At 44.1% G+C, this 72,089-nt stretch overlaps 1 protein-coding gene across 3 annotated transcripts; it reads right to left on the bottom strand.

Annotated features, from left to right (window-relative positions):
- Positions 1–22,499: 22,499 nt before the first annotated feature.
- On the bottom strand, positions 22,500–61,219 carry LOC108414886 (intelectin-like). Of its 3 annotated transcripts, none has more exons than XM_037532584.1 (8): positions 61,175–61,219; positions 61,002–61,091; positions 29,477–29,605; positions 29,150–29,397; positions 28,507–28,665; positions 24,057–24,177; positions 23,869–23,972; positions 22,500–23,245 (listed from the first exon to the last, which is right to left on the bottom strand). In XM_037532584.1, exons 2-8 carry the CDS (start codon positions 61,075–61,077, stop codon positions 23,093–23,095), a joined length of 990 nt encoding a protein of 329 aa, XP_037388481.1. In that variant the 5' UTR covers positions 61,078–61,091; positions 61,175–61,219; the 3' UTR covers positions 22,500–23,092. The 3 variants fall into 3 exon arrangements, with proteins under 3 accessions (XP_037388481.1, XP_017543294.1, XP_017543335.1); XM_017687805.1 differs by lacking the exons at positions 61,002–61,091; positions 61,175–61,219 and adding exons at positions 29,824–29,913; positions 29,997–30,100; XM_017687846.2 differs by lacking the exons at positions 22,500–23,245; positions 23,869–23,972; positions 24,057–24,177; ... (2 more) ...; positions 29,477–29,605; positions 61,175–61,219 and adding exons at positions 56,034–56,400; positions 56,928–57,031; positions 57,105–57,225; ... (1 more) ...; positions 60,324–60,571; positions 60,652–60,780 and having other exon boundaries at positions 61,002–61,093.
- Positions 61,220–72,089: the final 10,870 nt, after the last annotated feature.

Raw genomic sequence — 72,089 nt, 5'->3', positions numbered from 1 at the left:
TTGCCAATTTGACTCAATATTATATTTGTGTTTTTTGATGAAATTTTAAACTTTTGATTGATTTCATGAAAAAAATTTAATTTATTGGACAACATATTTCATGTTGAGGCATTTTCCAACAACTTTTGATGCCCTGGAGTGAATATACAGATGTAATCCCTCCAACGTGTCCTGGGTCTTCCCCGGGGTCTCCTCCCCAGCGGACATGTCTGGAACACCTCTCCAGGGATGCGTCCAGAGGCCATCCTTACCAGATGCCCAAACCACCTCAACTGGCTTCTCTCAACCTGGAGGAGTGGCGGTTCTACTCTGAGCCCCTCCAAATTGTTGAGCTTCTCACCCTATCTCTAAGGGAGAGTCCAGACACCCTGCGGAGGAAACTCATTTCGGCCGCTCGTATTCGCGATCTCGTTCTTTCGGTCATTACCCAAAGCTCATGACCATAGGTGAGGGTGGAAATGTAGATCGACCAGTAAATTGAGAGCCTTGCCTTCTGGCTCAGCTCTTTCTTTACCACAACAGACCAGTAAAGAGCCCCATCACTGCTGACCCAGCACCAATCCGCCTGTCAATCTCCCGCTCCCTTGTACCATCACTCGTGAACAAGACCCCGAGATACTTAAACTCCTCCACTTGAGGCAAGAGCTCATCCCCGACCCAGAGAGGGCTCTCCACCCTTTCCCGCCTGAGAATCATGGCCTCGGATTTGGAGGTACTGAGCCTCATCCCGGCCGCTTCACACTGGGATGCAAACAGATCCAGCGAAAGCTGAAGTTCACGGCCTGCTGTCTGTAAACAGCAGCGATGTGACCTTGAGGTCACCAAACCGGACACCCTCCGTCCCCTGACTGCGCCTAGAAATTCTATCCATAAAATTATGAATAGAATCGGTGACAAAGGGCAGCCCTGACGGAGTCCAACTCTCACTGGGAACGAGTCTGACTTACTGCCGGCCATGCGAACCAAACTCCTGCTTTGTTTGTACAGGGCCTGAATGGAATCGTAGCAAAGAGCCATGTACCCCGTACTCCTGAAGCACCTCCCACAGAATACCCCAGGGAACACAGTCGAATGCCTTCTCCAAATCCACAAATCACATATGGACTGGTTGGGCAAACTCCCATGAACCCTCCAGAATCCTGGAGAGGGTAAAGAGTTGGTCCAGTGTTCCATGACCAGGGCGGAACCCGCACTGCTCCTCCTGGATCCAAGGTTCGACTATAAGCCAGACTCTCTTCTCCAGTACCCCTGCATAGACCTTACCAGGGAGGCTGAGGAGTGTGATTCCCCTGTAGTTGGAACACACCCTCTGGTCCCCCTTTTTAAAAAGAGGCACCACCACCCCAGTCTGCCAATGCAGTGGCACCGCCCCCGATGTCCACGCAATGTTGAAAAGGCATGTCAGCCATGACAGCCCCACAACATCCAGAGCCTTGAGGAACTCGGGACGGATCTCATCCACCCCTGGAGCCCTGCCGCCAAGGAGCTTTTTAACTACCTTAGCGACTTCGGCCTCAGTAATGGACAAGCCTATTCCCGTGTCCCCAGACTCTGCCTCCTCACTGGAGAACGTGTCAGTGGGATTGAGAATGTCCTCAAAGTATTCCTTCCACCGCCCAATGAAGTCTTCAGTCGAAGTCAACAGCACACCATCTCCACTATTTACAGTGCTAGTGGCACACTGCTTTCCCCTTCTGAGCCACCTGAAGGGTTTACCAGAATCTTTTCGGAGCCGACTTAGTCACTTTCCAAGGCCTCACCAAACTCTTCCCACACCCAGGTTTTTGCCTTGGCAACGACTGAAGCCACAGATTGCTTGGCATGTTGATACCTGCCAGCTGCCTCTGGTGTCCTACAGGCCAACCATGCCCGGTAGGACTCCTTCTTCAGCTTGACGGCATCTCTCACCTGGGGTGTCCACCACTGGGTTCGAGGATTACCGCCCCGACAGGCACCAACTACCTTGCGGCTACAGCTCCAGTCAGCCACTTCAACAATGGAGGAGCGGAATATGGCCCATTCTGAGTCAATGTCCCTCACCTCCCCCAATATCTGGTCAATGTTCTGACGGAGGTGTGAGTTGAAGATCAATCCGACAGGTTCTTCTGCCACACGTTCCCACTCTACGTCGGGCTAAGAGGAGACGCTACAGACCTGTTCTCCCCTCCGTCATTATGGGGAATGTGAGATCTCTCCCCAACAAGATGGACGAGCTGGCGGCGCTGACGCGACACCAGAGAGAATATCGCGAATGCAGCATTATGCTGTTCTCGGAGTTGTGGCTAACGGCGCTAACCCCAGACACGGTCGTCATGCTGGAAGGCTTTCAGCTCATACGCGCAGACAGGACAGGAGAGCGGGAAGAGGAAAGGAGGTGGGCTGGCAGTATTTGTGAATGATAGATGGTGTAACCCCAAGCACATCACTATCAAATAGCAAATCTGCTGTAAGGACATCGAGCTGTTAGCTGTGAGCATGAGGCCCCTGTACTTGCCCAGGTAATATTCGCATGTAATCACGGTAACTACATATTAATTACATTAATTACATTAATTACATAACATTAACCCTGACATAAAGGCTCTCCTGCAGGAGAAAAAGAGGGCCTTTAGATTAGTGGATAAGGAGGAGCTGAGGAGGAAGATTCGGGAGGGGAAAGCTAGCTACAGGAGGAAGATGGAGGAACAGCTACAGCAGAATAATGTCAGCGGAGTCTGGAAAGGCCTTAAAGCAATCTCTGGCCACAAGAAGTCCGACTCTCAAGTGGTAGGGGACCAAAAGTGGGTGAACAATCTCAATCTGTTTTTCAACAGGTTTGATCACTCACCCGTCCCTCCCACTACACAGACATCTCTGCTGAAACCCTCCTGTCTGGCACTTCCAGCATGCTGCTCTACCCCCTCTCTCACTCTCACCCCCAGCCCAACAACTTTCAGCTCACACCCACCCCCTGCTCCAGTCTGACCTTCACAATGGCCCAGGTGAGAAATGAGCTCAGGAAGATCAAGGCGAGGAAGGCTACAGGGCCGGATGGCATCAGTGCCAGGCTCCTCAAGTCCTGCGCAGATCAGCTGTGTGGGATAGTGGAGCACATTTTCAACACAAGCCTGAAGCTGGGGAGAGTACCACAACTGTGGAAAACATCTTGTGTGGTGCCATTGCCAAAAACACAGCACCCAAAGGACCTCAGCAGCTACAGGCCAGTGGCACTGACATCACACATGATGAAGACACTGGAGAGGCTAGTCCTTAGACAACTCCGCCCTATGGTGAGCTCATCTATGGACCCACTTCAGTTTGCCTACCAAACTGTTGTTAGCACCGTTCCTCTTCACCCTGTACACTGCAGACTTCATGTCCACTCACCAAACTGCCACCAAATGAAGTTCACATCACAAATGAGGACGACAGAGAGTACAGAGAACTGATTCAGGACTTTGTGGACTGGTGTCTACGGAATCACCTACAGATTAATGCAGGGAAGACCAAAGAACTGGTGGTGGATTTCCGCAGGCGCACACATCCCCCTCCAGCAGTGAACATCCAGGGAACGGATATTGAAAGAGTGGACTCTTATAAGTACCTGGGTGTGCACCTTAACTGTAAACTGGACTGGTCAGACAACACAGCTGCACTTTACAGGAAAGGACAGAGCAGACTCTACCTGCTCAGGAGACTGAGGTCATTTGGAGTGCAGGGGCCACTCCTGAGGACCTTTTTCGACACAGTGGTGGCATCAGCCATTCTCTATGGAGTGGTCTGCTGGGGCAGCAGTATCTCCACTGCAGACAGGAAGAAATTGGACAAACTGATCAGGAGGGCTGGCTCGGTCCTAGGGACTCCTCTAGACCCAGTGCAGGCGGTGGGAGAAAGGAGGATGCTGAACAAGCTAGCATCCATGCTGGAGAACGACTCCCACCCCATGCGTGAGACTCTGGCAGCACTGGGCAGTTCCTTCAGTGACCGGCTCCTTCACCCCAAGTGTGTGAAGGAGCGCTATCGCAGGTCCTTCCTTCCTGCTGCTGTGAGACTGTACAACCAGCACTGCTCCCAGTAGACCACACACACATACAATATACACTTACATTCAGAATGTGAACATTTTTCATTGTGCAATATGCTAAGTGCAATACAGATTTCTATGCAACTCTTATTTTATTGTATTATTATACTTATTTTGTTGTAAATAGTCTAGAGATTTAGCTTTAATTTTTCTTATTTATAATGTTGATAATATTTATACTGTTTCACATTTATATTACTGAGTGCCTTACTCCTGTTACTCTGCTGCTGCTGTAATACTGTGAATTTACCCGCTGTGGGACTAATAAAGGATTATCTTATCTTATATTATCTTAAGGACTCTAAGAAGGCTGGGTACTCTGAACTGCTGTTTGGTGCATAAGCACAGACAACAGTCAGGACCTGTTCCCCAACCCGAAGGCGTAGGGAAGCTACCCTCTCGTCCACCGGAGAAAACCCCAACATACAGGCACCGAGTCGAGGGGCTATGGGAAAGCCCACACCTGCCCGCCGCCTCTCACCATGGGTAACTCCAGAAAAGAATAAAGTCCAGCCCCTCTCAAGGAGATTGGACCCAGAGCCCAAGCTGTGTGTTGAGGTGAGCCCAACTATATCTAGCTGGTATCTCAACCTCGCACCAACTCAGGCTCCTGTGTGTGAGGTAACATTCCAAGTTGAAAAGCCAGTTTCAGCAACCGAGGATCAGAACACCAAGGCCCACGCCTTCGGACACTGCCCAATCCACAAAGCACCGAACCCCTACTACTGCCCTTCCCATTGGTGGTGGGTCGATGGGAGGGGGGACTCATGTAGCTCCTTCGGGCTGGGCCCGGCCGGGCACCATGAGTGAATGCCCAGCCACCAGACGCTCGCTGGCGAGCCCCTCCCCCAGGCCTGACTCCAGGGTGGGCCCCTGGTAACCCTGATCCAGGCAGGGTACACAAGTCCTGTTTTCTTGTTTTCATAGGGGTGGTTATGGATCACACTTTGTCTGGCCTGTCACCTAGGACCAGTTTGCCATGGGAGACCCTACCAGGAGCTTTTGCTCCAGACAACACAGCTCCTAGGATCAATCAAGCACACAAACCCCTCCACCACGATAAGGTGGTGATCCATGGAGAGGTACTGCACATTGTTCACTTTGTTCAATTATGAAACCAGCCATTAGGGGTGTACTTTATGTATGTCTGGTGCCGGTCCTGAACATAGTGACAATGACTGGTAAAGGCAGAGAGCTTGCAGACATGATGGAGAGAAGGAAGGTAAATATTCTGTGTGTCCAGGAGACCAGATGGAAAGGAAGCAAGGCCAGGAACATTGGAGGTGGATTCAAACTGTTCTATCATGGTGTAGAGAGGAAGAGAAATGGAGTAGGGATAATCCTAAAGGAACAGCTTGTGAAAAATGTTCTGGATGTAAAGAGAGTGTCAGAAAGGATCATGAGCCTGAAGTTGGAGGTTGATGGTGTGATTTTGAATGTGGTCAGTTCATATGCACCACAGGCTGGTTGTCAGAGGAGAAAGAGGAATTTTGGAGTAAGATGGATGAAGTGGTAGATGGTGTCCCTAGAGAGGAGATTAGTGATTGCTGCAGACTTCAATGGACATGTTGGTGAAGGGAACAGAGGGGATGAAGAGGTGCTGGGTATGTATGGTGTGAAAGACAGAAATGCGGAAGGTCAGATGGTTGTAGATTTTGCAAAGAGAATGGAAATGGCTGTGGTGAACACGTATTTTCAGAAGAGGGAAGAACACAGGGTGACATACAAGAGTGGAGGGAGGTGCACACAGGTGGATTATATCCTTAGCAGGAAATGCCACCTAAAGGAGATTGGAGATTGTAAAGTGGTGCCAGGGGAAAATATAGCAGAGCAGCATAGGGTGGTTGCCTGTAGAATGAGATTAGAAACAAAGAAGAGGAAGAGAGTGAAGACGGAGCCAAAGTTTAGATGGTGGAAGCTGAAGGAGGAGGATGGTTGCAGGCAGTTCAGGGAAAAATTGCAACAGGCCCTTGGGGGCAGTGAGCAGCTACCTGAGGACTGGGAAAATACAGCTAAGGTGATGAGAGAAACTGGCAAGAATGTGTTGGGTGTTTCGTCTGGTCAGAGGAAAGAAGACAAGGAAAGTTGGTGGTGGAATGAGGAAGTCCAGGAGAGTATTCAGAAGAAGAAGGCAGCTAAGAAAAAGTGGGATAACCAGAGAGATGAAGGAAGTAGGCAGGAGTACTGTGAGGCTAGTTGCATAGCGAAAAGAATGGTGGCAAAGGCAAAGGCTTAGGCCTATGATGAGCTGTATGAGAGGCTGGACAGTAAAGAAGGAGTAAACAACTTGTATCATTAGGATAAACAGAGAGATAGAGCTGGAAAGGATGTACAGCAGGTTAGGCTGAAAAGGATAGAGAGGGAAATGTACTAGTGAGTGAACAGAGTGTTGATTAGATGGAAGGAGTACTTTGAAGAACTAATGAATGAGGGAAATGAGAGAGAGGAGGACAATGGAGGGAGAAATAGTGGATCAGGAAGTGCAGAGAATTAGTAAGGTGGAAGTGAGGGCAGCTTTAAAAAGGATGAAGAATGGAAAGGCAGTTGGTCCAGATGACATACCTGTGGAGGTATGGAGATGTTTAGGAGAGAAGGCAGTGGACTTTTTAACCAGGTTGTTTAACAAAATCCTGGAGAGTGAGAGGATGCCTGATGAGTGGAGAAGCAGTGTACTGGTCCCCATTTTTAAGAACAAGGGTGATGTGCAGAGCTGCAGTAACTACAGAGGTATAAAGTTGATGAGCCACACCATGAAGGTATGGGAAAGAGTTGTTGAAGCAAGGCTAAGGCGAGAGGTCCAGATCAGTGAGCAACAGTTTGGTTTCATGCCCAGAAAGAGTACCACAGATGCAAGTTTTACATTGAGAGTGTTGGTAGAGAAGTACAGAGAAGGTCAGAAGGAGCTACATTGTGTCTTTGTGGATCTAGAGAAGGCATATGATAGGGTGCCAAGAGAGGAACTGTGGTACTGTATGAGGAAGTCAGGTGCAGCTGAAAAGTATGTTAGGGTGGTGCAGGACATGCATGAAGATAGTGAAACAGTGGTGAGGTGTGCAGTTGGAGTGACAAATGGTTTCAAGGTGAAGGTAGGGTTATATCAGGGATCAGCTTTGAGCCCCTTCTTGTTTGCAATGGTGATGGACAGGTTGACAGATAAGGTCAGGCAGGAGGCTACATGGACCATGATGTTTGCAGATGACATTGTAATCTGTGGTGAGAGTAGAGAGCAGGTGGAAGAGAATCTGGAGAGGTGGAGGTTTGCACTGGAGAGGAGAGGAATGAAGGTCAGTAGAGACAAGACGGAATACATGTGTGTGAATGAGAGGGAGGCAGGTGGAAAGGTGAAGATGCAAGGAGTAGAGGTCGTAAAGGTGGATGACTTCAAATATCTTGGGTCAACCACCCAGAGCAATGGACAGTGTAGAAAAGAGGTGAAGAAGAGTGTGCAGGCAGGATGGAGTGGGTGGAGACGGGTGTCAGGGCTGATGTGTGACAGAAGGATAGCAGCAAGAGTGAAAGGGAAGGTTTACAAGACAGTAGTGCGTTCTGCTATGATGTATGGTTTGGAGACTGTGGCCCTGTCTAAAAGACAGGAGGCTGAGCTGGAGGTAGCAGAGATGAAGATGCTGAGATTTTCATTGGGAGTGACAAGGATGGACAAGATTAGAAATGAGCAGATCAGAGGGACAGTGAAGGTGGAGCAGTTTGGAGATAAAGCCAGAGAGGCCAGGTTGAGATGGTTTGAAAATGTGTTGAGGAGGAATAGTGGATATATTGGTCAAAGAATGTTGGAGATGGAACTTCCAGGTAGAAGGAGAAGAGGTAGACCTCAGAGAAGGTTTATGTATGTAGTGAAGGTGGACATGGAGGTGGTTGGTGTAAAAGTAGAGGAGGCAGTGGATAGGGCAAGATGGAGGAAGATGATCCGTTGTGGTGACCCCTAAAGGGAGCTGCTGAAAGAAGAAGAAGTTGTTCACTTATTAAATTATTAAGATTAAGAGATTAATTACTTAGATTAACTTTTTGATCCCACAACTGGGGAAATTCCACCTCTGCATTTAACCCATCCGTAAAGTGAAACACCACATACACACCAGGGGGCAGTGAGCACACTATCCACGGCGCCTGGGGAGCAGTTGGGGGTTAGGTGTCTTGGTCAAGGACACCTCAGTCATGGACTGTCGGCCCTGGGGATCAAACCGGCAACCTTCCGGTCACAGGGCCAGATCCCTAACCTCCAGCCCATGACTGCCCCCTATTATAATAGATATAATATGCATGTTAGAAAAACATTATTATTGCATACTGTGGTTTGATATATAGTTTGGCACATTGTTCACTTTAGATAGAATTTGAAGCTTCTACACTACCTGACTGACAGCAACTGCTTCTGACTACTGCTTTATGGTCCCTGTTTACCCACTGCACGTCACTTTTGTATTGCAATATTCCAGCCATGCTGCACCATCCTGAACTGTTCTACTACCCCCACTCCAGAACTTGCACACACTCACGCCACAGGTTTGTCCACATGTACCTAAGGCAGTATGGCATCTTGCATATTTGTTGCTCTGTAAACATGCCTCCCTCTATTTTATGTTATGTTATTGTTCTAATTTTTAATTGTCATTGAGCGGCAGTTGTGTAAACAAAAATGCCTTGTTGATGTGAGAGTTCAGAGGAGAACGGGCAGACTGGCTCCAGATGATAGAAAGGCAACAGTAACTCAAATAACCAACCAAAATCTCTGAGGAACTTTTACAACACCTTGTTGAAAGTCTGTCATGAAGAATTACGGTAGGTCTGAAGGCAAAAGGGGGTCCAACCTTTCACTAGCAATACCTAATAAATGTACCTAATAAAGTGGCCAGTGAGAGTAGTGATGTGGTTCAGCACAGCTGAGGCAGCAGAAGATCAGTACCATGTCTGCAGTAAGGAGACTTGCTGTAGAGCCTTATAGCAATGGGAAAGAAAGTCCTCACACAGCACAGCTGTAACAGATGGCCACTGAATGAGCTTCTCTGTTTTTCAGGACATTTTCTTAAATGTCCACAACCCGAAGGTTGAAAACATTTACAAGAATATAAATCCATCCATCCATCCATCCATTTTCTAAGCCGCTTCTCCGTCAGGGTCGCGGGGGGATGCTGGAGCCTATCCCAGCAGTCTTCGGGCGGAAGGCAGGATACACCCTGGACAGGTCGCCAGTCCATCGCAGGGCAAGAATATAAATCCCTAACATGCAAAAAAAAAAAAAAAAAAGCCCCACATAACAACCCACAAACTACAGAAAATCATAAAAGTGGGCAAAGAACAAGCTGACTGCACAATCAGGACGCATGTTAAACTTATGCAGTCCATCTTCATGAGAGGAAGTTTAGTGATAGTTGCACACACGGTTGAGCAAACAGAGAACCAACCATCTTCTAACATGAGTCCAACAGAACAAACGCAAAGATCCAAACAGATCAGAAGTCCACGAACCATGACTACAGGGATAATCACAACCTTATACAAACACCATCTCCTAAACGCAGATTCCAACCAGTACCACCAGTCCCCAGTTACCTTTAGGTGGGACAGGAACAATTTGTCGCCTGGGAGACCAATTTGATATATTGTGACTGGCATGAGCTCAGTCTATCCTATCTGGGCTAACAGAAAGAACGTAGACAAATTTGATATATTTTAGCTATTGTTAGGGGTGTGAAAACAACTGCTATTCAAAATCTTATACACATTGACCTTTAGCCATAAATAGGTTTAATACCAAACAGTGTTGAACAACCCTCCTCAGTTCAGCCAGGTCAATCGCCGATAACTAAATTGCAGCTGCAAAGTTAATCTTCTGAAAACCCAGAAAAAACCTAACCTGGAAAAAAAACGTCTACAGAAGCTAGAGGTTGTCCAATGGTCATTTAAAGTGTAACTGTTAAAGGAATCAGGAACTTTGTCAGCATCACGCTTGTATCGCTCTTGATGGGTCAGAGAATGAACATCAAGGTTAGATGTCCAGGGGTTATTAGCGTAAACAGACACTCCAGGTTAAACAATAGCTGGATAACAGCAAGACCATTTAAAATTTTCAGGGAAATCCAAGGTGCATTAGTAACACACACCCACAGAGTCATAGCTGTGCGGATTAATGTGTTAAAGGGACGTGGACCAGAGGGCCAGTTGGAGCCACAAGAAACACATGGAGGCCATCCATCCATCCATCCTCAACCACTTATCCGGGTCTGGGTCACGGGGGCAGCAGCCTAAGCAAAGAAGGTTCCCAAGACAGTCAAGAGATATAATCCCTCCAACGTGTCCTGGGTCTTCCCCGGGGTCTTCTCCCCATCGGACATGTCTGGAACACCTCCCTAGGGAGGCGTCCAGAGGCCATCCTTGCCAGATGCCCAAACCACCTCAACTGGCTTCTCTCAACATGGAGGAGCAGCGGCTCTACTCCGAGCCTCTCCCAAATCGCCGATCTTCTCACCCTATCTCTAAGGGAGAGCCTGGCGACCCTGCGGAGAAAGCTCGTTTCGGCTGCTTGTATCCGTGATCTCGTTCTTTCGGTCACTACCCAAAGCTCATGACCATAGGTGAGAGTCGGAAGGTAGATTGACTGGTAAATTGACAGCTTTGCCTTCTGGCTCAGCTCTCTCTTCGCCATGACAGACACACCGAGGCCACTCGGCCCAAAAGGTTTTTGGTGAAATTGTGACTGGTGTGAGCTCAGTCTGCCCTATCTGGGCTAACAGATAGAACCTTGACAACACAACTGTCAAAACCATTGCAATAAAAGGCCATAAAGTGAACCAAAAAAAGAAAAAAAAAATCTAATTAGGACCTCATAGAAATTAGCAAGCAGTATAACAATCGTGCAAAAACAGTAGTAAAACTGTACATATATATATATATATATATATATATATATATATATATATATACACACACACACACACAAATTAACATACTGAAGGGGGAAAAAAAAATCTCCTGGGCTTCAAAACCCATTATTAGTCCAGACTACCTGACCTCCAAGGTAAAACTCTAGGAATCTAAAATTAGTCATATACCAATTCTAATGATCAACTCTAAGACGCAGTGTAACATCACCCTTACTATAGCGATGACACGCGGAGGCGTAATCTTCCTGCAAGAATGTGAGCACTGGCAATCCTCACTAGCTCCACTGTGGATCCAGTAAACGTTAAACATTCTAACTGTTGTTCTAGAGTTGATCTGATTCTCAGCCTAGGTCCCCTTCATGGCACAAGACGTCTTCTAAAAGACGTACTGTGAAACATAAAGGAAGTTGTACCACACAAATAAAAAAAAAGCCCCTGCTCAAGGCCAGGGCTGGCTTCTTTGGGGAAATTTGGAGAGGTTGCAAGCACTTCAACCGAATGCCGGATACCTCAATTGTAGAAACTGTAACTTATCCCTAGAGAACACTCTAGAAAAAATAGCGACATAAACGTAAGGGTAGGGACAATCTGTGATGTGTGTAGACATGCAGAGACTGCCAAAGGGGAGTTCAAAGGAAGACCCAGTACAACAAACAGGTCTAGTGACCCTGATGCAAACGTTCAACCAACCAACAAAATCCCACCAACGCACCAACTGTATATACACAAAGGCCATGTACAGAATGTGGGAATGGCATTAAACTTGAAGAGGTAGAAAAATGTTAAGGTTCAGTACCACCAGCAGAACGGAAGTGTGTAGAAACGGTGGCAGGAATAGTTACTGGGTAGACAGAGTTGGAAGACCTTGGGCTGGATAGGAAGGTTTACCAAAGTCCAAGTCTGTAAACTCCTCACAGGTCTCCAGCGATAAACCAGTGTTTATATACGTTTAAAAACTCCTTCTGCACATGAAGATGAATATAGCCCATGGAAAACCAACACCAAACCCAACTTTAGATACAAAATAGCTTTATTTGTGCATTTTTAGCTTAGCTTAGCATATTAGCATTAGCACAACTAGCAGTAGATTAGCATAATCAAGTAGCATTAGCATAGCCAATAATTGCAACTGCATTGTGTCGTGTCATTAAAACACTGCATGAGTCCAACTGTAGAAGTTTAACGTGTTTTTATTAACAGCATTACTGCACACTCCCGTTTTCTCTTCCGTCTCTCCCGTGGCTCCCCCCTCTCGTCATCCCCCTACTGACAGTTCCTACCTCTCCATATTCAATCACACCACATCTCCCCTTTTTAGAATCGATGGGTAGATTGCCATCGATTCCACAGAACCTTAGGGGATTATTCTGCCCCTGTGGCTGGAAGGTCTGCTCCTACCTGGAACATTCTCGCACACAACAGACACACAACAATTTAACATTACACTCATAATAAAACTGTGTTGCCCGTAACATTACAACTTAGAGACTGACATTTCCAATAGTGCAAAAATAAAAAAAACACAAAACTGCATAATACAATAACAAAACTCCTTTTTTTCACATCTGTCAAACTCTTTGCTAAAGAAAAGTTATAAGTTTAACTTGGTAGGTTTCACTACAGCTCTCCCAGACCTGGTTCTGAGAGCAGGAGTAGATGGTGGTTCAGGAACGTTCTGCTGTGGTGCTGCTACTGCAGGTTGTAATGTTGGAGGCCGTTCAGGAGTGCCTCCCAGCATGCCCTCAGCTGTTCCACCGCTGATCTGCTCCGGAGAAGGTTGCATGGCAATAAGATGACGACGGTTTCGCCTGATGACCCCGTGAGGACCCTCCACCAGATAGGAGCGGGGTGTGGTGTGGCTCCCAATAACAGCTCCAGTTGCCTTCTGGTCGGTGATCCACACGTCTTGTCCAGGAACAAGCTTGTGAAGGTTTTGTGCACGATGTTGCTGATTATAACTCTGTGCATCCTTTGCCTTCCTCTCCCTTTCTTTCAGCATTACTTTGTCTTTATCAGGAATAGAAGGAACTAGCAACGCTGGAAGAATAGGCACAGTGGTACGAAGCCTCCTTCCCATAAGAAGTTGAGCTGGACTGTACCCATTTTGTAGCGGGGTAGCCCTATATGCAAGTAGAGCAAGATAAGGATCGTCTGATTTCTTTAAGAGACCCTTTACAGTCTGTACCGCCCGTTCAGCTTCAGCATTTCCCTGGGGGTATTTCGGACTACTGGTCACATGACAGAATCCATAGGATGCTGCAAATTCAGCAAAAGCTGCTCCAGAAAACTGTGGCCCATTATCAGTGACTAGTGCCTCACAGATACCGTGACGTGCAAAAATTGACTTCAGGTGGTGGATCACATCATTAGACCTTGTGGGGGTCAGCAGAGCGATCTCCACATACCTTGACATGTAGTCTACCACTAACAGGTAGGTTTTACTCCCTAGCATGAACAAATCTGCTCCACATTTCTGCCATGGTTTGCCCGAAAATGGTGTAGAGATCAGTGGCTCCCTGTGGTTCTGTCTCTCCTGGCAGCATGCTCGGCAGTTGAGAACCAATTCGTTCAGCTGCTGGCTCAGCCCTGGCCACCACACAGACTGTCGTGCCCGCTCTCTGCACTTGACCACACCTTGATGTCCTTCATGCAGCTTGGCGAGAACGTCATTTCTCATTGTTGAGGGTATAACAAGTCTTTGTCCCATTAGCAGAAGACCATCTTGTACTGTGAGAAGAGCTCTTTCGGCCCAGTAGAACTTGAGTGCAGGTTCTTTGACGCCCCCTACTGGCCAACCTTCTGAACACAACTGCATCACACGTGCACACACACTGTCCTTCTGCAGCTGATCTTTCAACTCCTCCAGATAGGTAGTACTCGCAGGCAGGTTCTCCATTACCATGTCTATATAGATGTTAGTGTCTTCAAACAGCTCTTTGTCAGCAGGTGTTACTCCTCTTTTGACTGGCGCCCGTGACAACGTATCTGCTGTCCACAGACACTTCCCTGATACATGAGATATGGAATAGGAATAGCGCATCAAACGCATTCTGAAGCGTTGAATTCGAGGAGGTAGAGCATCTAGTGCTTGAGACCCCAGGAGACTCAGGAGAGGCTTGTGATCTGTCTCCAGCTGGATATGTTTCCCAATCAGGAAGTTGCGAAACCTCTCACAGGCCCAGGTCAGTCCCAATGCCTCCTTTTCCACTTGTGCATATCTCTGCTCTGTTGGTGTGAGCGACCGTGACATATAGGCTATTGGCCTCCACTCCTTGTCCCACTTTTGGAGTAGCACTCCTCCCAGCCCATACGCCGACGCATCTGCAGAGACTTTACACTCTCTATTAGGATCGTACATGGCTAGCACAGGTGGTGATGTAAGTGCATTCTTCAAATCTAGAAAGGCATTAGCCTGATTGACGCCCCACATCCAGCAGTTTTTCTTTGACAGGAGATCACGCAGGGGTTTATCCCTCTCAGCTAGCTGTGGTATAAACTTGCCTAGTTGGTTCACCATTCCTAGAAAGGATCTTAATTCGCTCACTGTCGTTGGCTCCTGCATCTTCCTTACAGCCTCTGTCTTGCCTGGGTCTGGGCTGATGCCATTGGCAGAGACCACATGACCTAAGAAGCTCACCTCAGACTTTGACAGGTCACATTTTCCAATGTTCAGGGTGATGCCTGCCTTCTGAATTTTCTTCAGTGCAGCATGCAGACGAGTGTCATGCTCCTCTTGTGTGCGACCCCACACGAGCACATCGTCTATATGGCAAACCACGCCCTCAAGTCCCTCTGTGACCTCCGTCACCATTCTATTCTGAAAATGTTCTGGGGCTGAGGCAATGCCAAAGGGCAGACGTTTGAAATAATATCGTCCAAATGGCGTGATGAAAGTTGTCAGTTTCGCTGAATCTTTAGACAGGGGAATTTGCCAAAACCCCATATTTGCATCCAGCTTACTAAAAATGCTGGCTCCAGCCAGCATACCCAGTGTTTCCTCCACTGATGGCAGGATGAATTTTTCTCGACACACTGACTCATTCAGTTTGGTGAGATCAACGCATATGCGCACGCCACCACTTTTCTTAGGCACTACTACGATGCCAGCACACCAGTCTGTTGGCTCTTCAATTCTGCATATTACCCCGAGATCTTCCATGCGGGACAGTTCTTGCTTGACTTTGTCCATAAGTGGCAATGGGATTCTCCTTGGTGTTTTTAGTGAGAATGGTGGAGCCCCTGGTTTTAGCTTTATAGTGTAAGGCTGGCGCATTTCTCCGAGTCCACTGCATAGTTTTGGGTATGTTTGCTTTAGTATCTCCACAGTGACACTATCTAGTCGTGCAACAAGGCCTAGTCTACAGCTCGCAGATCTTCCTAGTAAGGCAGTGTGCAGATGTCGAACTATATATGAATCCTCCATCACCTCTTTCTCACCTCTCCTCAGCAGCAGCCTGGTGATGCCCACAACATCTAGAGGACTCCTCCCTGGTCCCAGGAGTGGCTTTGAGGCTTTATGGAGCCTAGGTGGATTGCCTTTAAATACATTTAGGAACACTGTATGTGGCAAGACCGTGACGTCAGCACCTGTGTCGATCTTAAACATCACTCTGGTGTCATGGATGTTTATGTCAACCATCCAGGCATCGCTCTTTGATGTGATGCTACCGAGGAAAATAGCATCCTCTTCTTCTCCGACTTCATGCACCGACTTTGACGCCCTGCACATACGACTATAATGTCCCTTTCTGCCACATTCGTGACATTTCACCTCCCTTGCAGGACAATCATTTTTATAATGTGGTGGAGAACTGCCACATTTGTGACACTGAGACTGTGAATGATTTCTTTTGCTGTTCTGGGCACTGTGTGGCTTGTTTGCATACTGGGGTTTGTTTTTAACAGGCTTGCTGTTCTTGAGCATTCTGACTCTATCCACAGACTTAGCATTACTTGCCTGTTCTCTGGTGTCACCTCTCAGAGAAGCTTGCTGCTTTTTCACCTCTTCACTTTGACGAGCCATCCTAACTGCTTTATCCAGTGTAAGCTCTGCATCTAGCTGCATGCGTTCTGACAGTCCCTTATCCAGCAGTCCAACCACGAGTCTGTCTCGGATTAACTCATCGTGAAGTACCCCATAGTTGCAATGTTCCGCTAACGCATATAAAGCAGTAACAAACGAATCTACCGACTCTCCCTCACTCTGTTTGCGCATATTAAACTTTGCACGCTCATGGATTATGTTTTTCTTAACTACGAAGAAGCGTTGAAAGCCGTCACGTACCCCTTTGTATGTGCCTCGTTCAGCAACTGTTAGGGTTAGCCCGCGCAATATGTCGTCCGCCTCGTCACCCATGCAGTATATCAAAGTATTAACTTGATTCTCTTCAGAGCTCGCATTCAGGTTACTTGCCAGGCGAAATCTTTCAAATCTTCAGATCCATTTGTCCCACTCTTGTGGCTTAGAAAAGTCGAAGGACTCCGGTGGCTGGATGTTAAACGTAGCGCATGGTCCTGCTCCCACAGCAACTCTCTGCGCACCTGCTGCTACCTGCTGCTGTCGGCTCCCGCCGCTAACGTCTTCTCCTTGGCTCATTCTGTCCTTCTCTCTCCCTCAGCGAGTGTACAAAAATCCACAACAACGGCCTTCAACTCTCCACGCTAACTACAGGACTTCTGACACCATGTCGTGTCATTAAAACACTGCGTGAGTCCAACTGTAGAAGTTTAACGTGTTTTTATTAACAGCATTACCGCACACTCCCGTTTTCTCTTCCGTCTCTCCCGTGGCTCCCCCCTCTCGTCATCCCCCTACTGACAGTTCCTACCTCTCCATATTCAATCACACCACACATTGTGTTTTAAAAAGGCAACGGTAGACAAACAACAGGAAAAAGGCACCTACAATGGGCATGAAACCAACAAGTCTCCCACCAATGAGTCTCCCAGGCAGAGGGTGCATGTGCTTGGTCAAACAACTCTCTTGCTTCGTCTAATAATATGACCCAAGAGCCCCCTAGAGGGCAGGAGTGGGAATTGTCCCCTAAAGCACACAGCTTTGAAAAAAGACCAAACAAAAGGCACAACCGATTCAAAGTCTGCGGTGCGAGACGCGGATCCAGCGTGCTAATTCTCTTTCAGCAAATTTAACAGCAGAGGGTGTGATCAGCATAACCTAGCATGGTCAACCTCAGTGAGGTTTGTGCCACACCTTCCTGCCCTGTTTTTTCACCAACACCCCATCACCGATCTTCAGAGAATGTAGAGGAAACTCAGCACTCACTGGCACTCAACTACCTGTTCCACCTGAGAACCAACAGACATGCTGCAAAATGCAAAATTAATCATGTAATCGTTCACCTGCTGTAGAGAGCCTTTGACAGGCCTGTGAAGAGAAAGGGTAGGAACACAAAATGCAAAACTGTATAACACTTCCTTTGGGCTCAGCTCCATTTGGCGGTTTGGTGGCCCCCTAATGTACAGTATGACTGGGAATGTTTGCACCTAATTTAGACCAGTTGCAGCCATTACTTTGGTAAAATACTGGCACAGCATGTTCTGAGATCAATGTTCACAGTGCTAGAAAAATGGTGAATCAATTTGTTCACATAGCGTGTGCCATTATCTGATTAAATTTTCAGAATTATACTGTGTGCGCAAAATGTTAGGAGAAATTTCAGAGCAGTCTGGCTGCTCTCCAACAGAAGATGGCATCTTCTGGAGTGGAGGAGAGATCGAAAGCAGTGAGGTGTACTTTAACGATGAGGGGTCAGAGTTAGATGTATGAGCCTTATAAACAGAAATGGACTAGCTTTACAGCAGAAGTTGCAGATCCTCTCTCTCCAGATTAGTCTGGTGCTATGCATCATGTGAAATGCATAGCTTGTATCAGTAAATACTGCCAGAGACTGGCCTTCTGCCAAGATACAGATCTGTGTCAGAGCCAAGAGCTCTGCAGCCTGAGCAGACGGCTGTGAAGGCAGTCTGTGAGTTTCAAAATCATTCACAATAGTGTAAACTGTGGAACGGTGGTCCTGAAGAGGGACCATCTACACACAAAATGGTAGCAGCATTTGGGTCATTCAATGCTAAACCATGGCCATTTGCAATGTCCTGCAGTGGCTAAGAAATAGATGATCCATGGTCTGGTGGTAATTTACTATTCTGAGCCATGATAGCAATCCTGCCATTCAGAAGAAAAAAATATGCTGCAAATATGTACTTTAGGCTGCACTAAAGGCAACTTTGACTGAACATTTATGGCCAATACAAGCTAGAAATATTAGTAATACTGGTGTCCAATTCACACTGCAGTTTAGTCTCAGAACACAACAGTTTGTCTGAAAATTATTTAGAGTGCCGTTTCTTTTTAAATCATGAGTCACAGAGTTCTCGTGGCATGACACATCAATAATAACCTTTCCCCTTAAAGGCAAAACAAAATCTGCTCTCCTCGTGCACAGGGATGCTGAAACAGGCATTTCCAGAGTCAACTACTGGGGAAAAAATTAATTTGCAGGAATATCTCACAAATAAAGTAGATGGGTTTGGAACAATTGGATCTAATGGATGTACTACCGGACTAATGCCCTTTAAATCCTGCATGAAATGCAATGAAAGGTTTCCTTACTGCAAGTAGTGGGCTGTAGTGTGCTAGCTTCACGAGGAACAGTTGCACTTAAATCAATGTCACTCTGTCCTTGTTCCGCCTCAGCAGATAGTGGGTACTGAGCGCAATAAAACCTAAGATGATTGATTTACTTCCAATGGCTTTGCATTTTTCATACACCCAAAATCATATTTGGACTTTGCCCAAAGAGTTTCGGGAATGTCATCCAACAGAGAATGAGTGTTTATAGCTTGGTCTGGCTCAGCAGAGGAGTTCACAGCAGGGGGCACATGATGTCTAGTACGTGTATCAGAACAGAGAGAAAAGTAAGGAGTTTGGAAAGCTTGCTGAGATTGCTGAGAAGAGAGCATTCTCCTCTTTTCCACTCATCAGCCTACCAAAACAGCTTTTAACCAAGGCCTGAAATCTTTCCCACAGGAATGTAATAATAACAATAATAATAATAATAATAATAATAATAATAGCACAGATGACAAATTGATGGCACCCATCATGGCAGATGTCTGTGTTCTTCCTGCAACTATACTATACTATACTATACTATTACTATAACAGTATTTATTTATTATTTACTTTTAGTATTTATGTTAAATGTAGAGTATACCTATGGAACAGTCAGTTACAGTAGAGAGGCGCTCCTGGAGATCGGTAAAGTTTGTCATGAACTTACCTTTAGCCTTTTGGACTTCAACTTTCTTTGACGCTCGCACTTCACTAGCACCAGCCGGCAAGGCCCAGCAGCACAAGCCTTGGGTGAGCGGCGCAGCCAACGGACAGAGCGGCCAAAGCAGAAATGGGGCAAGAGAGGTGGGCTACATGCTATGCTAAAGGCTAGGGCTACATGGCCACTGCTGCCTAGCCACAGCTAAAACAAATGCAAGAAAGCGATTATTTCAGTTAGACGAAAAAGAAGTTGCATTTTGTAACCCAGGTCTCCAGTGGGTAACAAAAAGACACTGATAAAGTAGAATGAATAATTATAATTTTAATTTATTCTGAAGTAGAATGAAAATAAGTTAATGAATGGAAACAGTAGCAAACAGTGTTTAAATGAAAAAAAAACTGTTTAATTATAAACAAACAAGTGAAACTTAATGCGCAAAACAGCAGCCAATCAGTCTCTCAGAAGGTCCAATACGCAAAACAGCGTTCAGTAATATTCCCCTAAGAGATGAGGTGGGCGTTGCTAGGTGACGACCTCACCTGCTTCACTGCCAGAAAGTTTGCGCGCTTGTTGCGAGAGAGTAGAGATGGAGCACCACAGCAGAGAGTTTTCAGCCTGTAAGAGGTAAAATATTAGAGAGACGCTAGGATTTAGTGTCAGTGGAGTGGTCACTGCAGAGCTGACCACTGTTGTTAATTCCAGTAGCCTACAGAGTAGAGAAAGAGTTCTACTTACTGTGAGCCAAACTTCCAGGCTGGATGCTCCAGGTAATCTGCAGCTGGACGGAGAATTTGGTGCTAACTTTACCTCAAATGGCATGTAAGAACAGTGGATTGGATTCGGTGAGTGTAAAACACACTTGTATGTGTGTTTTGACCAAAATAGCCAAGTAAATAAAGGTATAACATCGCTAATTAGCCTAGCGGTTACTCCTATTCGCTAATGCTAAGCTAACGCCATTGAATGTAATGGGACTCTATGCTAAGCTAACGCTGATGAACGTAGTAGAGCCAACACTGCTAAATGCGCTACGGAGACGAATTGTATCCACGTGTGTGTAGTTTTGTTGGAAGATGCAGAGGTTTATTAAGATGTATTCTGAGTTTTTCATAGCAGTATTGCTGAATTTAATTTTCTAGCCGAGCCACCGTTCGCTGTATGTATTTGTGTGAAATGTAAAGATGTTATATGAGTACTTAAATGCTGTTCTGTAAACAGGTCAGTTTTTTTTTCTTGGGTTGGAATTGATTAAAATTCTTCAAGAACACTCTTCGCATCGCTCAGCTGCACACGGTCGGTACACTGTGGGGTGTCAAGATGGTGAGCCAAAGCCCGTAATGGACCAAAGTGAACCTTGAGTATATTCTGTGGATCCCAGGTTATTTCCTCACACACAGACACTTGACATCTACGAAAACTGAACTTTCATATTACTAAAGGGCACTTTTGACACTTCTAAAGAAAAAAACCTACTGTGAAAGAAAAGAGACTCTGAGTTGAAAAGTTATTTTATGCAAAGCTAAGAGACTGTGAAAATGATTTTTATATCTTATTTAGTTGCTGATTTATTCGTTTATTTATTTTTTTAATGTGAATTGATAAGTGGTTTTGATACACATTTCTGGTTACTACGTTATTGAAAATTGTTGGGTTGTTCTGAAAGTGAAATTAAGTTGGGTTAAAGGTCAATTTCAAGAAACTGATCCTAGACATAAGTTATCTATTTGTATGTATTTTACATTTGGATATAAGGTTCTAACTACAGACTAATCAATAACCAGTACAAATACCAACCTTAATACTTACCTTCATCTTATAAATTTAATCAGACCTAGTAGGGGAAAAAAAGAGAAGAGTAACAATTAATTGCTAAAATAACAATAAATAGGCTATAATAATAATAATAATAATAATACTTACCTGAGGATTGAATCAATAACTCTAAAAGCTTACACAGGGGTGGTTAGTTTGGGAAAGTAAAATTAACTGACAAGAATTTAAGCAAAGAAGAAATTGAGTACTTACCTTTGGTTTTGGGTGATCAGCAAACAATTTATTTTTTTATTTTTCTGAAAAAAAAATCCTTTGCATTTTGTACATTTGGTTTGTTGAGATTGTTGTTTACTTGAAGACATTTATTTTGTTTACATATAATACACTCCATAACTTCCACATTCTCTAGTCTCATTTCTTCTATGTGTATTGCTCCCCGAGCGAACCTAACTGGTCCATTGATTATCCTTATTGTTTGCACAGGTAACCTTGAGTGTCACACATTTGTGTTTAAAGTGAGCCCTGCGCTACAATTTGCTGAAAGTCAAGATTTTAATTTTAATCTCAAGTTCTATTTTTATCTACTCTTATCTTTTATTCACTGTTATTTTAAATTTTCTTTTAATTTAAAATGATTAAATGTAGTTATTTTCTTTGTCATGTCAATCCCTGTTTTTGTAAATGCTCGGCTACATTGAAAATGAGGGTTGCCCTCAATGTACTTCCGAGTCAAAATAAAGGTTGATTGATGTGGAGTTGTGCATTTGGCTTCTGTGCATTAACTAAAAGTAATCGTTATAAGTGTTTATAAGTCATGTTTATAAAATAATAACAATAATAATAACAATAATACCTTTTGTTTTAACATTACGATGCTGCATGATGGGTTGTATACTTGGTTTATTTTGCTCTTTGCTTCCTTGTTCATAGCTTCTCTGAGCCAAGCATGTTCCTCTAATTTGCGTGAAAGACAAGCCTGAGAAACTCGGGGCTAAATGTGTGCTGGAATGCAGCCTTATTATTAGGGAGGAACATACTCAGAGTGAAGTTTTATATTTTAGTTCAGAGCTCACAATAATGTCAACAAGGGAACTTACATTTTTATTATTTTACAATATTCATTATGTTCTAAATGCTTATTTAGGTTTTCATACTGCAGTGTCCTTTGCTGATGTCTTACAGAATCAATTTACCCAATAAGTAAAATTCAAAACTATTTCTATGGAGTTTAAAATGCAACCTTAAAACAAATGTCAGTTTAGTGATATTTGCAGTGAAAATATTTTGGTTGACAATTTTAATGAAATTTTATACAAACACTCAAATATTTTCATTAATTCTGATTTTTGATTAATATTATTCTGATTCTATTCTATTCTTTTTTTTACTCATACCTGCCAAACCTTTTAGTTGTCAAGATGTGAAGAATTTGTCTTGGTGACCAAAAAAAAGAGCATAAAAGGCACTCAATTTTTCTTTTAACTCTGCTAATATATTGGCTTACAGATGATGCAAACGAGAGCACAGCATTTGATTTACAGGAAATACAGAATGAATCACAAAGAGTCAAAAGGAAAAAGTCACCTTTTCAGGAAAATATAAATACACCAGATCAGTATAGATAACAGGATGGGATGTGTCTAAATAAACATATTGTTGTTATGAAGAAGTGAATGCAATGCAATTTGGCAACTAATGTTGCAGAGTCAAATAATGACAGTCACAGGTTTAAAATCCAGAGGTCCTGATTGAAACTGATGTTCAGTTGTGAATTGAACTTTATTTTATGGTGAAAGTCTCAGAGTTAAGTCTCAATAAGGCATATGTGGAAAATCAAAAGGTTTGAAATGTAATTTAATTTGCTAAAATGTGAACTCACCCATCTGTTTATTGCAGTTATTGAACACAAAACAAAAGTACACTGTAATCCCCCCTGTGTTTGAACCGTTTTAGAGGTGTAATGAGCTGCTAGTATTTCCTACTTCTACAGGTAGAACTGAGTATTCCATTCTGTAAATTTACTACATGAAGCAGAAGAGAAAGCTGGAGGTGTGTTCTGGGACTCAGCGATAGAAAAGAAGCACCGCAGCTTCAGTAATCTCTCGGGACGCACTCCAGCCTGCATTTGTCCCGTATCCATCCCAGTCAAAACCAGGGAAATCTCCACACTGTCTGGGTGCAGCTTCTGGGAAATGACCTCCTCCACCAATACAGTACTGCTAAACAAAATCACTGTGTTAATAAATTTATCCAACGTCTTCATACACCTCTATGTAATCTGATAATGGAAAACCTTCAGATTCAGATTCCTTTATTGATCCCAGGGGGAACTTGCAGTTGTTACAGTTGCAGCCATTTATGTAAAAATAAACACTTTACTAATAATTTAAGACAATAAATAATTTAAGACAATAAATTGTCTTCTCCAGTTATTAGAAGATTATAGTAGAATAGACAATATTTTTAGACATGTTTATTTATTGCATTGTGGTGTTGCAGATATGTTGAATTATCTCTGTTATAGTGCGCTCAGCATCCAGGGCAGCTTTTTTACATTAATCACATTAAACATATGCATACAATAAACCAATTATTGAGCTGCAATCTGTGTGAAGTGTCTTTGTGAAATTTTTTGAAACAGCTTTAAGTAGATATATCGTAGTACGCTGATTATATGACCACTTGAACAATCAGGAAAATCATATTACGATATGAAATTATATAATGACCACAGTATTGTGCTCAGTGTTCAGTGAGGAACCCTCTTTTTATTCTGTTTCATTTCCAAAAGTAAATTCTGAAACCATGAATTCTGAAACTTGACAGTTTAATAACTCACGTGTTCTGTGTTGCAGCCGGTTGGTCTGACTCCAGAACAGATTGCCATGGCTGCCTTCTCATGGTTAAACACTCTGAAAGCGATGAAGCCAGCCTCAAACTCTCCTGAAAAGATTCATATAAACTATTGATCAGGTCAAAATCCAAGGTTCCATCATCGTTCCAAGCAGTCAAAGGATGTTGACTTACCTCTTGGGTTTGGTCCATAAAAGTTCTTGGTAGAAGCTTCATTGCCAAAGTCGTACACCACTGGGGCGGTAGGTCCGTTATTAGTACGGCAAACTCCTGCTCCATATGTCACTGGAAATTTCTAAAAGCAAAATAATTGAGGAAACACAAGGCTGAGTGTCTGAAATTAACATGATTCTTTTAAGAAAACGATGTGGGCATCACTGGGCAAAATTTTGGGGCTTGTGTCCTCGTTAGTTTCTTAAAAGGTGTGCGTAGTCGTTAGTTTGGCCTGAAAATTAGTGCTTTTTAAAGAGAGACTAGATGCATGAAGCGTTCTGGGATTGTTCTTTACCTTTTTGTTATGGAGGTGGAGCACAGAACTGAATCCCAGCAAAAACAAAAGTGTAATGGAAGTAAGGGGCAACGGAAAATGCAGTTGCCACCTCCACTGATGAAGCACCCAGACCGAGGTTTGAACCGTCGCTGTTATGGTCAACAGTCTGTGGCACTACTCCTGCACCACCTGAGTGAGTGTGGAGCAAAGGGCAAACAAGGGACGGCACGGATGACGTACTCAAACAAAGGCTGATTTAAAAAGGTGAAACAAACAGAACGAAAACACAAAGACGCCGCCACCGTAATTATGGCGGTGGGCAGACTTTGCTTAATGTGTTGGCTTTTAGAGCAAACACCTTGTATGGCTTGGATTTCTTTTCTTGTGTGTGTTTGTTTGTTTTTTGCAAGCAATTACTCTCTTTTTTCTTTCCAGCCTTCTTCTTATCTCCTTTCATTTTTTGGGGCAATTTCTTCTCTCAGACCTCTTTTTTCCCTCTTTTAGTTTTGGGGCAGTTTTGTTTCTTTTCTTTTCAAAGACTAAGTACCGTACCAGTCAACCCTCTACAAAGGGGTGACAAACATTGGCATTTGCCAGCACCTTATATACGGGGGGGGGGGGGGGGTGGCTTCCAGGTGCGTGAAGTTTGTCTTAATTGATCAGTGGCACCTTGCTGCTGACGCCCTCTGCTGGTGGCAGGCGGTGCAGGCTGAACCCTTACACTTTTATTGTATGTAACAGAAGATGCTGGCTATTTTGTGGCTTACTGAGAATGTGGAAAATGATGCTATACATATACATCAACCAGCCACTTCTCTTAGTACAACATTCTGTCCATTTTATTGGTTCCACCTACCATATATTATGATTTTCAAACTGTGTCCACTCACTGTCCATTCTACTAGACATTCCTACCTTGATGGTCCACCTTGTAAACATAAAGTCAGATTGTTTGGGCTGGTCATACTCTAGTTGTTCATCAGTGGTCACAGGATGCTGCCCAGGGACACTCCACCAAAATTTACACTTGACAGACAAGTACCGTTTCCTGGCAACCGCCAAACCCAGACTCATCCATCAGAACGAGCCAAGCGTGATTGGTCACTCCAGAGAACACGTCTCCACTGCTCTAGAGTCCAGTGGCGGCGCTTTACACCACTGCATTCCACTGGTTCTTCTGGCAGAAGAACTTGACATTGATCTTCAACTCACACCTCCGTTAGAACTTTGAACAGATATCGGGGGAGGTGAGGGACATTGACTCAGAATGGGCCATATTCCACTCCTCCATTGTTGAAGCGGCTGATTGTAGCTGTGGCCGCAAGGTAGTTGGTGCCTGTCGAGGTGGTAATCCTCGAACCCGGTGGTGGACACCTCAGGTGAGAGATGCTGTCAAGCTGAAGAAGGAGTCCTACCAGGCATGGTTGGCCTGTGGGACACCAGAGGCAGCTGGCAGTTATCGACAGGCCAAGCGATCTGCGGCTTCAGTCGTTGCCAAGGCAAAAACCCGGGTGTGGGAGGAGTTTGGTGAGGCCTTGGAAAGTGACTAAGTTGGCTCTGAAAAGATTCTGGCAAACCATCAGGTGACTCAGAAGGGGAAAGTAGTGTGCCACTAGCACTGTATATAGTGGAGATAGTGTGCTGCTGACTTTGACTGAAGATGTCATTGGGCAGTGGAAGGAATACTTTCAGGACCTTCTCAATCCCACCAACATGTTCTCCAGTGAGGAGACAGAGTCTGGGGATACGGGAATAGGCTTGTCCATTACTGAGGCCGACATCGCTAAGGTAGTTATAAAGCTCCTTGGTGGCAAGGCTCCAGGGGTGGATGAGATCCGTCCCGAGTTCCTCAAAGCTCTCGATGTTGTGGGGCTGTCTTGGCTGACTCGCCTTTTCAACATTGCATGGACATCGGGGGCAGTGCCACTGGATTGGCAGACTGAGGTGGTGGTGCCTCTTTTTAAAAAGGGGGACCGGAGGGTGTGTTCCAACTACAGGGAAATCATACTCCTCAGCCTCCCTGGTAAGGACTATGCAGGGGTACTGGAGAAGAGAGTCCAGCTTATAGTCGAACCTCAGATTCAGGAGGAGCAGTGCGATTTCCGCCCTGGTCGTGGAACACTGATCCAACTCTTCACCCTCTCCAGGATTCTGGAGGGTTCATGGGAGTTTGCCCAACCAGTCCACTTGTGCTTTGTGGATCTGGAGAAGGCATTCGACTGTGTTCCCCGGGGTATTCTGTGGGAGGTGCTTCGGGAGTACGGGGTACATGGCTCTTTGCTACGAGCCATTCAGGCCCTGTACAAAGAAAACAAATTTGGTTCGCATGGCCGGCAGTAAGTCAGACTCATTCCCAGTGAGAGTTGGACTCCGTCAGAGCTGCCCTTCGTCACCGATTCTATTCATAATTTTCATGGATAGAATTTCTAGGCAGAGTCAGGGTATGGAGGGTGTCCGGTTTGGTGACCTCAAGGTCACATCGCTGCTGATTGCAGATGATGTGGTCCTATTGGGGACATCAGGCCGTGAACTTCAACTTTCGCTGGATCGGTTTGCAGCAGAGTGTGAAGCGGCCAGGATGAGAATCAGTACCTCCAAATCTGAGGCCATGGTTCTCGGGCGGAAAAGGGTGGAGAGCCCTCTCTGGGTTGGGGATAAGCTCTTGGTTCTTTGGGGTCTTTTTCACGAGTGATGGTAAAATGGAGAGCGGAGATTGACAGGCAGATTGGTGCTGGGTCAGCAGTGATGCGGGCTCTTTACCAGTCTGTTGTGGTAAAGAAAGAGCTGAGCCATAGGGCAAGGCTCTCGATTTACCGGTCGATCTACGTTCCCACCCTCACCTATGCTCATGAGCTTTGGGTAACGACCAAAAGAATGAGATCGCGAAGACAAGCGGCCGGAATGAGTTTCCTCTGCAGGGTGTCTGGACTCTCCCTTAGAGATAGGGTGAGAAGTTTGGTCATCCGGGAGGGACTCGGAGTAGAGCCGCTGCTTCTACACGTCGAGAGTAGCCAGCTGAGGTGGGTCGGGCATCTGGTTAGGATGCCTCCTGCATGCCTCCCTCGGGAGGTGTCACAGGCAAGTCCACCCAGGAGGAGACCTCAGGGAAGACCCAGGACACGCTGGCGTGACTATATTGCCCAGCTGGCCTGGGAACGACTCTGAATCCCCCCCAGGGAGTTGGTGGAAGTGGCTGGGGAAAGGGAGGTCTGGGCCTCATTGCTTAGGATGCTGCGAGTCCCAGAGAAGCGGAAGATAATGGATGGATGGATGGATGGATGGATGGATGGGCATAGCCACTGACAGTTGACTGTGGAATATTTAGTAGTGCGGAAATTTCATGACTGGACTTGTTGCACAGGTGGTGTCCGATCACGGTACCAGGCTGGAATTCACTGAGCTCCTGAGAGCGACCCATTTTTTCACTAATGTCTGTAGAAGCAGTCTGCAGGCCTAGGGGCTCGGCTTTATACACCTGTGGCATTGGAAGTGATTGGAACACCTGAATTCAGTGATTTGGATGGGGGAGTGAAAACTTTTGGGAATACAGTGCAGATCACTGTCTAACAAAGGGCGACCAAGTTATATAAAAGAACAGATTTCAATTGACAATTTGACCAAATATAAAGTTTGTATACTCTTTACAAATATGTTTCCATACAGAAACCAAGGGCTCTGCTGTTGTAACAATTGTTAAGCTTTTCAGTTCCATATAGGACCCTTTTCAAAAAGGTTCTATATAGAACCACCCACAGCCCAACAGTGCCTTAAAATCATGGAAAGGATACTTTCAGTGTCCATGGTTCTAATTAGAACCATTTTCTTTACTAAAGAACCCTTAAAGTTCCATCTGTTCTAAGAGTGTTTTTATAAATGTCAAATTTGTATATCTGATCTTTTCAAATCTGACCTGAGCCACTGTCGTATGTGGTTCTGGATTTGATGCGTATCCGATTCGTGGCCATTCAATCTTTAATGTGACACTAAATTTCTTGTACTTTTTTTTTACTGAAGTAATTTTTTGGCTCTACATTTTTAATTGCATAAGATTTTAACAATGCACCCTCACTTCCACTGTACTTTCTCTTCATATGGGAAGAATAAAGATAGGATTTGAGATTTTTGTGGTTTTACCTTGAATAAGTTGAAAAGATTCCCTCCATGGAGGCTAAGAATACGGTTTTCAGTGTGGTAGCGTAAGATAGAAGCAGCAGTCCACTGTTGTACCACAGCGTTGTTAGGAACATGCCACACAGACACATCCTGAGCCACAATGTCGTAGTATCCAGGGTTCTGTACGAAATAAGAGCAATGGACCATTAAACAGAATGAAAAACCTTCACAAAGCAGGGTGGGGTGGGGGGGTGGTGGTGGGGACAGGGGGTTCAGTTTTGAGGCAAGTTACATCACCAGTGGAGGAAGGTAATCTGAGAATCGCAGCACCAACCAGCACAACTACTTAAATCGACACACTGTGTTTGTCTTTTGGAGATTGTGGAACAGAAAATGCAGCCACGCCTGAATATCCTCCAGATTTCTTTGAGAAGCTGAAGGTGAGTGGAAATAATGGAAGCTGTAATAAAGGCAGAGTGGCACTCAGCACTGACACATCTGATATTAGATTTACTTGTTCTTTCTTCTGTGTGATTTTCTTTTATATATGTGTTTTCCACCTTTTCCTGACACTGAACACTGAATAACTTATAACTGATCACATTTTTTGACCTGCCCAGAATTCCAGACTTCAGTCTGTCCTTTGTACTGCACCTTACTGTACCTTGTAGTCGTCACTGGTAGCACCTTCTGCAGATCCAAATGTGGCCGTGTTAGCCCAGTTTCCATCTCCATTAGGTATGTTGGGGTCACTACCTTGCTGGCTAGACCAGCGGTCACCTACAGTGCATTTCCCAAACATGTTGTTCTCGTGCACACTGGCCACCAGCGTCCAGCCACCTCCAGCAGTGGTCATATCACAGTAGGCCTGGTAGACCACCCCATTCTCCGTTGTCAGAAAGTACAGTCCATCTGTTTATAAACAAACGTCACTGGCTGACCAAAAGCTATTTTTCTGGAAAATTTCAGACTCAAGTAATTTCGGCTTTACCTTCATTGATTTTATGTTTGTCTCTGAGTTCTTTGCAGCTTCGAGCCACGTAGCCACGGTCAGGTTTCTGCTTGGTGTCAGTAGGTGGTTCCGGAGCTTCTCCATCCTGAAGTATGTACATTATACCAGCTATAAAGACAGGGTGTCCTCAATGAATTAATTCTCATGCATTTTCAGGATCAAGAAAAAAACTTACTTTCCAGTTACGAAGTTTACTGTAAAGTTTTCATTTGAACTATTTTAAGCAGGTAAATACATTCATATTAATAATAATAGAATAATTTAAACAGAACAGAAACAGGTGCTCTTTATAAGATTCTGTTCCTCTTTAATTAGGATTTACCCACCTGATCTGGAGTCACAGGGGAACAGACTTGTTGACAGACATATCAACAGAAACCCAAAGCACAGCACAGATGGCATCTTTCTAGAAAAATCTGCATAAAGAATGAGTTTAAAATGATTGAAAATAATATGGCACATCACGCAAAACGTTTATCATGAGACAGAATTAGAGTACCTGCCCTGTTGCCACTGTTGTCTTTGTCTGGATGGACGTCTCAGTGTTGGAGGTGTAGATGAAGAATGTCCAGTTGGAGAAACAGTAGGCTACTTATACATCTCTGGCTCAAAGCAGAAATGAGGGAACACAAAATTCATGTATCATGTGTTTCAGGGGTGGGCTTGTCAGTAGTATTTACTCAGTTCAGTCTGGCGTGACATAATTATACTTACCTGGCGTGACATAATTATACTAACAGTACTTTTACTTCTATCCAAATCAGCCTCCCTTACAAACATTATGTGACTGGTAGGATCTTAATATTTGTTCATTATTTTAATATTTGTTTTACAAAGTGAGCCTCTTAAGAAAAATGTCCATATATAAACAGGTACAGAGTTACTGGAAGTAAACTGGAGGAGCAAACAGTTCTGCTTTTATAGTACAAAAAAGAAAATCTTTGTTTCTAAGGCAACAGTCTTGCATCAGTTTGTGATCCAAGTTTTTAGTTATTGATCCCAATAAAACAAAAAAATAATATAATATACATAAAGTCCTTAGAAAAGCACAGCCAATAGAATGAGCTGCTTTGGGAGCAGCTGCACATAAGCATCAGGTCACCAATGCCAAGCCTGAGCTAGAGTGGTGTAAATCTCCCCAGGGTTGGGCTGTGGAGCAGTGGTGCTCTGGAACCTTTGGTATTATTTGGAGTGGAGTTTATGACCCAGAACTAATCATCCAGCAGTACCTGACCTCACTAATGCTCTTGTGGTTGAATTCATTAGAATTTTCACAACATCTATTGTGAAACCTTTCGAGAAGAGGCTGTTACTAACTCCCTTCAAAGAGGGACCCAAACTCACTTTTGAAGTATAATACATCTAATCGATGATTTTGGTGACATGGAGGCATGGTGGGTAGCGCTGTCACCTAACAGCAAGATGGGCCTGGGTTCAATTCCCCAGACGGGTGACCAGTGTCCTGTCTGTATAGAGTTTGCATGTTCTCCCTGTGTCTGCGTGGGTTTCCTTCATGTACTCTGGGGAGCAATTGGGGATTTGGTGCCTTGCTCAAGGGCACTTCAGGCATGTCTTTTCGGCTCAGGAGATCAAACTGATGACCCTCCAATCACAAGGCTGGTTCCCTAACCCCCAGCCCATGACAGCCTAATTAACCTTGCTAATCAACAAGGTTACAGTCTGTTACTTGTTACTAAATAGACAGGGGTTTGGGGGAAAGATCGATTCTTACATGCATCGCCATGCAGACATGGACGGTTCTCTAAATTTTATTGATAATGGAATGTGGACGGAATGCAGAAGATGAAATTTGGAAGTGCAGAAGCGCAGTGCCCGGACAGTCTGTGGCAGCACATAACAAAATGACAAATGTGCTAGAAATCCAACCAGCACTTAAAAGCTAGGTCAGGGGTCGGAAGCCAAAAATGTTAAGAAGATTAATTTTGTCCTTTCAACAAAAAATCAAACCACCTTCAGGGCCACAACATTTAACGTCCAGTATGTCTCAATATGAGCTGATGTCCTAGTATAGGTTAAAAAACAAGTGAAAACGCAGATTTACATTCGAAAGAGAAGCTGATTTGTCATTTTTTCCAGCTCTTGTTTCGCACCCAAATACCAATTCATTTTTCGCCACCACTCAAGTCAAGTCATGTCAGCTTTTATTGTCAATACTAAAATATGTACAGGACATACAGTGTACTGAAATTGAGTTACTCTCAGAACCCATGATGTAACAATAACATTAAATAGACACAAACTCACTTTGCTGCCCTACAGCCACCAAACTACATGTAAGCACTAAGAGTATGACTTTATGACAAACTCTACTCCACAGACAAACTGACCCACACTCCTCTAAGTATTGTTTTTTCATCCCTCATGTAGACTTCCATTCATTTTCAACCTTTAATTATTTCCTTTACCTGACAGCCACCAAACTGCATATATGCACTCAGGGCAGACTCCAAGCTCTAATCCACAGCCATTTTGACCCGTGTGGTGTTGATTTTCAATCCCTTGTTCCTCACACTCCCATTCATTTTCAATGACACGCAGCTAACACTTGACAGCTCCCAATAAATGACTCAATAAACATTCCATACTCTATGGCAACTGCGTAGCAACTATCTGGGAGACCATAGGAACGATCTTGCAACACCCTGGAAAGCACTTTAAATAGCACTGCTCTAGCAACACCTTAGTAACCACCTTTGATACCATAGCAACTGCCTAGCAGCACCTTAGAAACCAGCTAGATTACCATAACACCTACCAATCAAACACTTTAGCAACTGCCTGGGTTACCATAGCAACCACCTGGGATACCATACCAAATGCCTTGCAATATCATGACAAGCACCTGGGTTACCACAGCAATCACTTACCAGCACCTTGTCAACCACCTCAAATAGCACCTGCCTAGCAACACCTTAGCAACCACCGTTCATACCATAGTAACTGCCTATAAACACCCTGGCAACCACCTCAGATAGCACCTGCCTAGCAACACCATAGCTGCCATATAAAATACCATAGCAAACTCCTGGGAATGCCTTAAAACTGTGGACAGCACCAAACCTACAAAAGGAAACAAAAAGGTAGTGTTGGGGAACAAATAATCAAGCAAACAATGTCTTGTAAAACAAAAATTACACCTTTATGTCATAAAGTTAAGATCTGACAAGTCAAGACAAAATTATTATGACAGAAGAATCTGATTTTAATTTAAGGATTTAACATCTAATCTCCAGTTAGGAAATCCCAACCCACTCAATTAGTGTTACCCAGCAACCATCCATACATACACACCTGAAACATAAACATGTAATCAAAATAATCAGGTTAGTTGGCTAGACAGCTAGCTAGTTAACGTCACGGACTTGTCAAACAAAACTAAAGCGTGATGAACATGATGATGAGTATTCTGAGAGCGCTCCCTGTTGTTTATGAGAGCTCCCCCTGCTGTTTATCAGAGCTCCCCCTGCTGTTAATCAGAGCTCCCCCTGCTGTTTATTACAGTCGTCCCCTGCTGTTTATCAGAGTCGCTCCCTGCTGTTCATCAGAGCTCCCCCTGCTGTTTATCAGAGCTCCCCCTGCTGTTTATTAGAGTCGTCCCCTGCTGTTTATCAGAGTCGCTCCCTGCTGTTTATCAGAGCTCCCCCTGCTGTTTATCAGAGCTCCCCCTGCTGTTTATTAGAGTGGTCCCCTGCTGTTCATCAGAGTCGCCCCCTGCTGTTTATCAGAGTCGTCCCCTGCTGTTTATCAGAGTCGTCCCCTGCTGTTTATCAGAGCTCCCCCTGCTGTTTATCAGAGCTCCCCCTGCTGTTTATCAGTCGCTCCCTGCTGTTTATCAGAGCTCCCCCTGCTGTTCATCAGAGCGCTCCCTGCCTTTTATCAGAGCGCTCCCTGCTGTTTATCAGAGTCGCCCCCTGCTGTTTATCAGAGTCGTCCCCTGCTGTTTATCAGAGCTCCCCCTGCTGTTTATCAGAGCTCCCCCTGCTGTTTATCAGTCGCTCCCTGCTGTTTATCAGAGCTCCCCCTGCTGTTAATCAGAGCTCCCCCTGCTGTTTATTAGAGTCGTCCCCTGCTGTTTATCAGAGTCGCTCCCTGCTGTTTATCAGAGCTCCCCCTGCTGTTTATTAGAGTGGTCCCCTGCTGTTCATCAGAGTCGCCCCCTGCTGTTTATCAGAGTCGTCCCCTGCTGTTTATCAGAGTCGTCCCCTGCTGTTTATCAGAGCTCCCCCTGCTGTTTATCAGAGCTCCCCCTGCTGTTTATCAGTCGCTCCCTGCTGTTCATCAGAGCTCCCCCTGCTGTTCATCAGAGCGCTCCCTGCCTTTTATCAGAGCGCTCCCTGCTGTTTATCAGAGTCGCCCCCTGCTGTTTATCAGAGTCGTCCCCTGCTGTTTATCAGAGCTCCCCCTGCTGTTTATCAGAGCTCCCCCTGCTGTTTATCAGTCGCTCCCTGCTGTTTATCAGAGCTCCCCCTGCTGTTCATCAGAGCGCTCCCTGCCTTTTATCAGAGCGCTCCCTGCTGTTTATCAGAGTCACCCCCTGCTGTTTATCAGAGTCGCCCCCTGCTGTTTATCAGAGCGCCCCCTGCTGTTTATCAGAGCGCCCCCTGCTGTTTATCAGAGCGCTCCCTGCTGTTTATCAGAGCGCCCCCTGCTGTTTATCAGAGCGCCTCCTGCTGTTTATCAGAGTCGCCCCCTGCTGTTTATCAGAGCGACCCCTGCTGTTTATCAGAGCTCCCCCTGCTGTTTATCAGAGCGCGCCCTGCTGTTTATCAGAGGTCCCCCTGCTGTTTATCAGAGTTGCCCCCTGCTGTTTATCAGAGTTGTCCCCTGCTGTTTATCAGAGCGCCTCCTGCTGTTTATCAGAGTCGCCCCCTGCTGTTTATCAGAGCTCCCCCTGCTGTTTATTGTAACCCCCTCGCACTCTGTATTGTAGTTTATTGTATTGTATCTTATTGTTATTGTATTGCATTGAATGGCACAGAGTTCTGCGTTCAACTCTGGTTCTTTTTCTCTTGGTGTCTGCAGTGACATTTGTTTCTAGCAGTATCTGAAGCTATTGTTAACTAGCAAAGATACTTTCTCTAGATTGACAAAGGACTTCTTGTAAGTCGCTCTGGATAAATGCTGTAAATGTAAATGTAAATGTTATCAGAGTCGTCCCCTGCTGTTTATCAGAGCGCCCCCTGCTGTTTATCAGAGTCGTCCCCCTGCTGTTTATCAGTGTCTCCCCCTGCTGTTTATCAGAGCGCCCCCTGCTGTTTATCAGAGTCGCCCCCTGTTTATTGGAGTCGTCCTCTGCTGTTCATCAGCGTCTCCCCCTGCTGTTTATAGGAGTCGCCCCCTGCTGTTTATCGGAGTCATTGAATACTTTTGGCAATTTAGGGCATCATAAGCACAAAACACTGAAGGTAAACAGTTTCCATCAGGGAGAACCGAGTGGCTCTGAAATCACTTTTTACACACAAGCAAAGTTTCAGTTTCAGATTTATTTACAACTTAGTTCCAAGTTTAAGTTGAATAAAAACTGGCTTTAAACTCAGGATCACAGATGAGCTCCTTTACTGTGTTGATCTGTAGGCCTCTGTTCATAAACATAAACCAGCCCAAACTCATTTACTATAAAATGAAATGGTGTTTGTAGAAATTCAGAAAAAAGCCGCGTCAGTCTCGACTGCATATGTGGACATATTTCTATATTGTGCTCTATTTACACAAAGTTAGGTTAGTTCATCATTTATGTTGAACAGACTCTCCCAAAGTTTTACGCTGCTGCGCTGACATTGAACCGCGTGCTGCACTGGTCAACTGCAACAGGTCAAAACCAGCTCTAAACAAAGTGACCGCTGGGCCCTGATTGGTGCTCTGGCTTTGCTCTTCTTTCGTTTTGACATGTGACGTTTTTATACACACAGAAACCAAAAGGAACGACAGATTTCTCAAAATGTAGGAGGAAAAAGGCGGATATTAGACTCTGAAATGTAGTGGAGTGAAAGGAAAATCTCCAAGTAGACCTCAGTGTGTTCAGTTTGACATGAAACATTTTGGGCTACCTTTAACACACACACACATACACACTTTCTAAGCCGCTTCTCCCTCAGGGTTGCAGGTACTTTTAACACAGAATGTATTAAATTAGAACACAATACGATACAGTGTTAAAATGAGTAACACATCACTTTTTAGCATGTGGGCATGTTCCACATGATGGTGTTACTGGCCTGGACTGCATTGCCAGGCTCAAACTCTTGAAATAACAGGTATTGAGGAAACTAGATCAAAACAAACATTTTGCGCAAATATTAACATCCTAGCACTACAAGGATGTTGACACACTTCTGAGGTTGGAACCAATATGAGGTTCCTGGCACAGGCTTTACTTCTGTAATTGTACATTATAATGGGATCATTATTAGTACAACAGCCTCCTATTTCACTTTCTATTGTTTTCCAACCCAAAGACTTTCCAGATCTACCAATGTTTGGAAAAACTGATAATGATAATTATGATGGCACTTAACTCTGTTTTTAAACCAACATGGCATCAATGATTAAGTTGTGTGACTGCTGCGAGGCATGTAGAAGGTTTCTTGTGTTGCTCCATAGAAGGTTTAATTATTTTTCATAACTTATACTGCTTTTTCAGCTTCCATTTGTTTTTTTTTCCTTCTAAAATCTTTCTGTACATCATGATTGTGGCAAGCTTGAGAAAGGTGGCTGGTAAACAGCGGACGACTACCTGCTCAGCGGACAATGAGGAGCTCATTGAGCTTCTTAAGCTAGCAGTTGCCAAAGCTTTGAAGGTGGCTATCCCTACACTCATGGAGGAGGTGGTGGCACACCTAACTAACAAGAGGCAAGCCCCAGACATGGAGAGCCAAGTATTTTGTGGAGAGATGGTTGCCATGCAAGCCAATGTTTCAAAAGTCTATGGACTACATGAAGAAAAGTGAGTATCGTCTTGAGGAAGGAGGAGAGCTGTCTCTCTTCATCTAACAGACTTGCCGCACAACGTGCTCGGATGGAAAGTGAGACAGGACAGGTCGCACAGAGACAACATATGCTCTAAACAAAGTTTCTAATTAAATTCTAGCCTCTTTCCCAGTCCATAAAAATCTGCCAGTTAGTTTATGCAGTCTATAAAAAATGTGTTAAAGCAATGGGATTCATTTAATTAATACAATTTACTAGGGCTGCACGATATTGGAAAAATCTGTCATTGCGATATTTTTGTTTTCTGCGATATATATATATTGCGATATTAAATGCAGCTTTTCACCAGAGTTGACCAAAGATTACGAGAAGTAAATGACCCAACAAATGAAAAAAATAAATGAGTGAGGAATTCTTATCCTAAATAAGTGGCTCATATATGAACAATATATGTATTATAGAAGTCATACAGGAGGAGATTACAGACTTCTACATCGTTGTGTTCATTTGAAACAGCATTAAATCAAACTTCAAGCTTCAATAGGGAATTAACATGAGAACCTTTTATTTAACAGTCAAGTTATTATATTACAAATTGTAAAATAAATGTTATGGTGCTATAAAATAATAACATAATTTAAATAAAGTTATAATATCCACATGGCACCTTTGAATCACAAACGGTTAAAATTTTTATTTTAAAAAAGGTTTTAAAATAACATTTTCAGGGCCAAAGTAAAACATCTGCTGGTGTGTAAACAAATAAAGATAAAGTTAACCTTTTGAACAATATCAACCTTTCTAATGTAGTCAAATAAATCTCTTAATTTAAATGAAATCTACATTTTTGCTCAACTGTTACATACAGTAAAATCTAATAACTAAACATCTGGAGCTGCACTGCTCAAATAAGCTTAGAGGTTTTTGGATAAAAATACTAGTCTATCCACCATTGCAGGCTTGAGACAAGAACGCTGGCAAGTGATGATGTTTCCACTTGCACTAAAAAGCCTCTCTGAGGGAGAGCTTGTAGCAGGAATGCATAGATACTTGCGTGCAAGTTTGGCAAGACGTGGAAAGCTCACTTTGTGTGTTTTCCAGCATACAAGTGGATCCTCTTCTTTGTCAATTGAAGGTGTAAGCAGGTAGTTGTTTAACTCTGCATCCACAGCATCCTTAAGGGTCAGAGAAGAATCACCCTTTGTAACAGTTCCACTCTGTTTAAAGAAACTTCCCAAGGACTTCTTGGCTTTTTTGCCTGGGACGTGTCAGCAACTTTAGGCTCCACTTCAGTGCTGGAGCTTGAAGTCACCTGACATTCCAGCATCTGTGATGTCAGTCGGGCCTTGACTTTGGGCTTGTTGTCTGCACTGATGAATTCGATCTTGAACCGAGGGTCCAAAGAAGATGCCATATTTAGCAGCTCCTGAGTAGCTTCATCTTCATATTTCTCGTTGAGGTAGTCCAAAATCTCACTCTTCAGCTTCTTTGTCAGGTCTGTGTCTTCCTCTTGCCTTTGCAGAATTGATGTGTTAAAGAGATGAAGAACTGGCTTCACATAGGAGACACTTACATAGTCTTCGCCTGAAAGGGCATCCGTGAAGTCCAGCAGTGGACCCAGAGTCTTACTTACAGATTCCAGGACATCTATGTCTTGCCAGGTTGGAATTAGATGCCGTACCTTCTTTTCAGCAGACAGGACCAGTGTTAAAGCCTAAGTGTTAAAGCTAGAACCCCATCTTGTTTGGCACTCTGATATGAGGGAATGTGATGGTAGATTCAGTTCCTTCTGAGCTTTTTCAAGAGCAACTCTGGCCTTCCAGCTGTGAGAAAAGTGACACAGCATGTTCTTGCAGACACCTGTAGCACGGTTGATGCGTTCATTTTTTACCGCATTTTCTAGGGGAAAAGACAGCACAACATACTAATTAATTCTTGGCTTTGAACCAAAATAATAATAATAATAATAATAATATGAACAATAAAATGCTCAACATATTTTACAGCTCATTAAATTAAAACAAGACAACATAGTATTTTCTACATAATTTAACATTTTAAAAGAGCTACATATTCATTTTCAAAGAACATGCCTCATGACCTTTATTTGTAATGTGCCCTACAGTTTTTAAATGAGTGTCCTTATATCAATTATTTGTGTTTTAAAATTAAACAAGCAACTGTTACTGTATGCATGTTTACTGAATGTAAGTATACATGTATGTATGTTACATGTTCATTTAACATCAGTCAAATGTTGTTGGTGTAGAACTTGTTAGATTGTCAATCAACACTTAATGTAAGGTGACCTAACCATGATTATGAATCAACTATGAATGGAGACACTTATCATATCATTACTTTGTAAACATCAGTTTGTTGTTTTCTAAATAATAAGGTTATTTCAAGGTATTTTCAAGGAAATAAGGTTTATTTCATTATGTATTTTTAACACATAATGTAAAATTCAAATTACCACAAACATAATGGGAAATAGTCAAAATACACCTTAATGTGAATGGTGCAAATATAGAGTACAGGAACAAAAACAATGTGCCTTCTGCAAAAAACAGCCCATTCTATCCACAGTTAAACCAACAACCTGTATCTTCCACCTTAAATGGCAAGAACTACAGACATCGCTTTTCTCCGTTTGCCACCACAAAGTTTTGCTTAATAATTGTTTATCATCTTGGTTAGCTAACATTGCTAACGCTAGCGGCTAACGTTAACGTTACTGACGAGTGCCGAACAAGACGTTTATGGCTCTCTGTGGATTTTATAGGGTCTTTCTGGATATAAATTTGTAGTTTCGTCGCAAGAAACGTCATATACACCCCGCAGTCTGTATCAGAGACAGCCATAAACGGCCAGTTTGGCGTTCTTTAGTAACGTTAGCCGCTAGCGTTAGCAAGGTTGGCTTCTTCGCTAATACTAAAGTTTAATCGTTATTACACAAAACGTTGTGGTGGCAAACGGAAAAAAGTGTTGATGTCGGTAGCTGAGGAGTTAAGTTAAGAACAACCAAATATTTTGGCCGCTGTTCAGCCCTGCATGTTATATAATGTTTTATACCTTAACATAGTCATAACTTACCAACAGCAAGATGCAGTCTGTGCCCAAAGCACTGCAGCCTGGTCCACTTGTTCAGGGCGGGTGCCTTGACCATATTGGCTGCATTGTCTGTTGTAATGCAGACTTGACGTCCTGCATCAAGGCTCCAAGCAGCCACTGCTTCTCTCAACCCCGTTGCGATGTTCTCACTTGTATGATCCTCCGGGAAAAATGTCGTTTGCAAGCAGCGGCTTTTCAATTGGAAATCCTCAGTAATGAAGTGGACGGTCAGACTTATATATGGGTCCGTTGTCCGGCTGGACCACATGTCTGTTGTAGCTGCATAATAGTCCACTTGTGACAGCTCAGTTTCAACTTGTGCCTTGCACTTCTCGTACATCTCTGGGATGCCAATTTGAGAAAAATATGTGCGTGACGGTATCTCATACCGCTTATCAAGTGTGTGGATCATTTTTTTAAATCCCTCTTTGGTAACTGTGTTCATTGGTACCATATCTTTCGCAAGGTGAAAAGTTATTGCCTCAGTGATTTCTCTCTGTCGTTTGGAACCTCTCTCGTATGGTGTGACACTAGCAAAGGCATCTAAAACAGTTTTTTGTTTTGCATAGCATCCAGATTTGGCTTTGCACTGGTCATGCAGAGCTTTGTGGTGGCGCTTTAAATGATCGAACAAATTAGTCGAGTTGCCTCGTGTTAGTCGTGTGGCAACAACTGTAAGACACTGTCGGCAGATTACCTGTTTTTGGTCAACGTCATCCTTTCTGTAGCCAAAATAGTTGCATATATCTGACGTTGATTTCCTTTTCGCTATTAATTCCTCTCTTTCTGTTTTTTCACTCTGCTCCTCACTCATTTTGAAAGCGAAGTGGGGGAGGGGCTAACAATATTGACTAAGAATGATGCTTCACTGTGAACGCAGTGTGCATGTGCACTCATTGCCTTAAATAACATCGCACGTTCTGCGATGTGACTATCGCGCACATGCACATCGCGATGACGATGCTGAAACGATATATTGTGCAGCCCTACAATTTACCCAGCTAATCAACAAAACAGATGTTTTCCATCTATCCAAGTATTTCTTTACTTTAAGTAGAGGAGCATAATTTAGATTATAAACTTGTGCAAGGTTGTTGGGTATTTGTATTTGCATTTGAGAGACAGCAAAAACTTTTCTAGTACCTCTAAATGTTGAAAACTCAGAAGATATTTCAATGTTGGTTTGTACTAATGCCATGGGGCTATGGTACAGAATTTTTATTAAATTTAAGAATTTGGGGCTGAAATTGATTTTCTGAAGGGTTAAGAAAATGTAGGTCCAGCTTTAAGGCCATCATTTTTGCAAATAAATTATTCTTAAAGGTAAAGGTTAAAGGTTAATAGGTCTGTCAGAGCCACATAAAATAGGATCCATCTCAAGTTTAGGTAAAAGAGTTATTAATGCCTGATTTCATGAATCTGGTAACCACTGTTCCTATATTGCATGGGTGTACATATTCATTAGAGGATCCATTAATTAAGGTAGGATGGTTTTGAAAAAGTCAACTGAACTGCGAAATGAGAGAGAGGGAGTTCAGTGAAGGTGCAAGAGCCGAGCTGAGCTGAGTGAGCAAAAAAGAAAAGAAAGGACTAAAAAGTCCCTGTGAGCCTTGTCTTACTTTGTGGGCTGAAAAGCCCAGTGTTTTTTTTTTTGTGACAATAAAAGAAAACTCTCCGCCTTCACCCCTGCCCCCAGTGTCTTTCCTCCACCCAACGTTAAACATCTATGTAGCCCGGGCATGTTTGGCACTCCTGTGTGTGTGTGCGTAACGGATTAGGGCGGAGACAGGCAATCACGGGGGCAGCTGGGGTCCTGTGGTTCAGGTATTTAGGTAGACAGCCCGGGGTCCTTAGGGCAGGGCAGTGTGGCTAGGCTAACAGCAGAGCGAGTGACAGCGTTTGGACGAGGAGCCGTTTGTGTCAGGCATGCACATTGTAAAGGTATGTGGTGTTTGTGTGTAGACACTCGACTATAAGTACAATACTACTAGTTAGTGTTTAAGGTGTCTTTATGCTTGCAAAGTGTGGGACCAGCATGGAGGAGACGCCGTGACTCCCTGTAGCGTGTTCATTGTTGGAAAGCAGAGCTGAGGTGGTGTGCGGTGCCGTGACCGTGTTTACTGTGCAGTCCAGTGCATATTGGGACCACATGAAGGTATGTACATCTGTCTGATATTTCTCGCCTATGGTGTTTTAAATTCAGTATGGTAGTGACATGATGGCTTATTCTCTTTGACAGCTGAGCTAGCCTCCGATCGACGCTGGTCATTTTATAACGCAGATCATACGGCACTTGGGTTGCCAGCTGCTTTTTCTTGGTTTCCTACGTGTGTTCTTTGTTTTAGTACTGTTTGTTTTTATATTTTTATTTCTTTTGTCTCTGTGGTTTTGTGATTTGTACTCCTGTTTTATATGCTCAAAGGTGGTCGAAGTATGTACTGGGCTAACCGTGTGGAGTTGGGATATTGCTAATTTGGGTATCCACTAGTGTGATTTTTGCAGTGCAATGTAGAGTGAGTGCTATGTGCAATATAGTGTGTCACTGGTTTTAAAAATTCTTCACGTGTGGTAAGGATATCTTATATGGGACTCCCAACTCCAGCACTTTGCCCAGCAAGGTAGTGGTTTTTACTTTCTTTTATGGATCAAGCTGATACGAATACTGACAACTTCTGGGACAATTAATAAACTGTTTGACTTGTATTATTCTAAGGCGGTGTGGTCTGAGATTATTAAGGTACACGGAGCTTCCCCTCGCTCCAGGTCTAAACCCAGGGGTGGCGTAGTCTGGCAATAGATAACTTTGGGGCGCCACATCTATACAGTATGCAATTCGTTATTATGATTAAAGCCTTTATTTTCTAATATTTCAGCAATGGTCTGGTGGCATTTGCTCTGCTTAGCTTCCAGTATCTAGGGGTTCTCCTCAGGGCTGCCTCCTTTCACCAGTACTTTTCACTCTCTCCCTTGAAGCACTGGCTCTGAAAATTAGACAACATCCTTTAGTGTCTCCTATCACTTTCTGTAACACAGAGTATCAGATATCAATATACAGTGATGATCTCCTTGTCTACAAGATCTTATTTCCCATTATGAACCGCCTCGCTTACTCAGATCACTGGATGCTGGTTTTCTACTGGTTTCTAAAATTCAGAAGACTGGGTGGAAGATCTTTTTCTTACAAAGCTCCCAAATTGTGGAATAATCTCCCAGTTAATGTTCGGGACTCTGACACTGTCTCAACCTTTAAGTCTAGACTGAAAACATATTTGTTTAGTTTAGCTTTTGATAACTAGCCTTCCCCTTTAGATAAAGGCAGTAGATCCAGGGGTTCATGGGCATAGAGGCTTATGGTAAACTGAGATGTTACTGCTGTTGACCCACCACTTCACATGATCACACAGGTTTGTTGACAGTGGAGTGGGGGGATCCCTGTGTCTCAGGGTTCTCTCATATCTATCCTACCTTCTGGTTCTCTCCTTTTAGTTTATGCTGTTATAATTAGATCTGCCGGTGTCACCAGCCACACTCTGGGGGAAATCATATTTATTACAGTCATAATCATTTTGTCTCTTTACTCTTCCTGAGATAATGACTGCCCTCCTGTGCTGCAACACCCTCAAGTACATCACTGTGCCATCCAAATGTACCAGCATTGAGATAGGATGGGACCGTTTCAGCTCACTCCCACTTTTCATAAAGACTCAGTCAGAAACTGCCTCGGTCAGAGACGGCGTCAGTCAGAGACTGCCTCTACCAGTGCCTTTTCCAAAGCTTTACCATCCAGTCTTCAAACAGAGATCCTCTTAGCTTTTATTTGGTATTTAGCTTATTAAATTGTAAGCACTGTCTGACCAGAGGAGGACGGGTCTCCCCTTGTGAGTCTTGGTTCCTCCCAAGGTTTCTTCCTCCAGACTGAGGGAGTTTTCCCTTGCCACAGTCACCTCTGGCTTGCTCACTGGGGGATTATATATTGTAACTGTGTGTTTTCAAACTTCTATAAAGCTGCTTTGTGACAACATTGTGGTAGAAAGTACTATACAAATAAACTTGAATTGAAAACTTGAATAATGCAGGTTCTCATGAACATATTTGCTTTCTACTTTTGATTTTATCTGGCTATAAAATCAGCTGGACTAAATCACTGATGCATTTAAATTCACTTGCATCTCAAACTCCACTGCCATCTCATGAACCGATATAGTTAAGGGTGTAAGTTCTCATTGTTGATATTTTTGCTTGCATGACCTCCACTGCAATGCAAAATTTTCAGAGAATTTATAGCCATACTAAGAACAATCTGGAGCGATGGTCCAAACTCCCAAATTCACTAGAAGTTCATATGTCTATCGTTAAAATAGACCTCCTCATGTTAATTTTTACATTTCCATGATCCCTCTTGCTCCCGCTTCACTCGTTAATCTCCAGATTCACAAGGAAAGGAATCTAGTATATTCCAACTTGCCATTGAAATAAAAAAGTCACCATATTTAGGTCCCGTAATTTTATGCCCACTTACAATCTACCGTACCACAACCACTCAATTATCAATCATTTTTCACTCCTAGCAGTATACCTCTCATTTTCACAGTGGAGGAATATGGGAATTAATGTTTTAAAAGATCCGCATAATGACAATGACCTTGGACCATCCTTGCCTGGACCATCCTTTTTTTATACTTGCAGTTAAGATCTGCCATGCAGGCATACAGTGTCCCATTGGGAACAGCGATCCCCACTCACCCTTTTCATAAATGGTTAGCCTCGGGGTAGAGAAGGGAAGGAGGGCAAGAAGGAGATGAGGTTGGTAGTGGTTAGATTTGCAAGAGGCGATTAGAGTAAGTGCTCCCTGAAGAGCTCTGTCTTCAGGAGTTTCTTAAAAATAGCGAGGGACGCCACTGCTCTGACAGTGGAAGGTAGCTTGTTCCACCATTGGGGAATCAAGTATGAGAACAGTCTCGATTGCTTTGTGTGACTGTTTGGCAAAGCTAAGCGACGTTCATTGGAGGATCGCAATGGCCGGGCGGTGCTGTAAGCCTTTAGGAGCGAGTGCAGGTAAGAAGGAGCCTGCTCTGTTAACACCTTGTAGGCAATCGTAAGAGTTTTAAATTTGACACGAGCAGCAACCTGTAACCAGTGGAGCTCAATGAGCAGTGGGGTGACATGCGCCCGTTTTGGTTGGTTAAAGACCAGACGCGCTGCAGCTTTCTGAACCATCTTCAGTGGTTTTACAACACAGGCCGGGAGGCCCGTCAGTATGGCATTGCAGTAGTCGAGGCGTGAGATGACCACTGCTTGTACCAAGAGTTGGGTGGCTCGTTGTGTTAGAAACGGCCGTATCTGTCTGATGTTGTACAGCGCAAAGCGGCAGGACCGAGCCACCGAGGCAACATGGTGCGTAAAGGAGAGTTGGTCATCTACCATAACCCCCAGGTTCCTAGCAACCTTTGTCGGGGAGAGTGAGAGTGAGTCGATGGTTATGGTGAAGTTGTGTTGAATGGATTGTTTAGCTGGTATAACCAGAAGTTCAGACTTGGACAGGTTTAGTTGAAGGTAGTGTTCCTTCATCCATGCGGATATGTCCGAGAGGCACTGCGATATCCGCACAGAGATCGACAGGTCATCAGGCGGGAATGACAGATAGAGCTGGGTGTCATCAGCATAGCAATGGTACGAGAAGCCATGTGAGTGGATAACCCGGCCTAGAGAGGTGGTGTAAATAGAAAAGAGAAGGGGTCCCAGTACCAATCCCTGGGGAACCCCAGTGGATAGCGAGTGGGCTGAGGAGAGCTCTCCATGCCACGATACCTTGAATGAGCGCCCAGTGAGATACGATCTGAACCATAGTAGCGCATTGTCTGAGATACCCATGTTTGATAGAGTAGATAGGAGAAATGGTCCACATGGACCAAGAATGAGAAAAGTGACTATCGTAAGGCTGAACAGGCTCTGTTGATGTTTGGTTTTTGTTTCACTTAAATGTGTAAATAAAGCACATTTGTTCACTCATGCTGGTTTTCATGTGTGTGCCACCGAGTTCTCATTAGGTTTACTGGTCAGTGTGCATTGGTCCCTCCCCTGGCTGAGCCACAAAAGATAAGTAATTAAAATTGCGTAAATATTATGCAGATGACAATGTAGTGGTGCATATCCCATCCAGTAAATGAACCAAGTGACTATACACTGTAAATGAGAATGGTTAACTGTTGTGAGATATGCATGGATGTACATAGAAGTGGCAGTGCAGTATGCAATATGTATAGATATATAAACAAAGTAAACAAAGTGGCAGTGCATAGTAATGAGTAGAGGAATGTAATGTCCAGCTGGCATCCAGTGATCTTGACCTGTCAGTGGTTCAGTGTACACTAATGTCCCAGCACAGTGACAAAGTGTGATCACTGTTGGTACAAACAAACAAATATCCTGTATTGTTCCTCACTACAGTGGAGCTGAAAGATTCTGTTGCTGTCTGACCAGTAGGTCAAGGTGAGGGTGTGATATGTTGCCCAGGATAGTAGTGACTTTATTAGTGACCACCTTTCAACCATCACCTCAAAACCATCCAGTGAGCAGCCCAAGACTGAGCCAGCCTTCTTGATCAGTTTGTTGAGCTTTTTTGAATCTACCCATCTGATGTTGCCTCCCCAGAAACAGACTGGTTCAAGATCACCAGCATCTTGCTACACACATTGAAAGACCTAAGCTTTCTTAGAAAGTAGAGTCTGCTCATCCCCTTCCTGTACACAGCCTCTGCGTTGGCCTTCCAGTTTGTTGTCGAGTAGGACACCCAGGTCCACCAGCATTATGACCCATGATGGTAACAGGATTAATAGTGGTCCTCTTCCTCCTATGTCCACCACCACCTCCTTGGTCTTGGTCACACAGAGGAGCAGATGGTTCCTTGCACACCATTCAACAAAGCTTTTCACAAGGTTCTGTATTCTCCTTCCTGCCCAGCCCTAATGCACCCAACCACCACAGACTTATCAGAAAATTTCTGAAGTTTCAAAAAGTCCAGTATTCACGAAAAAGTGTCTCCTTCACAGTGATATTGTACAATCTTGATCATCTGTTATTCACCAACAGAGCAACTCTTCCTCCTTTTGTATCACTCTATTCAGCTTCTCCGTCCCCCCTCATGATCTGAAAGCCAAAAATATCAGTGTGAACCCCAGCAATTCTGTTCCTATCTACATAAGAATAACATATATGAAAAAATTCCAATCTGGTTTTAGGCCCCACCATTGCACAGAGACGGCTCTAGTTAAGATAACAAATGATCTCTTTCTTGCCTCTGAAGGCCATGTATCTCTTATGGTTCTGCTCAATCTAAGTGCAGCTTTTGACACTATAGATCATTCTATTCTCTTAGACAGACTACAAAACATGGTTGGAAGTAGAGGAATAGTGTTATCCTGGTTCACATCCTACCTCACTGACCAGTTTCAGTTCATACAATTAAATAATGTATCATCTAATTATACAAAAGTAAAATATGGAGTTCCACTAGGTTTTGTTTTAGGTCCTCTGTTATTCACATTATACATGTTACCATTAGGCATAGTTATAAATAGACATGGAATTAGTTTCCACTGCTACGTTGATGATACACAGCTGTACATATCAGCCAAACCAGAAGATAAATCCATCATCTTCCGCTTCTCTGGGGTTCGGGTCAGGCAGGCCCAGACCTCCCTTTCCCCAGCCACTTCCACTAGCTCTCTGGGGGGGATTGCGAGGTACTCCCAGGACATGCTGGTGTGACTATATATTACTTCCCATTTCCCGGGTGGACTTCCCGAGGGAGGCGTCCAGGAGGCATCCTCATCAGATGCCCGAACCACCTCAGCTGGCTCCTCTCAATGTGGAGAAGCAGCGGCTCTACTCTGAGTCCCTCCCGGATGACCGAACTTCTCACCCTATCTCTAAGGGATAGAGATAACCGGTAAATCGAGAGCCTTGCCTTATGGCTCAGCTCTTTTGGCTCGCCTGTCAATCTCCGCACTCTTCTTTACCATCACTCGTGAAAAAGACCCCGAGATACTTAAACTCTTCCACTTGAGGCAAGAGCCTATCCCCGACCCAGAGAGGGCTCTCCACCCTTTTCTGCCCGAGAACCATGGGACCACATCATCCGCAAACCGCAGCGATGTGACCTTGAGGTCACCAAACCGGACACCCTCCATACCCTGACTCTGCCTAGAGTCCAACTCTGACTTACTGCCGGCTATGCGAACCAAACTCCAGCTTTGTTTGTACAGGGCCTGAATGGCTCGTAGCAAAGAGCCATGTACCCTGTACTCCCGAAGCACCTCCCACAGAATACCCCGGGTAACAGTCGAAAGCCCTTCTCCAAATCCACAAATCACATGTGGACTTGTTGGGCAAACTCCCATGAACCCTCCAGAATCCTGGAGAGGGTGAAGAGTTGGTCCAGTTTTCCATGACCAGGGCAGAAACCGCACTGCTCCTCCTGAATCTGAGGTTCGACTATAAGCCAGACTCTCTTCTCCAGTACCCCTGTACAGACCTTACCAGGGAGGCTGAGGAGTGCGATTCCCCTGTAGTTGGAATACACCCTTCAGTCCCCCTTTTTAAAAAGAGGCACCATCACCCAGTCTGCCAATCCAGTGGCACTGCCCCCGATGTCCACGCAATGTTGAAAAGGCATGTCAGCCAAGACAGCCCCACAACAACGAGAGCTTTGAGGAACTCGGAACGGATCTCATCCACCCCTGGAGCCTTGGCACCAAGGAGCTTTTTAACTACCTTAGCGACTTCAGCCTCAGTAATGGACAAGCCTATTCCCGTGTCCCCAGACTCTGCCTCTTCACTGGAGAATGTGTCAGTGGGATTGAGAAGGTCCTGAAAGTGTTCCTTCCACTGCCCAATGACGTCTTCAGTCGAAGTCAGCAGCACACCATCACCACTATATACAGTGCTAGTGGCACACTGCTTTCCCCTTCTGAGTCACCTGACGGTTTGCCAGAATCTTTTCAGAGCCAACTTAGTCACTTTCCAAGGCCTCACCAAACTCCTCCCACACCCGGGTTTTTGCCTTGGCAACGACTGAAGCTGCAGATTGTTTGGCCTGTTGATACCTGCCAGCTGTCTCTGGTGTCCCACAGGCCAACCATGCCCAGTAGGACTCCTTCTTCAGCTTGACGGCATCTCTCACCTGGGGTGTCCACCACCGGGTTCGAGGATTACCGCCCCGACAGGCACCAACTAACTTGCGGCCACAGCTACAGTCAGCCACTTCAACAATGGAGGAGCGGAACATGGCCCATTCTGAGTCAATGTCCCTCACCTCTCTCGATATCTGGTCAAAATTCTGACGGAGGTGTGAGTTGAAGATCAATCTGTCAGGTTCTTCTGCCAGACATTCCCAGCAAACCCTCACTATATGTTTGGGTTTGCCTAGTCTGACCGGCATCTTCCCCCACCACCTAAACCAACTCACCACAAGGTGATGATCAGTTGACAGCTCTTCAAACATGGTGTTCGTGATGGACAAACTGTGGTTTGCACAGAAGTCCAAAAACTGAACACCACTCAGGTTCAGATCAGAGAGGCCATTTCTCCCAGTCACACCCCTCCAAGTCTCACTGTCATTGCCCACGCGAGCGTTGAAGTCCCCCAGTAGGACAATAGAGTCTCCAGGAGGAGCACTTTCAAGCACCCCTCACAAGGACACTAGGAAGGCTGGGTACTCTGAACTGCTGTTCGGCGAATAAGCACAGACAACAGTCAGGACCCGTTCCCCAACCCGAAGGCGTAGGGAAGCTACCCTTTCGTCCACCGGAGAAAACCCCAACATACAGGTGCCGAGTCAAGGGGCTATGAGGAGGCCCGCCGCCTCTCACCATGGGCAACTCCAGAAAAGAATAAAGTCCAGCCCCTCTCAAGGAGATTGGACCCAGAGCCCAAGCTGTGTGTTGAGGTGAGCCCGACTATATCTAGCTGGTATCTCTCAACCTTGCGCACCAACTCAGGCTCTTTCCCCGCCAGTGAGGTAAAATTCCAAGTTCCAAAAGCCAGTTTCAGCAACCGAGGATCAGAATGCCAAGGCCCACGCCTTCGGACACTGTCCGATCCACAAAGCACCGAACCCCTACTGCTGCCACTCCCATCGGTGGTAGGTCGATGGGAGACCAAATCAGAAGATAAATCCAGATTAAATAAAATAGAAGATTGTGTAGAAGATATAAGAAACTGGATGCTGCAGAATTTCCTTCTTTTAAACCCAGATAAAACAGAAGTTCTTGGTCCAAAGGCTGTTCAGAATAAATGTTAAGATTTAATGTTAAATCTTGCAGACTTCTCTGTATTACCTGGTTCAGTAGCTAAAAATCTTGGTGTGATGATCGATTCAGATCTAATGTTTAATCAACACAAGGACAATATTACACAAGGACAGGTAATATTACAAGGACAGCGTTCCTTCACCTCCGAAACATTTCAAAGTTAAGAAATGCGTTTTCCCTACATGACGTTGAAAAATTGGTACATGCCTTTATAACTTCAAGGCTAGGCTACTGTAATGCATTGTTGTCAGAAAGCTCCAACAGGAACCTAAATAAACTTCAATTAGTTCAGAATGCTGCAGCTAGAGTTCTCACTAAAACCAGGAAATCTGACCATAGCTGCCCAGTTTTATCAGCGTTACACTGGCTTCCTATCAAATTCCGTATTGACTATAAAATTCTCATTTTGACGTATAAAGCCCTGCATGGTCTCTCACCGGAGTACCTGCAAGATCTTATTTCCCATTATGAACTGCCTTGCTTACTCAGATCACAGGATGCTGGTTTTCTGCTGGATCTGCTGCTTTTTTCTACTTCTGGCACCGCTGTGGGTGGCAGCCTTTCCAGTAGCTCCATGTTTTGTGGAGTGTTTTTTTTTTCTTACTTTTTGTCTTTTTCTGTTTGCGTACATTACTTTTTAGTGATTTTTTTTGTACTGAGGACATGGAGCCTGTTCTCATGCATATGGGTAAAAATAACTTAGTTTACACCCATGAAGAGCTGCTAGCGCTGCGAACAAAGGAGGACCTATCGAGGGTGCAAAGCCGGACATGTGACAGTAAAGGAAATAATCTGCAGTCGGGATATTGAAGTGATGGCAGTGAGTCTTCATCCCTATTATGTCTCTAGGGAGATGTCACACGCCATCGCTGTTTGTATTTATGTTCCCCCTTGTGCGGATGCTGAGACGGCGTGTGACGTCATACATGCTACCATCGCGAGACTACAAACCCAGCACCCTGAGGCTTTCATTGCCATCTCTGGTGATTTCATCCACATTACACTGGACTCAATGCTCACACCGTTTTACCAGTATGTAGACTGCCCCACCAGGAAGAACAGGACAATTGATCTCCTTTATGCCAATGTGAAGGATGCATACATCGCCACACCCCTGCCCCCTCTGGGAAAATCTGACCACAGCCTTGTCTACCTGCAGCCTCAGTACAAACCCCGTGTCCAGAGAGAGCCTGTAACCACACGCTCCATCAGGAAATGGTCTCCTGAAGCCGAAGCAGCTCTCAGGGATTGTTTTGAGTCCACGGAATGGAGTGTACTGCAGGAGCCATAAGGAGAGGATATTGGGGGGATTACACACTGCATGACGGACTACATGAACTTTTACATGGACATTGTTGTTCCTGTGAAAACTGTACGCTGCTTTGCTAACAACAAGCCCTGGATAACCAGCAATGTCAAAGGCCTGCTGAATAAGAAGAAGAGAGCCTTTAAAGACAACAACCGGGAGGAGCTTAGGAATTTACACAGGGAGCTCAAAGTCCACTTGCGAGAGGCCAAGGAGTCCTACAGGGTGAAGGTGGAGCAGAAGTTAAGGGAGAATAATATGAGGGAGGTATGGAATGGTATGAAGACCATTACAGGTTGCAAGCAGAGGATGTACAGTGCGTTAGACGGTGACACAGAGAGAGCCAATGAGTTCAACATCTTCTACAACCGGTTTGACTTCCCAGTTCAGATCTCCACAGCACCTGCATGTCCAGTAGTCACCTCCACACCCTCCCACTTCTCAGTTCCTAGGACTTCAGTCTCTGTCTGCCTGGACATCAACACCTCATCTGCTCCTACTGATATTCATGCCAACCTCCCAGCCGCTGACGGCACAGACATCACGACCCCCTCTACCCCCTCTTCACACATCAAGGCATCTGAGCTGATCTGCAGCACCGCTGATCTGCAGCACCCCCCCCCCCCCCCCCCCCTTCTGCATACCTTCACTGCAGATCAAGTTAGAGGTGAACTGAGGAAACTCCACACAAGGAAAGCAGCTGGTCCGGACAAATTATTTCCTAGACTACTTAGGTCCTGTGCTGCTGAGCTGGGGTCACCCCTACAGCACATCTTCAACCTGAGTCTGCACTTGGGGATGGTTCCCACACTGTGGAAAACATCATGCCTCATTCCAGTACCCAAGAGGGTGTGACCCAGTGAACTCAATGACTTCAGGCCTGTTGCTCTAACATCCCATGTCATGAAGATGCTGGAGCGCCTTCTTCTGCACCTTCTCAGACCCCAGGTTCGACTTGCAGCAGTTCGCCTACAGGGAGAAAGTGGGAGTGGAGGATGCCATGCTATACCTCCTCCATCGTGCCCACTCTTATCTGGACAAGGGTGGTTGTGCTGTAAGAGTCATGTTCTTTGATTTTTCCAGTGCCTTTAACACCATCCAGCCTCTCCAACTGAGAGACAAGCTGGTTAACATGCAAGTGGATCCACACCTAGTCTCCTGGATTACTGACTACCTCACAGGCAGACCTCAGTATGTCAGGCTGAAGGACTGTACGTCAGAGACTGTGGTCAGCAGCACAGGAGCACCACAAGGGACTGTACTTTGCCGCTTTCTGTTCACACTTTACACCTCAGACTTTCAGTACAACTCTGAGACTTGTGTAAGGGGAGGGCAGGAGGGGGAGTACAAGACCCTGGTGCAGGACTTTGTGGAGTGGTGCCATGGGAGCAACCTGCTTCTGAATACTTCCAAGACCAAGGAGATGGTAGTGGACTTTCGCAGGGTTAGGCCACCCACACAGCGTCTCTATTGAGGGGGTTGAAGGGGAGAGGGTAATGACCTACAGGTATCTTGGGCTGCAACTGGATGATAGGTTGGACTGGTCAGCCAACACAGACATCCTGTACAGGAAGGGTCAAAGCGGGCTGTACTTCCTGAGGAGGCTGAGGTCCTTTAACATCTGCAGGAAGCTTCTGCAGATGTTCTATCAGACCATGGTTGCCAGCTGTCTTTTCTATGCTGTGGTGTGCTGGGGAGGAAGCATAAAAAGGAGAGACGAGATGTGACTGGTCAAGCTGGTCAGGCGAGCGGGGTCAGTGGTCGGTGTGGAACTGGACTCTGTGGTCAAGGTGGCTGAGAGAAGGACACTACACAAACAGGTTGCTGTCACAGAGCTGCTCAACCGATAGATTCAGGAGATCCTTTGTCCCCAGAGCCATCAGGCTCTTCAACTCTTCCCAGGGGGACCAGCAGAGAAGGTGTGGGGGGGGGGGACTGATTCTGAATCTCATGCTTATCCTGTGTTTATCTATTCATCTGCACATATAGACAGCGTGCTGCAAGTATTGCACTTTCTGCGTAACTCATTGCACATCTTGCACATCTGGACAGTAGACACTTTATCTGCACATATTTATTGCACTGAATCTCTCATCTCAGGTTATAGATATTATCACAGACTGTTATTTTTTTCTATTTGTACATATACCTGTAGATAGGATCTGGTTTATTTATTCTTGTTATATGTCTACACCCATTTACGGCTACTGTATAGTAATTCAACTGATTCTGTTAGTTGTGAAAGAGAACCCTAATGAGACAGAGAAACAGTTAACAAGGATAGCTAACAAGCTTGTCAAAGGTGGGGCTTGAACTCTTGGTAGGAGGCACGTGTGCTACTGCTGCACTGTCAAAAATGGAGGTGGTATAAGCTCAATGGGTGCGTCCTTTAAACAATGAGCCCACAGAAACAAGGGTCTTAAGGCCCCTTAACCAAAAGACCTCTTTAATCTTACACTTAAAGACAATGAGAGCATATGAGAACACTTCCTTTAATACAGTTTTTTAAGTAGTAAGGAGTAGCATCTCGAGAAGAGACAGGAAAGATGTCAAGTTGCTAGAGATTGAGTTACCGGCTGAGTCGTTTGTAGGAACTTCAAAAACAGACTGAGCAAGGCTAAAACTGAGCCTTGCTCTTAAATAGGCCATCCTATACTGGATCTCCCCTGATTAGGAGCAGCCCTGCACTGCCCTCTGGTGGCCGGCGCAGGTTGATCTCCAGCCCTGGCCCTTACAATTTTAAAAACCAACTATATTTTGAAATATATGTGAAGGGCAAGGAGGAGCCAGGTGTTGACCCTTCTTTGCCCAAAAGGAGTATAAAAAGCGTAGATCTTTGTGGGTTTGTTAGTTGATGTCTGAGCCAACTCAAGGTTAATGCTTGAAACTGGAAAGTTAATCGTCAATAAAGAATTGTGCCTTTTACTGCCAATCCTGGTGTTCTGAGTTTTATTTCGGGGTTCTGTGTGGAGCTGTGGAGATATTTCTCAAGGATACATTTTTCATGTATACAATGTTGATGTACTAAATTGTAGCCAGCTATGCCCAAGACATGAAAAGGTAACTGATTTCTGATACTATGCTATTTGTTTCTAAGCCTCAAGGAGCTTTTCAATCACTGGTAACTCTTTAATTATCCATTTATTTTAGCAACACTCTAGTTATTACCAACATGCCATTGCTTTGTTTACCTCTCCCATGATTTCTGCTAATTACCTGGTCATGTTCCTCTTTCACACAAATAACTTAAGAAAGTTGCTCTTTAATTTCAGCTCCACATTCAGTAACATACATCCAGTAGGGAAGATGACTAATCTGGTCTGAAGTTTCTGAATAAGAGATCTCAGGCGGTTTGGACTGACAGCAACACCACCAGCACCACAAAGACCATCTCAAACCTACCAAAGCCTTTCTTAAAGGAATAGTTTGGTGAAAAAGTACTCAGTACTCAGTTGTCCACTTACCCATGATACAGTCTGATGTGGAAGACTAGAAGAGTTACAGAACGGTTTGGGTATCACGGGGAGATCAGGGCTTGTTCAGTTAGTTAGGGCAGGGAATAAACCCCTAATATGTTTTGTGCTGTTATTGTAAAAAACATGTTTTTTTCTGCTTGTGGATGTGACCAGATAGAAGCACTACATGGTTGATCAGAAAGATTTTGCTAGAGAACTAGTTGGTTAAAGTATACATGCTTTATTACAGATTTAGTGAATGAGAAGAGTTCAAGGTGAAGTCTGGGGAGGTTTTTAAATTCTACATATGTTTTATAGTTAGATATAGGTTTTTCATGAACTTGCTTTTTACATTGCTATAAATATCTTATGCCTGTAACTGAGATGTTAATGTTTTCTTGGGGGAAATGCTTTTTGTTTTAAAATTATGATGCTGCATGATGGGTTGTATACTTGGTTTATTTTACTCTGAAACTTCCTTGTTCCTCTCTGAGCCAAGCATGATCCTCTAATTTGAGTGAAAGACAAGCCTGAGAAACTCGGGGCTAAATGTGTGCTGGAATGCAGCCTTATTATTAGGGAGGAACATGCTCAGAGTGAAGGTTTATATTTTAGTTCAGAGCTCACAATAATGTCAACAAGGGAACTTACATTTTTATTATTTTGCAATATTCATTATGTTCTAAATGCTTATTTAGGTTTTCATACTGCAGTGTCCTTTGCTGATGTCTTACAGAATCAATTTACCCAATAAGTAAAATTCAAAACTATTTCTATGAAGTGTAAAATGCAACCTTAAAACAAATGTCAGTTTAGTGATATTTGCAGTGAAAATATTTTGGTCGACAATTTTAATGAAATTATATACAATCTCAGATTTTCATTAATTCTGATTTTTGATGAATATTATTCTGATTCGATTCTTTTTTTTTTTTTTACTCAAACCTGCCAAACCTTTTAGTTGTCAAGATGTGAAGAATTTGTCTTGGTGACAAAAAAAAAAAGAAAGCATAAAAGGCACTCAATTTTTCTTTTAACTCTGCTAATATATTGGCAAACAGATGATGCAAACGAGAGCACAGCATTTGATTTACAGGAAATACAGAATGAATCACAAAAAGTCAAAAGGAAAAAGTCACCTTTTCAGGAAAATATAAATACACCAGATCAGTATAGATAACAGGATGGGATGTGTCTAAATAAGCATATTGTTGTTATGAAGAAGTGAATGCAATGCAATTTGGCAACTAATGTTGCAGAGTCAAATAATGACAGTCACAGGTTTAAAATCCAGAGGTCCTGATTGAAACTGATGTTCAGTTGTGAATTGAACTTTATTTTATGGTGAAAGTCTCAGAGTTAATTCTCTATAAGGCATATGTGGAAAATTAAAAGGAATGTAATTTAATTTGCTAAAATGTGAACTCACCCATCTGTTTATTGCAGTTATTGAACACAAAACAAAGTACACTGTAAAATGGTTCAAACACAGGGGGGAATTAGAGGTGTAATGAGCTGCTAGCATTGCCTACTTTTACAGGTAGAACTGAGTATTCCATTCTGTAAATTTACTACATGATAGAAGCAGAAGAGAAAGCTGGAGGTGTGTTCTGGGACTCAGCGATAGAAAAGAAGCACTGCAGCTTCAATGAACTCTCGGGACACACTCCAGCCTACATTTGTCCCGTATCCATCCCAGTCAAAACCAGGGAAATCTCCACACTGTCTCGGTGCAGCTTCTGGGAAATGACCTCCTCCACCAATACAGTACTGCACAACAAAATCACTGTGTTAATAAATTTATCCAATGTCTTCATACACCTCTATGTAATCTGATAACGGAAAACCTTCTCCAGTTATTAGAAAATTATAGTAGAATATACAATATTTTTAGACATATTTAATTATTTGTTTGCTTATTTATTGCATTGTGGTGTTGCAGATGTGTTGAATTATCTCTGTTGTGGTGTGGTCAGCGTCCAGGGCAGCTTATGTTTAGCAAAATGAGAGAAGTCACATTAAACATATGCATAAAATAAACCAATTATTGGGCTGCAATCTGTGTGAAGTGTCTTTGTAAGATTTTTTGAAACAGCTTTAAGTAGATATATCGTAGTACACTGATTATATGACCACTTGAACAATCAGGAAAATCATATTACGATATGAAATTATATAATGTCCACAGTATTGTGCTCAGTGTTCAGTGAGGAACCCTCTTTTTATTCTGTTGTTTCATTTCCAAAAGTAAATTCTGAAATCCATGAATTCTGAAACTTGACAGTTTAATAACTCACGTGTTCTGTGTTGCAGCCGGTTGGTCTGACTCCAGAACAGATTGCCATGGCTGCCTTCTCATGGTTAAACACTCTGAAAGCGATGAAGCCAGCCTCAAACTCTCCTGAAAAGATTCATATAAACTATTAATCAGTTCAAAATCCAAGGTTCCAAGCAGTCAAAGGATGTTGACTTACCTCTTGGGCTTGGTCCATAAAAGTTCTTTGTAGAAGCTTCATTGCCATAGTCATACACCACTGGGGCGGTAGGTCCGTTATTAGTACGGCAAACTCCTGCTCCATATGTCACCGGAAATTTCTAAAAGCAAAATAAATGAGGAAACACAAGGCTGAGTGTCTGAAATTAACATGATTCTTTTAAGAAATGGCCAAAAGGGTCGTTGTGGGCAAAGTTTGGGGCTTGTGTCCTCATTAGTTTCTTAAAAGGTGTGCGTAGTCGTTAGTTTGGCCTGAAAATTAGTGCTTTTGAAAGAGAGACTAGATGCATGAAGCATTCTGGGATTGTTCTTTACCTTTTTGTTATGGGACGGTGGGGAGGTGGACCTAAGCGCAGAACTGAATCCCAGCAAAAACAAAAGCGTAATGGAAGTAAGGGGCAATGGAAAATGCAGTTGCCACCTCCACTGATAAAGCGCCCAGGCCGAGGATTGAACCGTCGCTTTCATGGTTGATAATCCGCGGCGCAACCACTGCACCACTTCAATGAGCACGAGGTGACAGTCAAGGCACCTTGAGGAAGGTGGAAAAAGACGCAGAAGCGAAGGGCAAACGAAAAGACAAAAGATGCCGCCACCGTAATTATGGCGGTGGGCAGACTTTGCTTAATGTGTTGGCTTTTAGAGCAAACACCTTGTGTGGCTTAGATTTCTTTTTTTTGTGTGTGTTTGTTTTTTGCAAGTAATTACTCTCTTTTGTCTTTCCAGCCTTCTTCTTATCTCCTTTCATTTTTTGGGGCAATTTCTTCTCTCAGACCTCTTTTTTCCCTCTTTTAGTTTTGGGGCAGTTTCGTTTCTTTTCTTTTCAAAGACTAAGTACCGTACCAGTCAACCCTCTACAAAGGGGTGACAAACATTGGCATTTGCCAGCACCTTATATACGGGGGCTTCCAGGTGCGTCGTTTGTCTTAATTGATCAATGGCACCTTGCTGCTGACGCCCTCTGCTGGTGGGAGGCGGTGCAGGCTGAACCCTTACACTTTTATTGTATGTAACAGAAGATGCTGGCTATTTTGTGGCTTACTGAGAATGTGGAAAATTATGTTATACATATACATCAACCAGCCACTTCTCTTAGTACAACATTCTGTCCATTTTATTGGTTCCACCTACCATATATTATGATTTTCAAACTGTGTCCACTCACTGTCCACTCTACTAGACACTCCTACCTTGACGGTCCACCTTGTAAACAAAGTCAGATTGTTTGTGCTGGTCGTCCTCTAGTCCTTCATCAATGGTCACAGGATGCTGCCCACGAGACACTCCACCAAACTTTACACTTGACAGACAAGTACCGTCTCCTGGCAACCGCCAAACCCAGACTCGTCCATCGGATTTCCAGACGGAGAAGCGTGATTGGTCACTCCAGAGAACTCGTCTCCACTGCTCTAGAGTCCAGTGGTGGCGCTTTACTCCACTGCATTCAATGCTTTGCATTGTGCTTGGTGATGTAAGGCTTGGATGCAGCTGCTCGGCCATGGAAACCCATTCCATGAAGCTCTCTACGCTGTTCTTGAGCTGATCTGAAGGCCACATGAAGTTTGGAGGTCTGTAGTGATTGACTCTGCAGAAAGTCGGTAACCTCTGCGCACTATGCCCCTCAGCATCCGCTGACCCCGCTCTGTCATTTTACGTGGCCGACCACTTCGTGGCTGAGTTGCTGTCGTTCCCAATCGTTTCCACTTTGTTATAATCCCACTGACAGTTGACTGTGGAATATTTAGTAGTGAGGAAATTTCACGACTGGACTTGCTGCACAGGTGGCGTCCGATCACGGTACCATGCTTGACTTCACTGAGCTCCTGAGAGGGACCCATTCTTTCACTAATGTCTGTAGAAGCAGTCTGCAGGCCTAGGGGCTCGGCTTTATACACCTGTGACCATGGAAGTGATTGGAACAACTGAACTCAGTGATTTGGATGGGTGAGTGAAGACTTTTGGGCATACAGTGTAGCTCAATGTCTAACAAAGGGCGACCAAGTTATATAAAAGAACAGATTTCAATTGACAATTTGACCAAATATAAAGTTTGTACACTCTTTAAATGATGTTTCCATATAGAACCCAAGGGCTCTGCTGTTGTAACAATATTAAGCTTTTCAGTTCCATATAGGACCCTTTTCAAAAAGGTTCTATATAGAACCACCCACAGCACAACAATGCCATAAAATCATGGAAAGGATACTTTCAGTGTTCAATGTTCTAATTAGAACCATTTTCTTTACTAAAGAACCCTTAAAGATCCATCTGTTCTAAGAGTGTTTTTATAAATGTCAAATTTGTATATCTGATCTTTTCAAATCTTACCTGAGCCACTGTCGTATGTGGTTCTGGATTTGATGCGTATCCGATTCGTGGTCATTCGATGTTTAATGTGACACTAAATTTCTTGTACTTTTTCTCACTGAAGTAATTTTTTGGCTCTACATTTTTAATTGCATAAGATTTTGACACTGTGCCCTCACTTCCACTGTACTTTCTCCAGCTCCCCTCATATGGGAAGAATAAAGATAGGATTTGAGATTTTTGTGGTTTTACCTTGAATAAGTTGAAAAGATTCCCTCCATGGAGGCTAAGAATCCGGTTTTCAGTGTGGTAGCGTAAGATAGAAGCAGCAGTCCACTGTTGTACCAAAGCGTTGTTAGGAACATGCCACACAGACACATCCTGAGCCACAATGTCGTAGTATCCAGGGTTCTGTACGAAATAAGAGCAATGGACCATTAAACAGAATGAAAAACCTTCACAAAGCATCTCAGGGTGGGGTGGTGGTGGGGACAGGGGGTTCAGTTTAGAGTCAAGTTACATCACCAGTGGAGGAAGGTAATCTGAGATTCGCAGCACCAACCAGCACAACCAGTTAAATCAACACACTGTGTTTGTCTTTTGGAGATTGTGGAACAGAAAATACAGCCAAGCCTGAATATCCTCCAGATTTCTTTGAGAAGCTGAAGGTGAGTGGAAATAATGGAAGCTGTAATAAAGGCAGAGTGGCACTCAGCACTGACACATCTGATATTAGATTTACTTGTTCTTTCTTCTGTGTGATTTTCTTTTATATATGTGTTTTCCACCTTTTCCTGACACTGAACACTGAATAACTTATAACTGATCACATTTTTTGACCTGCCCAGAATTCCAGACTTCAGTCTGTCCTTTGTACTGCACCTTACTGTACCTTGTAGTCGTCACTGGTAGCACCTTCTGCAGATCCAAATGTGGCCGTGTTAGCCCAGTTTCCATCTCCATTAGGTATGTTGGGGTCACTACCTTGCTGGCTAGACCAGCGGTCACCTACAGTGCATTTCCCAAACATGTTGTTCTCGTGCACACTGGCCACCAGCGTCCAGCCACCTCCAGCAGTGGTCATATCACAGTAGGCCTGGTAGACCACCCCTTTCTCCGTTGTCAGAAAGTACAGTCCATCTGTTTATAAACATATGTCACTGGCTCACCAAAAGCTATTTTTCTGGAAAAATTTCAGACTCAAGTAATTTCGGCTTTACCTTCATTGATTTTATGTTTGTCTCTGAGTTCTTTGCAGCTTCGAGCCACGTAGCCACGGTCAGGTTTCTGCTTGGTGTCAGTAGGTGGTTCTGGAGCTTCTCCATCCTGAAGTATGTACATCATACCAGCTATAAAGACAGGGTGTCCTCAATGAATTAATTCTTATACATTTTCAGGGTCAAGAAAAAAACAACTTACTTTCCAGTTACGAAGTTTACTGTAAAGTTTTAATTTGAACTATTTTAAGCAGGTAAATACATTCATATTAATAATAATAGAATAATTTAAACAGAACAGAAACAGGTGCTCTTTATAAGATTCTGTTCCTCTTTAAATAGGATTTACCCACTTGATCTGGAGTCACAGGGGAACAGACTTGTTGACAGACATATCAACAGAAACCCAAAGCACAGCACAGATGGCATATTTCTAGAAAAATCTGCATAAAGAATGAGTTTAAAATGATTGATAATAATATGGCACATCACGCAAAACGTTTTTCATGAGACAGAATTAGAGTACCTGCCCTGTTGCCACTGTTGTCTTTGTCTGGATGGACGTCTCAGTGTTGGAGGTGTAGATGAAGAATGTCCAGTTGAAGAAACAGTAGCCTACTTATACATCTCTGGCTCAAAGCAGAAATGAGGAAACACAAAATTCATGTATCATGTGTTTCAGGGGTGGGCTTGTCAGTAGTATTTACTCAGTTCAGTCTGGCGTGACATAATTATACTTCGCTGTGTGGCTAGGTTTAAGTTACAGTACTTTTACTTCTATCCAAATCAGCCTCCCTTACAAACATTATGTGACTGGTAGGATCTTAATATTTGTTCATTATTTTAATATTTGTTTTACAAAGTGAGCCTCTTAAGAAAAATGTCCATATATAAACAGGTACAGGGTTACTGGAAGTAAACTGGAGGAGCAAACAGTTCTGCTTTTATAGTACAAAAAAGAAAATCTTTGTTTCTAAGGCATCAGTTTGTGATCCAAGTTTTTAGTTATTGAGCCCATTAAAACATGAAATAATACAATACACATAAAGTCCTTAGAAAACAGCCAATAGAATGAGCTGCTTTGGGAGCAGCTGCACATAAGCATCAGGTCACCAATGCCAAGCCTGAGCTAGAGTGGTGTAAATCTCCCCAGGGTTGGGCTGTGGACCAGTGGTGCTCTGGAACCTTTGGTATTATTTGGAGTGGAGTTTATGACCCAGAACTAATCATCCAGCAGTACCTGACCTCACTAATGCTCTTGTGGTTGAATTCATTAGAATCTTCACAACATCTATTGTGAAACCTTTCGAGAAGAGGCTGTTACTAACTCCCTTCAAAGAGGGACCCAAACTCACTTTTGAAGTATAATACATTTAATCGATGATTTTGGCGACATGGAGGCATGGTGGGTAGCGCTGTCACCTCACAGCAAGATGGGCCTGGGTTCAAGTCCCCAGACGGGCGACCAGTGTCCTGTCTGTGTGGAGTTTGCATGTTCTCCCTGTGTCTGCGTGGGTTTCCTTCATGTACTCTGGGGAGCAATTGGGGGTTTGGTGCCTTGCTCAAGGGCACTTCAGGCATGTCTTATTGGCTCAGGAGATCAAACTGATGACCTTCCAATCACAAGGCTGGTTCCCTAACCTCCAGCCCATGACAGCCTAATTAACCTTGCTAATCAACAAGGTTACAGTCTGTTACTTGTTACTTGTCACCTGCAGTCTGCACGCCAAACTTCATGGTTATAGGGTTGTGAATTAGCAGTGAATGAGACCATCCATTGTTGAAACAAACTGTTAGAATCAGTAGAGCTTTATTTTACTCCAAAAATCTAATTCTGATGTGGCAGTAAAAGAGATGCATGTTGGCGACACCTGAATTAGTGTGTCAAAGCACTTTGGCTTCTATGATGTTGGAGAGGGAAAAAGGACCTGGACAGAAGCCACTATATGCAAGTTGTGTCACACTAAAGTAAAATTTTTTGGAAACGACTTCAAAAACCACATTACACATTTACACCCATTTCATGAGCAAGTGCAGGCAAAGCGAATTACACAGTCTATGGGGTACCTTAGCAAACGCTTATCAATCATTTGGGATAACACTTCAAATGACATAGCAACCACCTAGCAACAACTTAGCAACCAGCTGGGATACCATAAAATCTGTCAAGCATCACCTTAGCAACCACACAGGACACCTTAGTGACCACCAAGCAACACAAGCAGTAACTAGCTGGGATACCACAGCAACCTCCTGGTAACACCTTGGCAACCACTTGGAATCCCATATGTGCTATCTGTCAATACGATAGCAAACATGAAATACTTTAGCAACCTTCTGGCAACACCTTAGCAACCATTCTCAAAGTGTTTAAGCTGCACAATCGTTCCAAGTGTTGATAGTGTTATTATAATAATAAAATTCTAAAAGCACCACGTTAGCCACAATATGTGATACCATAGCAACCACCTGAGTAACCACCTGGGATACTTTAGCAACCACCTAGCAATCACCTAAGATACCACACCAAATGCCTAGCAACAGATAGGTAGGTAACGTCACGGATGTAAAACTTCTCAAACAAAACTAAAGCGTGATGAACATGATGATGAGTATTCTGAGAGCGCTCCCTGCTGTTTATCAGAGTCGCTCCCTGCTGTTTATCAGAGTCGCTCCCTGCTGTTTATCATAGTCGCCCCCTGCTGTTTATCAGAGCTCCCCCTGCTGTTTATCAGAGCTCCCCCTGCTGTTTATCAGAGCTCCCCTGCTGTTTATCAGAGCTCCCCCTGCTGTTTATCAGAGCGCTCCCTGCTGTTTATCAGAGTCGCCCCCTGCTGTTTATCAGAGCACCCCCTGCTGTTTATCAGAAAGCTCCCTGCTGTTTATCAGAGCGCCCCCTGCTGTTTGTCAGAGTCGCCCCCTGCTGTTTATCAGAGCACCCCCTGCTGTTTATCAGAGCGCCCCCTGCTGTTTGTCAGAGTCGCCCCCTGCTGTTTATCAGAGTCACCCCCTGCTGTTTATCAGAGCTTCCCCTGCTGTTTATCAGAGTCGCCCCCTGCTGTTTATCAGAGCACTCCCTGCTGTTTATCAGAGCACCCCCTGCTGTTTATCGGAGTCGCCCCCTGCTGTTTATCGGAGTCGTCCCCTGCTGTTTATCGGAGTCGTCCCCTGCTGTTTATCGGAGTCGACCCCTGCTGTTTATCAGCGCGCCCCTGCTGTTTATCAGAGCTCCCCCTGCTGTTTATCAGAGTCGCTCCCTGCTGTTTATCAGAGCTCCCCCTGCTGTTGATCAGAGCACCCCCTGCTGTTTATCAGAGCGCCCCCTGCTGTTTGTCAGAGTCGCTCCCTGCTGTTTATCAGAGTCGCCCCCTGCTGTTTATCAGAGCACTCCCTGCTGTTTATCAGAGCTCCCCCTGCTGTTGATCAGAGCACCCCCTGCTGTTTATCAGAGCGCCCCCTGCTGTTTGTCAGAGTCGCTCCCTGCTGTTTATCAGAGTCGCCCCCTGCTGTTTGTCAGAGTTGCTCCCTGCTGTTTATCAGAGCTCCCCCTGCTGTTGATCAGAGCACCCCCTGCTGTCTATCAGAGCTCCCCCTGCTGTTTATCAGAGCACCCCCTGCTGTTTATCGGAGTCGCCCCCTGCTGTTTATCAGAGCGCCTCCTGCTGTTTATCGGAGTCATTGAATATTTTTGGCAATTTAGGGCATCATAAGCACAAAACACTGAAGGTAAACAGTTTCCATCAGGGAGAACCGAGTGGCTCTGAAATCACTTTTTACACACAAGCAAAGTTTCAGTTTCAGATTTATTTACAACTTAGTTCCAAGTTTAAGTTGAATAAAAACTGGCTTTAAACTCAGGATCACAGATGAGCTCCTTTACTATGTTGATCTGTAGGCCTCTGTTCATAAACATAAACCAGCCCAAACTCATTTACTATAAAATGAAATGGTGTTTGTAGAAATTCAGAAAAAAGCCGCGTCAGTCTCGACTGCATATGTGGACATATTTCTATATTGTGCTCTATTTACACAAAGTTAGGTTAGTTCATCATTTATGTTGAACAGACTCTCCCAAAGTTTTACGCTGCTGCGCTGACGTTGAACCGCGTGCTGCACTGGGTCGGTATGACCAACAGGTCAAAACCAGCTCTAAACAAAGTGACCGCTGGGCCCTGATTGGTGCTCTGGCTTTGCGCTTCTTTCGTTTTGACATGTTACGTTTTTATACACACAGAAACCAAAAGGAACGACAGATTTCTCAAAATTTAGGAGGAAAACGGCGGATATTAGACTCTGAAATGTAGTGGAGTGAAAGGAAAATCTCCAAATAGACCTCAGTGTGTTCAGTTGGACATGAAACATTTTGGGCTACCTTTAACACACACACACATACACACACACACACAAGCCGCTTCTCCCTCAGGGTTGCAGGTACTTTTAACACAGAATGTATTAAATTAGAACACAATACGATACAGTGTTAAAATGAGTAACACATCACTTTTTAGCATGTGGGCATGTTCCACATGATGGTGTTACTGGCCTGGACTGCATTGCCAGGCTCAAACTCTTGAAATAACAGGTATTGAGGAAACTAGATCAAAACAAACATTTTGTGCAAATATTAACATCGTAGCACTACAATGACACTTCTGAGGTTGGAACCAATATGAGGTTCCTGGCACAGGCTTTACTTCTGTAATTGTACATGATAATGGGATCATTATTAGTACAACAGCCTCCTATTTCACTTTCTATGGTTTTCCAACCCAAAGACTTTACAGATCTACCAATGTTTGGAAAAACTGATAATGATAATTATGATGGCACTTAACTCTGTTTTCAAACCTACATGGCATCAATGATTAAGTTGTGTGACTGCTGCGAGGCATGTAGAAGGTTTCTTGTGTTGCTCCGTAGAAGGTTTAATTATTTTTCATGACTTATGCTGCTTTTTCAGCTTCCATTTGTTTTTTTTTCCTCCTAAAATCCCAGATAAAAATCTGCCAGTTAGTTTATGCAGTCTATAAAAAATGTGTTAAAGCAATGGGATTTATTTCATTAATGCAATTTACCCAGCTAATCAACAAAACAGGTATTTTCCATCTATCCAAGTATTTCTTTACTTTAAGTAGGGGAGCATAATTTAGATTATAAACTTGTGCAAGGTTGTTGGGTATTTGTATTTGCATTTGAGAGACAGCAAAAACTTTTCTAGTACCTGTAAATGTTGAAAACTCGGAAGATATTTCAGTGTTGGTTTGTACTAATGCCATAGGGCTATGGTACAGAATTTTTATTAAATTTAAGAATTTGGGGCTGAAATTGATTTTCTGAAGGGTCAAGAAAATGTAGGTCCAGGCTTAAGACCATCATTTTTGCAAATAAATTATTCTTAAAGGTAAAGGTTAAAGGTTAATAGGTCTGTCAGAGCCACATAAAATAGGATCCTTCTCAGGCTTAGGTAAAAGAGTTATTAATGCCTGATTTCATGAATCTGGTAACCACTGTTCCTATATTGCATGGGTGAACATATTCATTAGAGGATCCATTAATTAAGGTACTTTAAAATGAGAGAGAGGGAGTTCAGTGAAGGTGCAAGAGCAGAGCTGAGCCGACTGAGCAAAAAAGAAAAGAAAGGACTAAAAATTCCCTGTGAGCCTTGTCTTAATTTGTGGGCTGAAAAGCCCAGTGTTTTTTTTTTTTGTGGCAATAAAAAAAAACTCCGCCTTCACCCCTGACCACAGTGTCTTTCCTCCACCCAACATTAAACATCTATACAGTATGCAATTCATTATCATGATTAAAGCCTTTATTTTCTAATACTTCGGCAATGGTCTGGCAGCATTTGCTCTGCTCAGCTTCCAGTATCCAGGGTACTCTCCAGGACTGCCCCCTTTCACCAGTACTTTTCGCTCTCTTCCTTGAAGCACTGGCTCTGAAAATTAGACAACATCCTTTATTGTCTTCTGTCACTTTATGTAACACAGAGCATCAGATAACAATATACAGTGATGATCTCCTTGTCTGCACAGGTAATGCAGTTTTTGCATTTTGCATTTTCAGAGTATTTATAGCCATACTGAGAACAATCTGTTGCGGTGGTCCAAACTCCCAAATTCACTAGAAGTTCATATGTCTATCATTAAAATCTACCTCCTTGTGTTAATTTTTAGTCTTCCATGATCCCTCTTGCTCCCGCTTCACTCGTTAATCTCCAAATTCACATGGAAAGGAATCTAGTATATTCCAACTTGCCATTGAAATAAAAAAGTCGCCATATTTAGGTCCCGTAATTTTATGCCCACTTACAATCTACCGTACCACAACCACTCAATTATCAATCATTTTTCACTCCTAGCAGTATACCTCTCATTTTCACAGTGGAGGAATATGGGAATTAATGTTTTAAAAGATCCGCATAATGACACTGATGTACGAGCCATGGACCATCCTTGCCTGGACCATCCTTTTTTTATACTTGCAGTTAAGATCTGCCATGCAGGCATACAGTGTCCCATTGGGAACAGCGATCCCCACTCACCCTTTTCATAAATGGTTAGCCTCGGGGTAGAGAAGGGAAGGAGGGCAAGAAGGAGATGAGGTTGGTAGTGGTTAGATTTGCAAGAGGCGATTAGAGTAAGTGCTCCCTGAAGAGCTCTGTCTTCAGGAGTTTCTTAAAAATAGCGAGGGACGCCCCTGCTCTGACAGTAGAAGGTAGCTTGTTCCACCATTGGGGAATCAAGTATGAGAACAGTCTCGATTGCTTTGTGTGACTGTTTGGCAAAGCTAAGCGACGTTCATTGGAGGATCGCAACGGCCGGGCGGTGCTGTAAGCCTTTAGGAGCGAGTGCAGGTAGGAAGGAGCCTGCTCTGTTAACACCGTGTAGGCAATCGTAAGAGTTTTAAATTTGACACGAGCAGCAACCTGTAACCAGTGGAGCTCAATGAGCAGTGGGGTGACATGCGCCCGTTTTGGTTGGTTAAAGACCAGACGCGCTGCAGCTTTCTGAACCATCTTCAGTGGTTTTACAACACAGGCCGGGAGGCCCGTCAGTATGGCATTGCAGTAGTCGAGGCGTGAGATGACCACTGCTTGTACCAAGAGTTGGGTGGCTCGTTGTGTTAGAAACGGCCGTATCTGTCTGATGTTGTACAGCGCAAAGCGGCAGGACCGAGCCACCGAGGCAACATGGTGCGTAAAGGAGAGTTGGTCATCTACCATAACCCCCAGGTTCCTAGCAACCTTTGTCGGGTAGAGTGAGAGTGAGTCGATGGTTATGGTGAAGTTGAATAGATTGTTTAGCTGGTATAACCAGAAGTTCAGACTTGGACAGGTTTAGTTGAAGGTAGTGTTCCTTCATCCATGCGGATATGTCCGAGAGGCACTGCGATATCCGCACAGAGATCGACAGGTCATCAGTCGGGAATGACAGATAGAGCTGGGTGTCATCAGCATAGCAATGGTACGAGAAGCCATGTGAGTGGATAACTCGGCCTAGAGAGGTGGTGTAAATAGAAAAGAGAAGGGGTCCCAGTACCAATCCCTGGGGAACCCCAGTGGATAGCGAGTGGGCTGAGGAGAGCTCTCCATGCCACGATACCTTGAATGAGCGCCCAGTGAGGTACGATCTGAACCATAGTAGCGCATTGTCTGAGATACCCATGTTTGATAGAGTAGATAGGAGAAATGGTCCACATCTACCAAGAATGAGAAAAGTGACTATTGTAAGGCTGAACAGGCTCTGTTGATGTTTGGTTTTTGTTTCACTTAAATGTGTAAATAAAGCACATTTGTTCACTCACGCTGGTTTTTATGTGTGTGCCACCGAGTTCTCATTAGGTTTACTGGTCAGTGTGCATTGGTCCCTCCCCTGGCTGAGCCACAAAAGATAAGTAATTAAAATTGCGTAAATATTATGCAGATGACAATGTAGTGGTGCATATCCCATCCAGTAAATGAACCAAGTGACTATACACTGTATATGAGAATGGTTAACTGTTGTGAGATATGCATGGATGTACATAGAAGTGGCAGTGCAGTATGCAATATGTATAGATATATAAACAAAGTAAACAAAGTGGCAGTGCATAGTAATGAGTAGAGGAATGTAATGTCCAGCTGGCATCCAGTGATCTTGACCTGTCAGTGGTTCAGTGTACACTAATGTCCCAATTCAAGTTTATTTATATAGCGCTTTTTACAACAAGGTTGTCACAAAGCAGCTTTACAGAAAAACAGGTCCACGCCTCTTATGAGCATCACCACAGTGAAGCCAATTTTGTGGTGACTACAGTGGTAAGGAAAAACTCCCTTTAAGAGGAAGAAACCTTAGAAGGGACCAAGGCTCAGTCCGAGGAACCCAACCCCCGTGGGTCGACCCGCACAGAAGAAACAGAACAGAAACAAGAACAACAGTACAAAGAGAGTGCAAAAAGATGGCTGGAACGCTGGAACCACGAATGGGGCACCTCCAGACAGGCCAACGGGGCATCTCGACACATGTGAGAGAGATAGAGAGAGAGAACGGAGTGGGAGGGAAGAAAGATAGGTTAGAAGAGTTGTGTTAATCTCTGTTGAGCGGGACAGGGCCGATTCCAGAGTGCTGCAAACACGAATCGGCACCTCCAGACAGGCCAACTGAACATCTCGACGCATGCGAGAGAGACAGAGAGAGAGAACAGAGTGGGAGGGAAGAAAAAGAGGTTAGAATGGTTTTATACTTTGCTGAAGAGCGGGGCACGCCTGTGAAAAAGCACAGGGACCCTAGATGGACACCTCCAGACAGCAGCTCAGGACATGAGGGGAAAAAGAGAAAGATAATGATTAGAACAGGGTTTGTGTTTGGTGTGTGAGCTGTAAGAGAAATCGTTAAAGGGAGACCAACAGTACAGACTAAGTTTGTGTGCACTGGACAATAGTAGAATAGCTGCAGGCTACAGCTAGAGAGAACCGCTATGATAAATTTATCTAAAAGCTTGTTCGAAAAGAAATGTTTTGAGTCTGGATTTAAAGACTGAGAGTGTGTCTGAGTCCCGTATATTAATAGGGAGATTATTCCAAAGTTGCGGAGCTTTATGTCCCAGCACAGTGACAAAGTGTGATCACTGTTGGTACAAACAAACAAATATCCTGTATTGTTCCTCACTACAGTGGAGCTGAAAGAGTCTGTTGCTGTCTGACCAGTAGGTCAAGGTGAGGGTGTGATATGTTGCCCAGGATAGTAGTGACTTTATTAGTGACCACCTTTCAACCATCACCTCAAAACCATCCAGTGAGCAGCCCAAGACTGAGCCAGCCTTCTTGATCAGTTTGTTGAGCTTTTTTGAATCTACCCATCTGATGTTGCCTCCCCAGAAACAGACTGGTTCAAGATCACCAGCATCTTGCTACACACATTGAAAGACCTAAGCCTTCTTAGAAAGTAGAGTCTGCTCATCCCCTTCCTGTACACAGCCTCTGCGTTGGCCTTCCAGTTTGTTGTCGAGTAGGACACCCAGGTCCACCAGCATTATGACCCATGATGGTAACAGGATTAATAGTGGTCCTCTTCCTCCTCTGTCCACCACCACCTCCTTGGTCTTGGTCACACAGAGGAGCAGATGGTTCCTTGCACACCATTCAACAAAGCTTTTCACAAGGTTCTGTATTCTCCTTCCTGCCCAGCCCTAATGCACCCAACCACCACAGACTTATCAGAAAATTTCTGAAGTTTCAAAAAGTCCAGTATTCACGAAAAAGTGTCTCCTTCACAGTGATATTGTACAATCTTGATCATCTGTTATTCACCAACAGAGCAACTCTTCCTCCTTTTGTATCACTCTATTCAGCTTCTCTGTCCCCCCTCATGATCTGAAAGCCAAGAATATCAGTGTGAAACCCAGCAATTCTGTTCCTATCTACATAAGAATAACATATATGAAAAAATTCCAATCTGGTTTTAGGCCCCACCATTGCACAGAGACGGCTCTAGTTAAGATAACAAATGATCTCTTTCTTGCCTCTGAAGGCCACGTATCTCTTATGGTTCTGCTCAATCTAAGTACAGCTTTTGACACTATAGATCATTCTATTCTCTTAGACAGACTACAAAACATGGTTGGAAGTAGAGGAATAGTGTTATCCTGGTTCACATCCTACCTCACTGAACAGTTTCAGTTCATACAATTAAATAATGTATCATCTAATTATACAAAAGTAAAATATGGAGTTCCACTAGGTTCTGTTTTAGGTCCTCTGTTATTCACATTATACATGTTACCATTAGGCATAGTTATAAATAGACATGGAATTAGTTTCCACTGCTACGTTGATGATACACAGCTGTACATATCAGCCAAACCAGAAGATAAATCCATCATCTTCCGCTTCTCTGGGGTTCGGGTCAGGCAGGCCCAGGCCTCCCTTTCCCCAGCCACTTCCACTAGCTCTCTGGGGGGGATTGCGAGGTACTCCCAGGACATGCTGGCGTGACTATATATTACTTCCCATTTCCCGGGTGGACTTCCCGAGGGAGGCGTCCAGGAGGCATCCTCATCAGATGCCCGAACCACCTCAGCTGGCTCCTCTCAATGTGGAGAAGCAGCGGCTCTACTCTGAGTCCCTCCCGGATGACCGAACTTCTCACCCTATCTCTAAGGGATAGAGATAACCGGTAAATCGAGAGCCTTGCCTTATGGCTCAGCTCTTTTTTTGCCGCAACAGACTGGTAAAGAGCCCGCATCACTGCTGACCCAGCACCAATCCGCCTGTCAATCTCCACACTCCCCTTTACCATCACTCGTGAAAAAGATCCCGAGATACTTAAACTCCTCCACTTGAAGCAAGAGCCTATCCCCGACCCAGAGAGGGCTCTCCACCCTTTTCTGCCCGAGAACCATGGCCTTGGATTTAGAGGTACTGATTCTCATCCTGGCCGCTTCACACTCTGCTGCAATCCGATCCAGCGAAAGCTGAAGTTCACGGCCTGATGTCCCCAATAGGACCACATCATCCGCAAACAGCAGCGATGTGACCTTGAGGTCACCAAACCGGACACCCTCCATACCCTGACTCTGCCTAGAAATTCTATCCATGAAAATTATGAATAGAATCGGTGACGAAGGGCAGCTCTGACGGAGTCCAACTCTCACTGGGAACGAGTCTGACTTACTGCCGGCTATGCGAACCAAACTCCAGCTTTGTTTGTACAGGGCCTGAATGGCTCGTAGCAAAGAGCCATGTACCCCGTACTCCCACAGAATACCCCGGGTAACAGTCGAATGCCCTTCTCCAAATCCACAAATCACATGTGGACTTGTTGGGCAAACTCCCATGAACCCTCCAGAATCGTGGAAAGGGTGAAGAGTTGGTCCAGTGTTCCATGACCAGGGCAGAAACCGCACTGCTCCTCCTGAATCTGAGGTTCGACTATAAGCCGGACTCTCTTCTCCAGTACCCC

Source organism: Pygocentrus nattereri, chromosome 22, assembly GCF_015220715.1.
Source record: "Pygocentrus nattereri isolate fPygNat1 chromosome 22, fPygNat1.pri, whole genome shotgun sequence".
Lineage (NCBI taxonomy): Eukaryota > Metazoa > Chordata > Actinopteri > Characiformes > Serrasalmidae > Pygocentrus > Pygocentrus nattereri.
The sequence above is the reverse complement of the archived record's forward strand: the minus strand, read 5'-3'. Positions and strand labels throughout refer to the sequence as shown.

Excerpts from the sequence above, each read along its gene's own strand:
- LOC108414886 (XM_037532584.1), bottom strand. The coding sequence starts at position 61,077 with ATGCCATCTGTGCTGTGCTTTGGGTTTCTGTTGATATGTCTGTCAACA. Across the intron at positions 29,398-29,476 it reads CAAACATAAAATCAATGAAG|ATGGACTGTACTTTCTGACA; the intron begins GTAAAGCCGAAA and ends GTTTATAAACAG. Across the intron at positions 23,973-24,056 it reads TTATGGACCAAACCCAAGAG|GAGAGTTTGAGGCTGGCTTC; the intron begins GTAAGTCAACAT and ends GAATCTTTTCAG.